We start from the raw sequence: 72,089 nt of genomic DNA, 5'->3' as shown, positions 1-72,089 counted from the left end.
GGTTTTGTTAGGGTGTTGTTTTTTTTTAAGCCTATCCCAAACCTTAACTCTTAACGTAACCATTCGGAGTTAATGCCAAACCTTAAGAATTCAGAGTTAATGCCTAAACTTAACCTTAAACACTTCAACATTTTAGGTTTGAGAAACATGGATGAACTGCTAATTCTCACATGAGACTGTGAGAGATTGTAGGTACAATGAACATGGTGTGTAGTGTGTGTGTGTGTGTGTGTGTGTGTGTGTGTGTGTGTGTGTGTGTGTGTGTGTGTGTGTGTGTGTGTGTGTGTGTGTGTGTGTGGATGTGTTTAACTATTTTTGTGGGGACCAGAAATCCCCACAAGAATAGTAAACAAACTAAAATCTGTACAAGACTGTGTGTGTGTGTGTGTGTGTGTGTGTGTGCCTAGATAAAATACTAGTTTGGGTGTGAACTGTTTATTATTTTGCAATGGAACACATTTTGCTGTTGCTTGGGTCTTGTGTTCATGTTTCCACTAATTCATTTGTCTGAAGACGATTTTATGTGTTGCCATAACTTTACAACAACTCAATACATCTTAGGTCATCTCTCAGTGCTGTATCAACATTCAGGTCTAAAAGCTGAATTGCTGGTGAAAGCAGGATATGAACTGAGCCTAAGCTCTGGATTTAGTCAACCAGACCTGGGTTCAAATACTATTTGAAATCTTTTAAATACTTGTAGTGTTTGCTTTAGGTTGCCTGGAGTGCTAGGTGGGTGGGGTTTGCACTTTTGGGACTTTTCTATTGGTTCCATTGCAACAGACAAGCTCAATCAAACACAACAAAAGTTTTAAATGATTTCAAGTAGTATTTGAACCCATGTCTGATTGGAAAATCAACAGTCTCCTCACCTGGTCTATGTAGTACAGGAGTTACGCAAGTATTATGTGGTATTATGCAACACTCCATAGGAGTCTTGGTATAGCGTTTGTAATCTCCATGTCTCTAACCCTAAAATAATGTCTCCTTTGTGGCTCATATCATTGCATGGTCTGAATCTAATAGTTAATGGTCATAGTGCTGTATCTCATGTGTCCCTATGCGTGTGTGTCTGTGCTCTGGGTCCTAGTATTCAGAGTGTAAAGAGATGTTACCACTGACCTTCAAGAGGTCAACTGTCACACAGAAGTTAAAGGTTAGGAGTGAAGGTCCTAAGTTATGGTCGTTGAGGGACCGATCTTTTTAGTCCTACCCTGCAGGGACAAGCAAAACCTGACAGTGACTATCTTTATGAGTGATCAGTACATACAAATCAGTTGTGGTCTGGTGTGTGTATGTGTGTGTGTGTGTGTGTGTGTGTGTGTGTGTGTGTGTGTGTGTGTGTGTGTGTGTGTGTGTGTGTGTGTGTGTGTGTGTGTGTCTGGGGTCATCAGTGTACTCATACTGATGGTGTCATGGCTGTTGGTGTCTGTTATTACAGGGGTTGACAGCACTGTAACTAACTCATATTAATCATCCTAGTTGTCTCTTATGCAAAGGTTCATTACCATGCATTCACACCTCTGAAACAGGGTTGGGCTCAATTCAGAATTTTGGAATTTACTCCCATTCAACTCATGAGTTGAAATTCAAATTGGAATTGGAATTTGATTTTGAGTGACAGGAGGTAGAATTTCATTCAGCTCAATTCAAAGAAATTCCACTCAGTCATACAACATGAGAATTTCACTGAATCTGACAGGTCACACTTTCAGATACCAAATAATATATCACTTTCCTCTGGAAATTATGTTCATATACTTTTTTTAATGTAGTGCTTAGAATAGTTCAATATATTTTCACCAACCATTTACTTTGTTTGGCTTGTTTTTGAAGGCCTCAGGGTCAACTTGAGGGTTAAACAAAGCAGGATACCATTTCCTGTCATTAATCTTGTTCTGGAGGCAGCTCTGCAGAGTGGTTATTAGCTGGCACAGCCACAAAGCCATACAATCTGATAAAAACCTAACCCTAACCTTAACCCTAACCTTAACCACACTGCTAACCCTAATACCTAACCCTAGCCTTGAATTAAAAACGAAAAGTACATTTTCGTTTTCATAAATATTTACAATACAGCCACTTTTGACTTTGTAGCTGGCCTATCTAAAGTTCTAAAGTTCTTCCTCCAGGACAAGACTCATGACAATAAAAGTTAATACACTAATGCATTTCCCCATACTGAACAAACGTTAAGTGAATAATTAAATATAATAACTTAGATTATTCGCATACAGGTTTTGTTTTCCTTTATCATTCATTTTAAGAGTATGTCCTGAAAATCTATTGCTTCAACAATATTTGATAAGCATGTACAGTACCAGTCAAAGGTTTGGACACACCTACTCATTCAAAGGTTTCTCACAAATGGAAAGATGTAGTAACCAAAAAAGGGTTAAACAAAAAACAATATATATATATATATATATATTTGGGATTCTTCAAATAGCAACCCTTTGCCTTGATGACAGCTTTGCAAACTCTTGGCATTCTCTCAACCAACTTCATGAGGTTGTCACCTGGAATCCATTTCAATTAACAGGCGTGCCTTCTTAAAAGTTAATTTGTGGAATTTCTTTCCTTCTTAATGTGTTTGAGCCAATCAGTTGTGTTGTGACAAGGTAGGGGGGTATGCAGAAGAAAGCACTATTTGGTAAAAGACCAAGTCCATACTATGGCAAGAACAGCTCAAATAAGCAAAGAGAAACGACAGTCCATCATTACTTTAAGACATCAAGGTCAGTCAATACGGAACATTTCAAGAACTTTGAAAGTTTCTTCAAGTACAGTCGCAAAAACCGTCAAGCGCTATGATGAAACTGGCTCTCATGAGGACCACCACAGGAATAGAAGACCCAGAGTTACCTCTGCTGCAGAGGATAAGTTCATTAGAGTTACCAGCCTCAGAAATTGCAGGCCAAATAAATGCTTCACAGATTTCAAGTAACAGACACATCTCAACATCAACTGTTCAGAGGGGACTGTGTAAATCAGGCCATCATGGTCGAATTGCTGTACAGAAACAACTACTAAAGGACACCAATAAGAAAAAGAGACCTGCTTGGGCCAAGAAACACGAGCAATGGACATTAGACGGTGGAAATGTGTCCTTTGGTCTGGAGTCCAAATTTGAGATTTTTGGTTCCAACCGCTGTGTCTTTGTGAGACGCGGTGTGGGTGAACGGATGATCTCAGCATGTGTGTTTCCCACCGTAAAGCATGGAGGAGGAGGTGTTATGTTGTGGGGGTGTTTTGCTGGTGACACTGTCTGTGATTTATTTAGAATTCAAGGCACACGTAACCAGCATGTGTGTGTGCAGCATTCTGCAGTGATACACCATCCCATCTGGTTTGGGCTTAGTGGGACTATCTTTTGTTTTTCAACAGGACAATGACCCAACACACCTCTAGGCTGTGTAAGGGCTATTTTACCAAGAAGGAGAGTGATGGAGTGCTACATCAGATGACCTGGCCTCCACAATCCCGACCTCAACCCAATTGAGATGGTTTGGGATGAGTTGGACTCCTTCAAGACTGTTGGAAAAGCATTCCAGGTGAAGCTGGTGGAGAGAATGCCAAGAGTGTGCAAAGCTGTCATCAAGGCAAAGGGTGGCTATTTTTCACCAGCCTTGGCATTTTTCCTATTTTGTTGCCTTACAACCTGGAATTAAAATATATTTTTTGGGGGGTTTGTATCATTTCATTTACACAACATGCCTCCCACTTTGAAGATGCAAAATATTTTTTTGGGTGAAACAAACAAGAAATAAGACAAAAAAACTGAAAACATGAGTGTGCATAACTATTCACCCCCACAAAGTCAATACTTTGTAGAGCCACCTTTGGCAGCAATTACAGCTGCAAGTCTCTTGGGGTATGTCTCTATAAGCTTGGCACATATAGCCACTGGGATTGTTGCACATTCTTCAAGGCAAAACTGCTCCAGCTCCTTCAAGTTGGATTGATTCCGCTGGTGTACAGCAATCTTTAAGTCATACCACAGATTCTCAATTGGATTGAGGTCTGGGCTTTGACTAGGCCATTCCAAGACATTTTAATGTTTCCCCTTAAACCACTCAAGTGTTGGTTTAGCATTATGCTTAGGGTCATTGTCCTGCTGGAAGGTGAAGCTCCGTCCCAGTCTCAAATCTCTGGAAGACTGAAACAGGTTTCCCTCCAGAATTTCCCTGTATTTAGCACCATCCATCATTCCTTCAATTCTGACCAGTTTCCCAGTCCATGCCGATGAAAAACATCCCCACAGCATGATGCTGCCACCACCATGCTTCACTGTGGGGATGGTGTTCTCGGGGTGATGAGAGGTGTTGGGTTTGCGCCAGACACAGCGTTTTCCTTGATGGCCAAAAAGCTCAATTGAAGTCTCATCTGAACAGAGTACCTTCTTCCATATGTTTGGAAAGTCTCCCACATGGCTTTTGGCAAACACCAAACGTGTTTGCTTATGTTTTTCTTTAAGCAATGGCTTTTTTCTGGTTCGCTCTTCCGTAAAGCCCAGCTCTGTGGAGTGTACGGCTTGAAGTGGTTCTATGGACAGATAATCCAATCTCTGCTGTGGAGCTTTACAGCTCCATCAGGGTTTTCTTTGGTTTCTGTGTTGCATCTCTGATTAATGCCCTCCTTGCCTGGTCCGTGAGTTTTGTTGGGCGGCCCTGTCTTGGCAGGTTTGTTGTGGTGCCATATTCTTTCCATTTTTTAATAATGGATGTGGGATGTTCAAAGTTTCTGATATTTTTTTATAACCCAACCCTGATCTGTACTTCTCCACAACTTTGTCCCTGACCTGTTTGGAGACCTAATTGGTCTTCATGGTGCCGCTTGCTTGGTGGTGCCCCTTGCTTAGTGGCGCTGCAGACTCTGGGGCCTTTCAGAACAGGTGTATATATCCTGAGATCATGTGACACTTAGATTGCACACAGATGGACTTTATTTAACTAATTATGTTACTTCTGAAGGTAATTGGTTGCACCAAATCTTATTTAGGGGCTTCATAGCAAAGGGGGTGAATACATATGCATGTACCTCTTTCCCGTTATTTATTTTTTAGAATTTTTTTAAACAAGTTATTTTTTTCATTTCACTTCACCAATTTGGACTATTTTGTGTATGTCCATTACATGAAATCCATTTAAATTACAGGTTGTAATGCAACAAAATAGGAAAAATGCCAAGGGGGATAAATACTTTTGCAAGGCACTGTATGTATATTTGTATAGACTACACCTAATATAGAATAGAATTTGAAATTCATTGAATTTCACTGAATTCAATTATATTTCCTTTAATTGGAATTCATGAGACATTCTCAATTCAATTCTGAATTGAGCCCACCCCTGGTATGAAGGAGTACCTGTGTGTGTGTGTGTGTGTGTGTGTGTGTGTGTGTGTGTGTGTGTGTGTGTGTGTGTGTGTGTGTGTGTGTGTGTGTGTGTGTGTGTGTGTGTGTGTGTGTGTGTGTGTATGTGTGTGTGTGTGTGTGTGTGTGTGTGTGTGTGTGTGTGAGGGAGAGAGAGAGAGAGAGAGGGAAGGAAGGAAGGACTGAGAGAGGGAGAGACAGCTAGACAGAGAGAGAGAGAAATAAAGTGTTTAAAAGAGAGAGAGATTTGAGACAATGGCCTACATTGTGCCATTCCCCTATAATTGAAGCAGACACCGAACTTCGCCTAAAGAGAGACACAGCTGCTGCTGCAACTGGCCTTTATAGTCCCACTCCCTGGGATTGGGACATGGCTGGAGTTGGAGCTGTATGGGGACTGAGGCTGCAGTGTAGCTGGGTGTACGTGGTGATCCATGGTGGAATAAGCTTTCAGCCACATCACAGCTATGCAGTAAAACCTCTGCCTTTCACATTAATGACTTCTCAACACCATCTCAACATTTATAAGCATAATTCAGTCCATTGTTATCAGTTACTACACCTGCTTCACATTACATTTACATTTACATTTTAGTCATTTAGCAGACGCTCTTATCCAGAGCGACTTACAGGAGCAATTAGGGTTAAGTGCCTTGCTCAAGGGCACATTTACGTCATTTAGCAGACGCTCTTATCCAGAGCGACTACAAATTGGTGCATTCACCCTATAGCCAGTGGGATAACCACTTTACAATAATTATTATTATTTTTTATTTTATTTTATTTTATTTTATTTTTTTTATTTTTTTTTTTTTTTTATTTTATTTTTTTGGGGGGTAGAAGGATTACTTTATCCTATCCCAGGTGTTCCTTAAAGAGGTGGGGTTTCAAATGTCTCCGGAAGGTGGTGAGTGACTCCGCTGTCCTGGCGTCGTGAGGGAGCTTGTTCCACCATTGGGGTGCCAGAGCAGCGAACAGTTTTGACTGGGCTGAGCGGGAACTATGCTTCCGCAGAGGAAGGGGAGCCAGCAGGCCAGAGGTGGATGAACGCAATGCCCTCGTTTGGGTGTAGGGACTGATCAGAGCCTGAAGGTACGGAGGTGCCTGAAGGTACGGAGGTGCCTTCACATCAAGTGAAACAGGTTGTTACATTACAGCCTTATTCTAAAATGGATTCAATGTTTTTCCTTATCAATCTACACACAATACCCCATAATGACAAAGCGAAAACAGGCTTTTATCAATTTTAGCAAATGTATTAAAAATAAAAAACAGAAATACCTCATTTACATAAGTATTCAGACCCTTTGCTATGAGACTCGCAATTGAGCTCAGGTGCATCCTGTTTCTATTGATCACGCCTACTCCCGCTCCCCCTCTCCAGCGCTCGACATTGCCGGTCTACTAACCACCGGTCCTGGCAACCATCATTACGCACACCTGGACTTCATCATCACCTTGATAACCTTCCCTTTATTTAGCCCTCAGTAGCCTCAGTCATCAGGAAGTATTGGTTTGTTTTCACGTTCAGTACGCTATTCCTGTTTTGTTCATCTGCCTTGTCTAATTATTAAACTCTATTTCTGCACCTGCTTCCTGACTCACTGAGTATATGTCACACTTGAGATGTTTCTACAACTTGATTGGAGTCTACCTGTGGTAAATTCAATTGATTGGACATGATTTGGATAGGCACACACCTGTCTATATAAGGTCCCACAGTTTACAATGCATGTCAGAGCAAAATACAAGCCATGAGGTCAAAGGAGTTGTACGTAGAGCTCCGAAACAGGATTGTGTCGAGGCACAGATCTGGGGAAGGGTATCAAAAAATGTCTGCAGCATTGAAGGTCCCCAAGAACACAGTGGCCTCCATCATTCTTAAATGGAAGAAGTTTGGAACTACCAACACTCTTCCTAGAGCTGGCCGCCTGGCCAAACTGAGCAATCAGAAGAAAAGGGCTTTGGTCAGGGAGGTGACCAAGATCCCGATGGTCACTCTGATAGAGCTCCAGAGTTCCTCTGTGGAGATGGGAGAACCTTCCAGAAGGACAACCATCTCTGCAGCACTCCACCAATCAGGCGTTTTTGATAAACTGGCCAGACGGAAGCCACTCCTCAGTAAAAGACACATGACAGCCCGCTTGGAGTTTGCCAAAAGGCATCTAAAGGACTCAGACCATGAGAAACAAGATTCTCTGGTCTGATGAATCCAAGATTGAACTCTTTGGCCTGAATGCCAAGTGTCATGTCTGGAGGAAACCTGGCATCATCTTTACAGTGAAGCATGGTAGTGTCAGCATCATGCATCATGCTGTGGGGATGTTTTTCAGCGGCAGGGACTGGGAGACTAGTCAGGATCGAGGGAAAGATGAGCGGAGCAAAGTACAGAGAGATCCTTGATGAAAACCTTCTCCAGAGCACTCAGGTAAATGTTCACCTTCCAGCAGGTCAACGACCCTAAGCACACAGCCAAGACAATGCAAGAGTGGCTTCGGGACAAGTCTATGAATGTCCTTGAGTGGCCCAGCCAGAGCCCAGACTTGAACCTGATCGAACATCTCTGGATAGACCTGAAAATAGCTGTGCAGCGGCGCTCCCCATTCAACCTGACAGAACTTGAGAGGATCTGCAGAGAAAAATGGGAGAAACTCCCCAAATACAGGTGTGCCAAGCTTGTAGTGTCATACCCAAGAAGACTCGAGGCTGTAATCGCTGCCAAGGGTGCTTCAACAAAGTACTGAGTATATATATATTTTATGCATTTGCAAATATTTATAGAAACCTGTTTTTGCTTTGTCATTATTGGGTATTGTGTGTAGATTGATGAGGGAAAAAGCTATTGAATCCATTTTAGAATAAGGCTGTAACGTAACAAAATGTGAAAAAAGTCAAGGGGTCTGAATACTTTCCGAATGCACTGTAATTCTGGCTGTCCCCTCAGACAGAGTCTCAGAACAGTCTGGAGCTCAACAATGGAAAAACCCAGGCAAGGAAGGAGTGTTTGCAACTACCAGAGTTTTAGAAGCTTACAGCTACCTCCAAGAGGCTATTGGGTTAGGCGCAGTGACACAGCAGCCATGTTTATAATAAAATCCTCTTTAATCAGTCAGCTGGGAGGTCTGTTGTGTTTTGGAAAAGATAGAGACCCGCACACTGTCTGGTGCATCGTCATCAGCAGCACGTACAAATAAAAGCCGCCAGCTGTGTGTGTGTTTGTGTGTGTGTGTGTGTGTGTTTGTGTGTGCGCGCGTGCGTGCGTGCGTGCGTGCGTGTGTGTGTGTGTGTGTGAGGAATAGAGATAAAAGCAGCCAGTAGACTAGGGACTATGGGACCCATGGCTGCATGGTGACTCAGTGTTTCCACACAGCATATAGACCTGGACCAAGACCTGGCACACAACACCTCCAATACATTACACCACGCCCCTCCAGGGGGAGAGAGTTTGTGTGTGTGGGAGTAGGAGGGTGTGTGTGTGTCATTTTATAGCCCTGTTACGGGGCAGTGGTCTATATGTGAGTACTCTCACAGTGAGGCATGTCAGGGCCGTGTTGAATTCTAATATTTGCACCGCAGTTTCTCAAATTGATTTGATTCTGTACGGTGTTTATGTTGGCTGGTACATGCTCTCTGTGGTTGTGGGCTGAGTGGAGGAGAGCCAGGGGAGTGCAGAGTGGGGGTCTGGGCAGGTGTGTGCGTGTGTGCGCGTGTGTCTGGTGTGTGTGTGTCTGAGAGAGGGTGGAGGTAACCAACTAATCAAGATCAAATTGAATCAGGTCTCCAGTATCAGTATCCAACTTTGATTTACCTTCCATGGCAGATGAGAGGAGGAAAGAGGAGCTAGATAGAGGAGGGTAAGAAGAAAGAGGAGAGAGACGGAGAAAAGACGGTCTTGAAATGAACACCTTGGTGAAACCTGCTGCTGTATAACATATCAGAGGTGGGCCTCTCTCTGGAGCTGTGCCAAATCCTCACTACGGTTGCATCCCTTTTGACCAGTGCCCTATAAGAAATAGGGTGCCATTTGGGATGCAGACATCCATTAATAACAGCCAGGTCACTTGAGATCCAAGACGATATTCGACCTCCGTCCAGGTCCCAGGACGTCGGGAGAATACTTCAAAACCGTCCACTAGGGGCAACGGTGAGCGCCATTACCATCAAGTAGCCTCACGTGTTCTATCCCAGGGCTAGGCTATCATTTTTGTTTTGTTGTTGTTTTTTTACCATATCCCAAACCTTAACCCTTACCTTAACCATTCAGAATGAATGCCTAAACTTAACCATCAAGTTATTTATGTTGTAACCCTATCCCAAACCTTCCTTACCTTAACCATTCAGAATTAATGCCTAAAAGTACCCGTCGAAATTAGACGTTTATCGCCCCCTGGACAAATGTTGGATATTGAAGTCAGACCGTGATACCTTGTTGATTAATAAAGGTACAGAATAATACCAGGGGAGGGGTTAGGATGCAGGGGAGGGGGACGATACATTACCTGACAATTACAGAGGGCGGAGATAGGGAGAAGGAGGTGGGGCGGAGAGGTGGGAAATGCGGACCATATGGGAGGCTATGTGAGAGGCCACCTGACCCAAGGGGCCTACAACTCTCACATCAACACTCTGAGGCAGACTCGGCCTGTTTCTAGTCTTACAACACACACACACACACACACACACACACACACACACACACACACACACACGCACACACACTTCTCCAGTAACCCTCTCCCTTTTCTTTCTCCCCTGGCTCTCCTCCACTCAGCCCATAACCACAGAGAGCAGACCCCAGCCAACATAAACACTGTTCAGAATCAAATCAATTTGAGAAGTTGCGGTGCAAATATTAGAATTCAACAATGCCCTGACAGGTCTCTAGAGACAGCTCACTGTGAGGGTGGAGAGAGAACGCATAAACACACACACACACTACGACCCCCACCAGCTCATCTCTGTCTCACTCTTCCAACCTCGTCACCCTGTCTCTTCTCTTCATAACAGTGTCTACGAGGGCCCCGATCCCGACTTAGGAATTTATGCTTTTCCTACGCACGCTTTTCCGCACTTCTCAGTATTTGGTATTCAGACTTAAACTTTTTCTGTCGCGTGAAGTGCTCTGCAGGTGTGGCTACCTTGCGCGTTCTGAATAAATGTCATTCAACCGCTGAAAACCTTCCCACTTGCTGGCCAACAGATTTTCATTCAATTGGGGTTTAATTCAATTGGGTTTTCAGTACATTTATCTTAAGCCATCCCTTTAAATACCGTGCACCTTTCAGTTAGAATTTTGTCGACAGACTAGAATATATCGAGAAAAAAGGTTCAGAATATGAGGGATCAATGAAAGAAAGCCTTCTAAATATATGCATATTTGTCTCCGTTTCAGCACCAATTGGTAGATTTGAAAATACTCTGATCTTGTAGATTATTTCGGTTTTGGAAAGTATTTATGAATAATAAAAAACAGGTTTGGAGAGCCTTTACGCACAAAAGACAGAAAACAGTGGTTTGATTAATTCAGAAATTTGCACATTCAGTTCTTCCACCCATAGTAATGTTGGAAGATTAGTGTACATATAATTAGAATAGGGAGAATAGTGTACAATAGTAGGCTATACCCTCGTCTATTGCCTGCACTAACCATGGAACTGTGTGATGACGCCGCCAAGTAATGCGTTGGGTTCAAACTGTTTACGGCTTGGTCTGCGCTCTGCTCATAACGATTAAATTAGCCTACATGTCTTTTTTTATATTATCAACTGTTACTAATTATCCTTGGCAACAACCAAACGGCTGTGGCGGGGTTTACAGAGGAAGCAAATGAAGGTAAACGAAACAATGTAAATAAATGGAACAACAGAAGGGAACTAACAGTAAATTGACAATTGAATATGTGTGGTTATTAGGCCTACTGACGGTCGATACTGATATTTAACATTGTATAAATAGAAAGTCGGGGGAGCCTATAAAGAAGACATTCGAGAGTGCCCATCCCTGCAATATTAAAGGCCATACAATTTAAATTGAGCATAATGGCACGGCATTTCATAAACTTTACTGTGGGAAAGTTGATATGTTGACATGCTTCAGGTTGCTGCCATGACTGGTTTCACATTTGTCTCCATATTTACAATCAATCCCCTTATCCAAACAGATTACTCATTTACCTAGATCTTATCAATAGATCTTAACAAGTTGTTAATTACAGTGCATGGAGAATGGTGTAAAGTAGATGCTTTTCCCACTTGGAACCGGTAGGCATGCTAGACCTTAATCATGGTTTCCTCATGTGTAAAACTGGCGGAATTATGAGGGAATTACAGTGGGGGAAAAAAGTATTTAGTCAGCCACCAATTGTGCAAGTTCTCCCACTTAAAAAGATGAGAGAGGCCTGTCATTTTCATCATAGGTACACGTCAACTATGACAGACAAATTGAGGAAAAAAATTCCAGAAAATCACATTGTAGGATTTTTTATGAATTTATTTGCAAGTTATGGTGGAAAATAAGTATTTGGTCACCTACAAACAAGCAAGATTTCTGGCTCTCACAGACCTGTAGCTTCTTCTTTAAGAGGATCCCCTGTCCTCCACTCGTTACCTGTATGAATGGCACCTGTTTGAACTTGTTATCAGTATAAAAGACACCTGTCCACAACCTCAAACAGTCACACTCCAAACTCCACTATGGCCAAGACCAAAGAGCTGTCAAAGGACACCAGAAACAAAATTGTAGACCTGCACCAGGCTGGGAAGACTGAATCTGCAATAGGTAAGCAGCTTGGTTTGAATAAATCAACTGTGGGAGCAATTATTAGGAAATGGAAGACATACAAGACCACTGATAATCTCCCTCGATCTGGGGCTCCATGCAAGATCTCACCCCGTGGGGTCAAAATGATCACAAGAACGGTGAGCAAAAATCCCAGAACCACACGGGGGGACCTAGTGAATGACCTGTAGAGAGCTGGGACCAAAGTAACAAAGCCTACCATCAGTAACACACTACGCCGCCAGGGACTCAAATCATGCAGTGCCAGATGTGTCCCCCTGCTTAAGCCAGTACATGTCCAGGCCCGTCTGAAGTTTGCTAGAGTGCATTTGGATGGTCCAGAAGAGGATTGGGAGAATGTCATATGGTCCGATGACTTTTTGGTAAAAACTCAACTCGTCGTGTTTAGAGGACAAAGAATGCTGAGTTGCATCCAAAGAACACCATACCTACTGTGAAGCATGGGGGTGGAAACATGCTTTGGGGCTGTTTTTCTGCAAAGGGACCAGGACGACTGATCCGTGTAAAGGAAAGAATGAATGGGGCCATGTATCGTGAGATTTTGAGTGAAAACCTCCTTCCATCAGCAAGGGCATTGAAGATGAAACGTGGCAGGGTCTTTCAGCATGACAATGATCCCTAACACACCGCCCGGGCAACGAAGGAGTGGCTTCGTAAGAAGCATTTCAAGGTCCTGGAGTGGCCTAGCCAGTCTCCAGATCTCAACCCCATAGAAAATCTTTGGAGGGAGTTGAAAGTCCGTGTTGCCCAGCGACAGCCCCAAAACATCACTGCTCTAGAGGAGATCTGCATGGAGGAATGGGCCAAAAATACCAGCAACAGTGAGTGAAAACTTTGTGAAGACTTACAGAAAACGTTTGACCTGTGTCATTGCCAACAAAGGGTATATAACAAAGTATTGAGAAACTTTTGTTATTGACCAAATACTTATTTTCCACCATAATTTGCAAATAAATTCATAAAAAATCCTACAATGTGATTTTCTGGATTTTTTTTTCTCATTTTGTCTGTCATAGTTGACGTGTACCTATAATGAAAATTACAGGCCTCTCTCATCTTTTTAAGTGGGAGAACTTGCACAATTGGTGCCTGACTAAATACTTTTTTTCCCCACTGTAAGTCAAGGTCCGAATACTGCGTATCTGTAGACACACCTCTGCCACACCTTCATTTATTCGAGCTCCACCTCAAACGAATAGTGGGTGAATAGCATGCTATTCTCATGCTTAAGTTCAAGGTCAGAATACACATACAGAGAAAAGCGCATTAAGAAGGAATTATGTTCCATTTACACACGCTTAACTCGGGTCGGAATTCCCCCTAACTGAATAACCATACAGTATGTACTGGTCTGGACATATGTTTATGATCAAGCTGTTCTCAGATCACATCACAAACTGTTTATATATCGAATAATGTTCAAAACCAGATGCTTCCCGAAACTTACACCACATTTAGCCATTGCGTCTTCATGCACCCTGTGGGTTACAGTATATTAGCAGCAGTGTGCTGTTAACAGCTACAGAACATTACACTAAGAGGTCAAACTACAACAACAACTTGCTTCAGTCCCATAGTAACACATAAACATGAACTGCTTATGAATGTGTTATGAAATCCTTGTAGGTAACCTTTAAATGAAGTGCTACAAACGACAACAACAGGCTTCAGTCCCTTCTAAACCCAGTAGGGATGACATGAGGTGGAGATGGCTGCAAAGGTCATAGCCTTGTTGTGGTGGTTGAAATGCCAAGACCTCTCACTGAGAGAGAGCATGGCCTAATACTGGACTCTACTATAACTCAGACAAGACCGACCATAGCAACATCAACCTTATCCTGGGCACAGTGGGTAAACCGTTCTGTTCTCCTCCTCTCTGTCTGTCTATCTCCCCTCCCTCCTTTCAGAAATAGAGGTGGGGTAGAGGGAGAGATGACAGGGAAGGAGAGAGAGAGAAAAATAAGAAAAGAGAGAGCCTTATTAATAAAAGCCATTAACATCCATCCCCCCAAGCCCTAGCCCAGTCCCAACTCCACCCTCCCCAGTCCCAGCACCACACCCCCAAACCCTACTGTTCCCATAGGGTGTGTAAAGCAGGCCACTAAGTATTTTACCATGTGGGCCCCTGTGAGGCTGAGATTGGGCTAGGCTGGGCTGACTAGACACTGTCTGTGTGTGTGTGTGTGTGTGTGTGTGTGTGTGTGTGTGTGTGTGTGTGTGTGTGTGTGTGTGTGTGTGTGTGTGTGTGTGTGTGTGTGTGTGTGTGGGCTGCTCCAGGCAGGGGAATGGGCAGGAAGTGGAGCGGGCCAGGAGAGAAGAAGCTTTCTGAGAGCCTGTCCAACTAAACGACCCACTACACACACGCGCGCACACAAACACACACCTATGCTGCGTGATCCCACAGTCTTGCCTCGGGCAACACTAGAGAAGGAGGTGTGAGTGTGTGGTTCGCTATAGCTCTTCATAACGCTTTATTACCACTAATGCTATGATGGATTATGGAAGATGTTTTAACATACTGGGCCTGTGAAGTAAGACGTGGAAATTAGCTTGTTGTGCATTAAGAGAGAGCGAGAGGGATAGAGAACTAGAGTGTGTGTGTGTGTGTGTGTCCCAGCCGGGTTGTGTCAGAGTGTCTCCTGGTATACCAAGTGTTTCTGGGAAGCTAGCGGAGGAACAGACACAGGTGGGGAATCAGTTAGCCTCTATAGTCTGATTTATAGACACCTCCTATTCTGCCTCCCATTGTGTTGCCTTCCTCTGGGATCTCCTCTCTCTCTCTTTCTCACGCACGCACGCACACACGCACGCACGTACACACACACACACACACACACACACACACACACACACACACACACACACACACACACACACACACCACTGACTGGATAATTCTCAGTCTGCATGCTGCCGGATAACAATGATGCCTGATTTCTTATTGACTTGAAACCCAGATGTGTTGTCAGCTCTCCCTCCTCCTCACCCTCTACCTATGCAAATGAATCAACAAAACTCTCTGAGTCTCCTTAATGTATATATTTGCATGAATTTGACTTGTCATTTCAACTTGAATGTGTTGTTGTGTATTGTAACATCCATGTCTTTCGGTGTCTTTGACTGCCATGCGGATAGCAGTAAAAACCTGAAAACTTCAACTTACAGAAAGCCATTATTTCTAGTGTTGATCTACAGCTACTGGAAAGGTTTGTGGTTGTGCTGCCTCATTGCTTTGAAATACAGCATACTGTAGAGTGTGGGAATATAAACTCACACAGACAACACATGGAAGTGCCACTCAGTCCAACCTGAGGTGCTTTGGAAAATAGTTGACAGTTCAATTTACGTATCATTGCCTTCAGGGCCATAGCAGAGATCACAAGAGTTCAAAATCTCACCACAGTAAAAAAACACAACTGAGATTGCATGTAAATGTGTGCTCAGGTTTCTCACGGCTGTCTTCCATCTAGATAAAGGCCTTACCTGGAACCTGTCTGTCAAGACTGTTTCTGTCCTACTTCTACACTAACCCTCATGGTTAACCTGCTAACCTGCTGAGACATGTACACGCGCACACACACACACCACATGTGCGTGGGTGTGAGATCTGTATTTTCTCAGGCTCAGTCCTTATCTCTCCTCTCAGGGTCTGAGTCCCAACAGAGATCATTGTGAAACTCAGACAGAACACTCTTTAGCTGTTCCTCTATCCCCCAGGCCATATCTGTCTGTTTCCAACTCAAACCCCCCAATGATACAGTTTTGTTTATACTTGATAGAGAGAGAGACAGAGAGACAGAGAGCGAGAGAGAGACAGATAGACAGACAGAAAGAGACACAGAGAGACAGAGAGACAGAGAGACAGAGAGAGAGAGAGAGAGAGAGAGAGAGAGAGAGCGAGAGAGTGAGAGAGAGAGAGACAGAGAGACAGAGAGAGAGAGACAGAGACAGAGACAGAGAGAAAGAAAGTGTGTGTATGTTTGTGTGTGTGTGTGTGTGTGCGTGTGTGTATGTGTGTGTGTGTGTGTGTGTGTGTGTGTGTGTGTGTGTGTGTGTGTGTGTGTGTGTGTGTGTGTGTTGGTTAGTGTATAAAGTTAATAGATAAGAAACCAATCATCAATTAACACTCAAATAACATGTAAGTATCCCTTGAATGTGTTGTTTCACTGCTTTCATTCATTCTTATCTTTTTCGATCTTTTATCATGTCTTTATCGTTAACCTTTTGAACTGCTAAATGACTAAAATGTAAATGTAATGTAAATGCTTATGTTTCTATGACAACTGGCATCTACAACCATGAGAATTAATGTCATTATCTCCTTATGTCCCAATCTGGAAACAGTCATCTGTTTGTCATCTATAAATATAGACATGATCTGTAGGCTACTTATCAGAGGTTCTGCTTCAGTAGTAAGTTTGTAAGACAGAGCCTGTGTCCCAAATGACACCCCATTCCCTATATAGTGGACTACTTTTGACCAGAGCCATATGGACCCTGGTCAAAAGTAGTGCACTATATAGGGAATAGGGTGCCATTTGCAACTCAGACACATCTCTGGGCTTCCTCTTTAAAGTTTGACCTTTATCTGTGACGTCATCTTCTACAGTATTGGTTGTTTATATCGTTTTTTACTACTTTACTCAGGTCCTGTGTGTGTTTGTGTGTGTGCGTGCCTGGGTGTGACGCGTTCATGTGTGTGAATGTGGGTACATAAAGAATTACCCTATTACACGGTCCCCTCTACATGTTGTCTCTCTGCACCGATGCCTTCAGGAAAAAGATGCAACCAAACACAACTGAGAAATCTCAGAAAGGACTCAGTGATGCAATGAAACCAATCTAATTTGCTTTTACTTCATATCTGCTATTTGATTGGCTACCTCATCTTATTCCTCATCTTTCCTATCCATTGACCCAGGCTTAGCGTGTTGTGACAGAATCATCACCCAACCATTAGGGAAGAACTCAACCCTAGAGCTCAATGAAAGGCAAGTGTTGTGTGTTTGTTTTGTGTCACTAGGGAGAGTGGCTGGGTCTGTTTCCACCAGAGGAGGCTGGTGGGAGGAGCTATACGAGGAAGGACTCATTGTAATGGCTGGGATGGAATAAATGGAACCGAGTAGAACATGTGGTTTCCATATGTTTGATGTGTTTGAAACCGTTCCATTTATTCATTTCCAGCCATTACAATGAGCCCATCCTCCTATAGCTCCTCCCACCAGCCTCCTCTGGTTTCCACAACCTGTCAGATAGACATCAATCTCTTACTCAGGGCACATGGAAGCCTCCCCAACTCTGCCTCGCCCTTCCAGACCTGGGTTTAATAACAATTTGAAATCATTTCAAATACTTTAGCCGTGCTTGATTGAGCTTGCCTGTTGCAATGGAACCAATAGATAAGCCCCAATAGTGCAAACTCTACCTGCCTGACACTCCAGGCAGGCTAAAGCAAATGCTCAAAAGTATCTGCAAGAGTTCAAATAGTATTTGAACCCAGGTCTGCTCTCCTACCCAACATGTTTTTTCTCTCTCTCCTTTTTAGGTCAAGGGTAGACACTTGAAAAAACATGTGACACTGGATACTGTCAGCTAAAGTGCATGACTAAGGTCAGCAATGTGTCATAGTCATAGGCCTGCTGCTACATAATAGGTGTGTTGGTGTGTGTGTGAGTGTGTGTGACTGTGTGTGTGGGTGTATGCTCTGCTCGAGCAGAGGAGTGACTAGGTTACGTAAACAGGATCAATCAGTTGTCTTATTGACCTGCTATCAGGCTAACTCTGACACGGACCACCACAGAGCTATGGAGGTTAGGAGATAAAGAACCTGGCCATGTCTGTAAATCTATGCACTCACTAACTGTAAGTCGCTCTGGAGAAGAGCGTCTGCTAAATGACTAAAATGTTAATGTAATGTCTCTGGTTCTCATGGTCCTATTCCCTGGCAGAGCAATGTAGCCTAGGTCTAGCTTGACTATAATCAAACATTTTATTTTATTTTATTTTATTTGTGTAGCTCTAGTTTGAGTAACATTGTATCCTCCAGAGGCATGCTAGGCAGCAGTGAGAACGCTAAGAGTTAAACGGTTTGTTTGTCTACTCTCTACACTCTGGACTCCAATTGTTTCTGATTGTGTCCTTGACGTTTTACCCAGTTCTAAAAAACGGATGAAATACCCACAGGGCTCTGGCTCTGGCACTGTCCTCTGGACAGCCCCTAACCTTACCCTTCATTCATTCTTCATCTGACCCTCCTTATGTGAGTACACACACTTACATACATGCATGCGACACGTACACACACACACACACACACACCAGTGGAGGCTGCTGAGGGGAGGACGAATCATAGTAATGCCTGCAATGGAGTCAATGGAATGGTATCAACCATATGAGAACCACTTTTGATAACATTCCATTGACTCCATTCCAGCCATTATTATGAGCCATCCTCCCCTCAGCAGCCTCCACTGATGCACGCATGCACACTCCAGTTACCCTTATACTCTCGCTCAGCTGTGACCAGAGATAAGGATAAATAGTGTTAGCACATTCAGCTCTCTTTCTGTTTGCTCCCTCTCCTTTCTCAAACATAGAGGGAGAACCAACCACTGATAGGACTCTTTTTTTTGTCTTTTGTTGTATATATTTCCCCTATCACACTTTTCATCCTTCTACTAAATATACTTTCCTGCAACCCGCCTCACTCAATGTGGAACGGATTATATTATTTACTTACCTTTTATCTATAATCTCCAGTTGAAACTAGCTAGCCAGCTAACTAGCTACTTGCTATTAGCCACCGTTAGCGGTTTTCACCCAGAACATCTGATTTTCTGCCGGAATAACTGATTCACTGGACCTTAACACCGGATCGCAACCAGCTAGCTGCAACCGAATGGATGTTGCTGTTGGCTAATCACCAATGCCCCGAAGCAAGCACCAGTTAGCCTTGAGCTAGCCTCGAGCCAGGCCCATATCCCGGCTATCTACCTCTCTGTCTAACGGACGGGAGTAGCCAGCTAACTAGCTACTTGCTATTAGCCACCGTTAGCGGGGGGTTTTTCACCATTGTCCGTGGCCTGCACTACCTACCAGCCAGCTCTAGCCTGGACTATTATCAGCCAGTCTGCACAGCGCGTTATCGACCCAGAACATATCGTATTTTCTGCCGGAATCACTGAATCACTGGACCTTTAACACCGGATCATCGCAACTAGCTAGCTGCAACCGAATGGATGTTGGGGTTGGCTAATCAGCCTTGAGCTAGCCTCGAGTCAGGCCCATCTCCCGGCTGTCTACCTCTCTGTCAACCGGACGGGACCTCCTAGTGTTGACACGGAGCCCCGCCAATCCATCACGACTGGTCTGCCGACGTAGTCGTCTGTGGTTTCAACAGGCTTCCCGTTGCGACGACCACAAAGATCCATCTGCTAGCCCCAGCCCGCTAGCACACGCAGTTCAACAGCTGTGCTTCCTGATCGCCTGTGCTGTTGCACCAATTCGAGCTGCTCTAGGACTCACGTTGCTGTTCACTGGACCTTATGATCACTCAGCTGCACAGCTGATGCCTGCTGGACTGTTCCTTTACACGGTACCCTGTCCTGTTTTATCTGTTTAGCCTCAGCCCAAACTTTCATCGCCATTACCAGTTGTTGTCTTAGCTCTCTCGAATAACAACTGTGATTGCTTTATGCCTCTCTTCCATGTCAATATGCCTTGCCTATTGTTGTTCCAGTTAGTTCTTATTATACAATTTCACTGTAGAGCCCCAAGTCCCTCTCAAACTGCCTCAAATAGCTCCTTTGTTCCACCCCCCATACACGTGGAGACCGGCTCAATCTGTGCCTCCAGTGATGCTATCTCTTTCATTGTTACCCAACGCTTAGGTTTACCTCCACTGTACTCATATCCTTCCATATCCTTGTCTGTACATAATGCCCTGAATCTATTCTACAACGCCCGGAAATCTGCACCTTTTATTCTCTGTACCCAACGCACTAGAAGACCAGTTCTTAAAGCCTTTAGCCATATCCTTATTCTAGTCCTCCTCTGTTCCTCTGGTGATGTAGAGGTTAACCCAGGCCCTGCAGCCCCCAGTATCACTCCTACTCCCCAGGCGCTATCATTTGTTGACTTCTGTAACCGTAAAAGCCTTGGCTTTTTGCATGTTAACATCAGAAGCCTCCTTCCTAAGTTTGAGTTATTCACTGCGTTAGCACACTCCGCCAACCCTGATGTTCTAGCTGTGTCTGAATCCTGGCTTAGGAAGGCCACCAAAAATTCAGAATTTTCCATCCCTAACTACAACATTTTCCATCTAGATAAAACTGCCAAAGGGGGTGGAGTTGCAATCTACTGTAGAGAGCTCTATCATACTATCCAGGTATGTGCCCAAACAGTTTGAGCTCCTACTTCTAAAAATCCACCTTTCCAGAAATAAGTCTCTCACTGTTGCCGCTTGCTACAGACCCCCCTCAGCCCCCAGCTGTGCCCTGGACACCATATGTGAATTGATTGCCCCCCATCTATCCTCAGAGTTCGTATTGCTTGGTGACCTAAACTGGGATATGCTTAACACCCCGGCCATCCTACAATCCAAACTAGATGCCCTCAATCTCACACAAATTATCAAGGAACCTACCAGGTACACCCTAAATCCGTAAACATGGGCACCCTCATAGATATCATCCTGACTAACTTGCCCTCTAAATACACCTCCGCTGTCTTCAACCAGGATCTCAGCGATCACTGCCTTATTGCCTGCGTCCGTAACGGGTCCACGGTCAAACGACCACCCCACATCACTGTCAAGCGCTCCCTAAAACACTTTAGCGAGCAGGCCTTCCTAATTGACCTGGCCCAGGTATCCTGGATGGATATCGATCTCATTCCATCAGTAGAGGATGCCTGGTTGTTCTTTAAAAGTGCTTTCCTCTCAATCTTAAATAAGCATGCCCCATTCAAATAATTCAGAGCTAAGAACAGATATAGCCCCTGGTTCTCCTCAGACTTGACTGCCCTTGACCAGCACAAAAACATCCTGTGGCGTACTGCATTAGCATCGAATAGTCCCCGCGATATGCAACTTTTCAACCAATATACACAAGCAGTTAGGAAAGCAAAGGCTAGCTTTTTCAAACAGAAATTTGCATCCTGTAGCACTAACTCCAAAAAGTTTTGGGACACTGTAAAGTCCATGGAGAATAAGAGCACCTTCTCCCAGCTGCCCACTGCACTGAGGCGAGGAAACACTATCACCACCGATAAATCTACAATAATCGAGAATTTCAACAAGCATTTTGCTTCGGCTGGCCATGCTTCCCACCTGGCTACCACTACCCCGGACACCAGCTCTGCACCCTCCACTGCAACTTGCCCATGCTTCTCCTTCACACAAATTCAGACAGCTGATGTTCTGAAAGAGCTGCTAAATCTGGACCCCTACAAATCATCTGGGCTAGACAATCTGGACCCTTTCTTTCTAAAATTAGCAGCCGAAATTGTCGCAACCCCTATTACTAGCCTGTTCAACCTCACTTTCGTAACGTCTGAGATCCCCAGAGATTGGAAAGCTGCCGTGGTCATCCCCCTCTTCAAAGGGGTTGACACTCTAGATCCAAACTGTTATAGACCTATATCCATCCTGCCCTGCCCTTCGAAAGTTTTTGAAAGCCAAGTTAACAAACAGATCACCGACCATTTCGAATCCCACCGTACCTTCTCCGCTATGCAATCCGGTTTCCGAGCTGGTCATGGGTACACCTCAGCCATGCTCAAGGTCCTAAACGATATTATAACCGCAATCGATAATAGACAATACTGTGCAGCCGTCTTCATCGACCTGGCCAAGGCTTTCGACTCTGTCAACCACCGCATTCTTATTGGCAGACTAAATAGCCTTGGTTTCTCAACTGACTGCCTCGCCTGGTTTACCAACTACTTCTCAGATAGAGTTCAATGTGTCAAATTAGAGGGCCTGTTGTCTGGACCTCTGGCAGTCTCTATGGGGGTGCCACAGGGTTCAATTCTCGGGCCGACTCGTTTCTCTGTGTATATCAATGATGTCGCTCTTGCTGCTGGTGACTATCAATCAATCAATCAATTTTATTTTATATAGCCCTTCGTACATCAGCTAATATCTCGAAGTGCTGTACAGAAACCCAGCCTAAAACCCCAAACAGCTAGTAATGCAGGTGTAGAAGCACGGTGGCTAGGAAAAACTCCCTAGAAAGGCCAAAACCTAGGAAGAAACCTAGAGAGGAACCAGGCTATGAGGGGTGGCCAGTCCTCTTCTGGCTGTGCCGGGTGGAGATTATAACAGAACCATGCCAAGATGTTCAAAAATGTTCATAAGTGACAAGCATGGTCAAATAATAATCAGGAATAAATCTCAGTTGGCTTTTCATAGCCGATCATTAAGAGTTGAAAACAGCAGGTCTGGGACAGGTAGGGGTTCCATAACCGCAGGCAGAACAGTTGAAACTGGAATAGCAGCAAGGCCAGGCGGACTGGGGACAGCAAGGAGTCACCACGGCCGGTAGTCCCGACGTATGGTCCTAGGGCTCAGGTCTCTCAGTTGGCTTTTCATAGCCGATCATTAAGAGTTGAAAACAGCAGGTCTGGGACAGGTAGGGGTTTCGTAACCGCAGGCAGAACAGTTGAAACTGGAATAGCAGCAAGGCCAGGCGGACTGGGGACAGCAAGGTGTCAGCATGCCCGGTAGTCCTGACGTATGGTCCTAGGGCTCAGGTTCTCAGAGAGAAAGAGAGAACGAGAGAATTAGAGAGAGAGCATACTTAAATTCACACAGGACACTGGATAAGACAGGAGAAGTACTCCAGGTATAACCAACTAACCCCAGCCCCCGACACATAAACTACTGCAGCATAAATACTGGAGGCTGAGACAGGAGCGGTCCGGAGACACTGTGGCCCCATCCGAAGAAACCCCGGAAAGGGCCAAACAGGAAGGATATAACCCCACCCACTCTGCCAAAGCACAGCCCCCGCACCACTAGAGGGATATCCTCAACCACCAACTTACAATCCTGAGACAAGGCCGAGTATAGCCCACAGAGGTCTCCACCACAGCACAAACCAAGGGGGGCGCCAACCCAGACAGGAAGATCACGTCAGTAACTCAACCCACTCAAGTGACGCACCCCTCCTAGGGACGGCATGAAAGAGCACCAGCAAGCCAGTGACTCAGCCCCTGTAACAGGGTTAGAGGCAGAGAACCCCAGTGGAGAGAGGGGAACCGGCCTGGCAGAGACAGCAAGGGCTGTTCGTTGCTCCAGAGCCTTTCCGTTCACCTTCACACTCCTGGGCCAGACTACACTCAATCATATGACCTACTGAAGAGATAAGTCTTCAGTAAAGACTTAAAGGTTGAGACCGAGTCTGCGTCTCTCACATGGGTAGGCAGACTGTTCCATAAAAATGGAGATCTATCAGATCCACCTCTACGCAGACAACACCATTTTGTATACATCTGGCCCTTCATTGGACACTGTGTTAACAAATCTCCAAACGAACTTCAATGCCATACAATACTCCTTCCGTAGCCTCCAACTGCTCTTAAACACAAGTAAAACTAAATGCATGCTCTTCAATCGAACGCTACTGGCACCCGCCCATCCGACTAGAATCACTACTCTTGGCAGGTCTGACCTAGAGTATGTGGACAACTACAAATACCTAGGTGTCTGGTTAGACTATAAACTATCCTTCCAGACTCACATTAAGCATCTCCAATCAAAAGTTAGATCTAGAATCAGCTTCCTATTTCGCAAAAAAGCCTCCTTCACTCATGCTGCCAAACATGCCCTCGTAAAAATGACTATCCTACCGATCCTTGACTTCGGCGATGTCATTTACAAAATAGCCTCCAAGCAAATTGGATGTAGTCTATCACAGTGCCATCCGTTTTGTCACCAAAGCCCCATATACTACCCACCACTGTGACCTGTACGCTCTTGTTGGCTGGTCCTCACTACATATTCGTCGCCAAACCCACTGGCTCCGGGTCATCTATAAATCACTGCTAAGCAAATCCCCGCCTTATCTTAGCTCATTGATCACCATAGCAACACCCACCCGTAGTATGCGCTCCAGCAAGTATATCTCACTGGTCATCCCCAAAGCCAACACCTCCTTTGGCCGCATTCCTTCCAGATAAGACGGGGATTTGCTTAGCAGTGATTTTGGCCCTGTCCGGGGGTTTCTTCGGATGGGGCCACAGTGTCTCCGGACCGCTCCTGTCTCAGCCTCCAGTATTTATGCTGCAGTAGTTTATGTGTCGGGGGGCTGGGGTTAGTTGGTTATACCTGGAGTACTTCTCCTGTCTTATCCAGTGTCCTGTGTGAATTTAAGTATGCTCTCTCTAATTCTCTCGTTCTCTCTTTCTCTCTGAGAACCTGAGCCCTAGGACCATACGTCAGGACTACCGGGCATGCTGACACCTTGCTGTCCCCAGTCCGCCTGGCCTTGCTGCTATTCCAGTTTCAACTGTTCTGCCTGCGGTTACGAAACCCCTACCTGTCCCAGACCTGCTGTTTTCAACTCTTAATGATCGGCTATGAAAAGCCAACTGAGAGACCTGAGCCCTAGGACCATACGTCGGGACTACCGGCCGTGGTGACTCCTTGCTGTCCCCAGTCCGCCTGGCCTTGCTGCTATTCCAGTTTCAACTGTTCTGCCTGCGGTTATGGAACCCCTACCTGTCCCAGACCTGCTGTTTTCAACTCTTAATGATCGGCTATGAAAAGCCAACTGAGATTTATTCCTGATTATTATTTGACCATGCTTGTCACTTATGAACATTTTTGAACATCTTGGCATGGTTCTGTTATAATCTCCACCCGGCACAGCCAGAAGAGGACTGGCCACCCCTCATAGCCTGGTTCCTCTCTAGGTTTCTTCCTAGGTTTTGGCCTTTCTAGGGAGTTTTTCCTAGCCACCGTGCTTCTACACCTGCATTACTAGCTGTTTGGGGTTTTAGGCTGGGTTTCTGTACAGCACTTCGAGATATTAGCTGATGTACGAAGGGCTATATAAAATAAAATGGATTGATTGAGTTCTCTGCTGCCAATGACTGGAACGAACTGCAAAAATCTCTGAAGCTGGAGACTCTTATCTCCCTCACTAACTTCAAGCATCAGTTGTCAGAGCACCTTACCGATCACTGCACCTGTACACAGCCCATCTGAAATTAGCCCACCCAACTACCTCATCCCCATATTGTTATTTATTTTGCTCATTTGCACCCCAGTATCTCTATTTGCACATCATCTCTTGCACATCTATCATTCCAGTGTTAATACTAAATTGTAATTATTTTGCACTATGGCCTATTTATTGCCTTACCTCCAAACAGACTCCATGAGGGTGGTATGAGGGCCCGACGTCCATAGGTGGGGGTTGTGCTTACAGCCCAACACCGTGCAGGACGTTTGGCATTTGCCAGAGAACACCAAGATTGGCAAATTCGCCACTGGCGCCCTGTGCTCTTCACAGATGAAAGCAGGTTTACACTGAGCACATGTGACAGACGTAACAGAGTCTGGAGACGCCGTGGAGAACGTTCTGCTGCCTGCAACATCCTCCAGCATGACCGGTTTGGCGGTGGGTCAGTCATGGTGTGGGGTGGCATTTCTTTGGGGGGCCGCACAGCCCTCCATGTGCTCGCCAGAGGTAGCCTGACTGCCATTAGGTACCGAGATGAGATCCTCAGACCCCTTGTGAGACCATATGCTGGTGCGGTTGGCCCTGGGTTCCTCCTAATGCAAGACAATGCTAGATATCATGTGGCTGGAGTGTGTCAGCAGTTCCTGCAAGAGGAAGGCATTGATGCTATGGACTGGCCCGCCCGTTCCCCAGACCTGAATCCAATTGAGCACATCTGGGACATCATGTCTCGCTCCATCCACCAACGCCACGTTGCACCACAGACTGTCCAGGAGTTGGCGGATGCTTTAGTCCAGGTCTGGGAGGAGATCCCTCAGGAGACCATCCGCCACATCATCAGGAGCATGCCCAGGCGTTGTAGAGAGGTCATACAGGCACGTGGAGACCACACACACTACTGAGCCTCATTTTGACTTGTTTTAAGGACATTACATCAAAGTTGGATCAGCCTGTAGTGTGGTTTTCCATTTTAATTTTGAGTGTGACTCCAAATCCAGACCTCCATGGGTTGATAAATTTGATTTCCATTGATAATTTTTGTGTGATTTTGTTGTCAGCACATTCAACTATGTAAAGAAAAAAGTATTTAATAAGATTATTTCATTCATTCAGATCTAGGATGTGTTATTTTAGTGTTCCCTTAATTTTTTTGAGCAGTGTATATATTTTCTGTTGTATTTTTGACTCTTTGTTTTGTTTTACCCCATATGTAACTCTGTGTTGTTGTTTTTATCGCACTGCTTTGCTTTATCTTGGCCAGGTCGCAGTTGTAAATGAGAACTTGTTCTCAACTGGTTTACCTGGTTAAATAAAGGGGAAATAAAATAAATAAAAAAGGCATACCTGTAGCAGGGCTGGCTGTTGCACAACTTAAGCCTGGTATCAGCCTAGCAATTTTTACGCTTTTAGGTTAGGCTACTGCAGTCCTTCTCAAATAGGGGGGCTCGTGTGAGCGAGCGATGCCAGGGGGGCGCGTGTGACCCCGGGGAACATGCTTTTTTTTGTCGCAGGGAGTAGGGTTTTTTTGCACCGAACAAGAGCACACAGCACAGAGCAGGAGATATGAAGTGCAGATAACAAACCCTTAAGAGACACCATGGAAAAATATTTAACAGGGATGAAAAGAAAGGCGGAGAGAGACGGAGATAATGAGACAAACGTAAGTCTCCCGAAAGCTAAGACGAGGAAATATGACGAAGCGTATGTAGCGCTTGGCTTCACTGTGACTACGGTGGGAGACGAGGAAAGACCGGTATGTTTACTGTGTCTAAAAATGTTGGCAGCGGACAGCATGAAGCCAAATAAATTAAGGCGTCACTTAAAGACATTACACCCCAATCACGCTGATAAGCCGCTTGAGTTTTTTCAGCGAAAACTGCCGAATTTTGCCAACAATCGTCCCGCTTTGTGAATGCTACTTCAGTAAACCAGCGAGCACTGTTAGCATCATATAAGGTGGCGTACCAAATTGCTCAGTGTAAAAAAAACACTCCATAGCAGAGGAGCTGATACTGCCTGCAGCATTAGACATGGTCTCTGTCATGCTGGATGACGCAAGTGCTGCAAAAATAAAAACTATCCCTCTGTCCAATGACACTGTCGCCAGACGTATAAATGACATTGCTAACGATCTTAAAGAACAGCTGGTAGATAAACTCAAAGACAAACGTTTTGCCTTACAGTTCGATGAAGCAACTGACAGCAACAAAGACTGTTTTTTTATCGCTTATGTATGTTTTGACATGACAAACTCCCTGTGTGAGGATCTACTTGGTGTTTGCAGTGATGGTGCACAGACCATGGCAGGGATGAGAAAAGTTCTTCGGGCACTCATCAAGAAGGCCTCACCTAATGCTGAGTGGACACACTGTGTTATACACAGAGAAGCACTGGCATCAAGACACCTTTCCTCTGAATTAAGTGAGGTTATGACTGACATTGTAGGTGTAGTCAATTTTATAAAGACCAGACCACTCAAAACAAGAGTCTTCTCTGCTATCTGTGAGGAGATGGGAGCTGAACATCAAGCTGTGCTGTTTCACAGTGAAGTAAGGTGGCTGTCACGAGGAAAAGTCTTGTCCCGAGTATTTGAGCTCAGAGAGTAGATAAGAATGTTTTCGGAGCAGGAGCACAAGTATGACCTCGCAGAAAAATGTAGTGATGAGAACTTCCTGGCAAATCAGGCCTACCTGAGTGACATATTTGGAAAGCTAAATGAACTAAATCTACAGCTTCAAGGGAAAGATAAACACCTCCCTCAGGTCACAGACAAGATCAGCTCTTTCACTCGAAAGCTTGTGTAGTGTCGAGTCAATGTTGCTAATTATTGCTGTTAAACAAAGGAGTCCGCTTATACTGAACTTTGATCATAAGTTTTATTCATGTCACAAGATTTCAGCATAAGTTTACAGATGTCATGATCACCCGGAGAGCAGTGTTTTCCAAATTACAATGTCCGCTCCGCTCTTCTTTGTTTAAACCCAGTACTTATAATATTCCCAAAATATGGGTGGCTCCCTCTACTGTCCAATCCCCTGTCTTCTATGGGGCGTCACCCTAAAACAATTCCCTCTGACACTAAATAAACATCCTCTCAGGTTCCACTTGAAAACATTAGCAAAGTCATAATTCTTCATATACTACATTCCCCCCTTCGAGACTAACTAAAAGTCTCGAAAACAAACAGAATAGGATTATGACAAGTAACAATTTATCTTATTGAGTATCTTTAACAATAAACCAAAAACATTTTTCTCTGGAGTGTAAATACCTTTCTATGAAATATGAACAAATCTTTATGGAGTGTGAGAGCGAAAAACCTGTCTGGCAGCCTTCTTTCCAAATATCCATCCATCAATCAAGACAGTAAAATTCTCTCACGGCCCCTCTGCCCCAGGCAACCACCTAAGTACTCCAGATCAATTCATAAATCTTTATCAATGCGTTTGAAACTATGATGCAATTAAATACACATGAAAGCCCCAGCAAACAAAATACTATCCAAAATGTCCACTCTCAGGCTGGTCGACCCATCGGACCCTACGGTGGATTATCTCTATCCCTGCCTAGACTTCATGTCCCTAAGCATTCACGAAATAAACAAAAACATCTAAGATCCCCACATGTATCCAATAACATCAAATATCATTCTACAAAAATTAATACAGAAAGAATATGACACAAATTATGTATTACACATGCAAATATGTCTATATTTCATTGCAGACACTGGAATATAGTCCACTACACTTCATCTCCTCAGCAGTGTCGACTTCCAATGCATCGTTGATGATGGAATCGGAACATTTCCACACCTTCCTTGTTCCATCTCCTCCTTTCCCTTCATATTCTCCTTTCATATTGTCCTTGTTTGAGTATTTCAATCTCTACATATTCCCTCATATGCTTCTGGAAGAAAAGAAAAGACCAAACAGTATCATTTGCAAAACAACACTTTCAAATTAAAACATCAATATCAACTAAGAATATAAAAATGATATATAAATGATATATGAATCACATTATTCTATTTCCCCCCTTTGATTCATAACAAAATACTAAAATCACACTAATATTGAAAAACATTTGAAAAATAATCAAATAATCAAAAAGGATATTTATCCATCAATACTCCATCCAGTCCCACTTGTCCATCTTCATCCAGATCAGGAACAGTCAACAACGGCATCTGAGTGTTGTCTCCAGGCATCACTACTCCAACCCATCTCAATATCATAGCTTTCGCAAAGGTCAGTAACAAATTACAAAAGAAAAACATCACACACAGTGCTATCAAAGCTGCTACTAAAATCTGAACCATCACTGCTCCCACTGGGCTGATCTTGCAACCAAGACTTCGCTGACCATCCAGCTCCTTCAGATCTACCAAATGCATCCCTTATATTCTTCAATGCATCTATAACACTAGTGATATTATCTGAACTATCTGGAATCAAAGTATAACAATCATCCCCCGTCAAAGTCATAGCCAAACATAAGCCACCTTGTTTTGCTAGAATATAGTCAAGAGCCATATCATGTTTTAACAGCATCAGTCTGTGACTTCTTTGAGTATTCGACAGAAGGTTAAACCCTCTTATCGTTTCATTTGCAAAACCCTGCAAAGTATAGGTAATATTATCTATGTTATCTTCCCAAATTTTACACCATACCCTGGAAAAATCCCCACTTCTCTCTTAGACTTATCCTCCAATGGTAGGCTTCCCAGACTATGAAATTCCTCTAAAATTGGTGCTGGAGCTATTGGCTCCCTTGTAATCAAATGCGATATATTGATGGCTTCAATAACTATCAATGTTGAAAGAGTTGAATTGCTTCTCACTGTTGTTTTAATATGCTGAAGTGTTAATGTCCTTGTTGTTACTTCATCCATTCTCCCTAAAGCTTTGAACTCTTTACTTGTATTTCCATCTATCACCACTAGTTCTCTCTCTCTTACTACTAACTAACATTGAAACTTAGCTTACTGTCCTAGAGTTCCTTCAACCCTAGTTTTCCTAACTTTTTTAATCTAACTTTTCTCCTAACTTTTAAAAACCCATTCCACTGATTTATTCACAAAATCCCTTTACCACCAATTTTTAGAATATGTGATTGGGTAATCCCCACCTGCTTCTGACTTCTTTACACACAGACTTGGCAAACGATTGAACATCTTTTAGCCTAGTTTGAAATCTCTTGGTGTAGGAATGTAACCAAGAATAACAGTCACCCCTTTTAACTTTATTTTTCAGACAGATTGTCTAATAGGCAGTCTAATAGATTGTCATAGGAAGGAGGACATTATCTTTTCAAGCAAATATGATTCCCAAAAACCCTACTCTTTTAAAATCTTCTACCAGACAGCCGTCTAGTGTACATCTTATTGTACAGTTCAATTTACACAATGCATCTCTTCCCAACAATGCAATAGGTATATGTTCTGATACCAGTATGGGCATTTTAATTTCTCTTTGATTTTTATAGCCGAGCTCAATTGGTTCCTTAAGAGTAATCAACTGTTTTACTCCCTCAAATCCCTATCCTAATTAGTTAATTTTACATAGTGAGATGTGTAACCCCTTTAGGCTCAACACAGATAAAAGCTTTTCCACTATCACTTCTCCTAGTCCTTTTTATTTTCACTTCAATTGTTGGATATTTTTTCTTCTCCCTAATCGGTGCTATCAGCTGACACCCCCCTTCGGATCTTCTAGGCACTCTAGAATCCTTGCTCCTTTAAGGTTTCACCTGTCCTCCAGATGATCTTCACTTGCTCCTTTATCTTCCTCTGAAATTCCCTCTTTCCAGAAACTATCTATGGATATTGAACAACTTATACCACTTGTTGTGGCTGGTACAATTGCATTTGACCTTGTTCAGTTGAAGCTGTAGCAGTGATTGTTGATTTGATTCACTCTGATTCTTCATAACCAAAGCTTCTCTTCTCCTTCTTCTTCTCCCCCAGCTGTATTTGATTGAGTTTTCTGAGAGTTTCTTGGTCCTGCTCTTTCTTGTTGTTGACATATCAGTATTCTTCAAAAGGTTATATTCTAAGTTCTGTTCTCGAAATATAATCTTCCATCATCTTCTTACTTTTCTCTCTTTCCTTGGCCTCAATGTATTCTTCTCCTCCAATTCTTGGGATCCTTTTCTCAGCAGTTTCTTCTTCTGTATCTTCAGCTTCTTGAGTTGTTCCTCCAGTTGTGTTACTTCTTCTAAACTATTCGCTTTATCCAGGCATGATACGCATCGGTCTATATCTCTTTCTATTTCTTCTTTGCTAATAATTGTTGGATAAAATCCTCTTGAATATGAAGCACCTTTAATCTCCAAGTCTTCATCTTTGTCTTCATCTTTCCGAACCTCATTCTTCTCTTAGTTTCCAGACATCTCGGTTTTTTCTTACTTCTGGAGTTTTGGATTCATTTTTATGGTCGTTTCTGCTTGTCCTCTCTCTATTATTCGTTCCTCTTCATCTCTGATGCAATAATCACCCTCCTGAATGATCACCGGAAGCTGAGGATAGACGTCCTTAAGCTCTACTTCTTTCTCATAATGTGGGGGTATTTTTGCTGAATCCGTATGTGAGAAAGGTGTACTGACTTCTGCCAGTAGTTTTTCTCTGGCATCTTTTATCAGTTTTTGTCCTTCATTCTCAAACAGCTTAAGAACACCCAGCTCTCTTTGTCTCTTTTCTTTACGTTGTTCCCTTTTTTTCCCTTTCTTTTGATCTGCTTTATGAATTGACAGAAGCACTTTCATTATGTTGATTACATCAGGGTTAAGAGTCCCTTCCACTGGCCATGGTTGTTCAATGTCAGGCCAACGTTTGTTCCATTTGCCGGATAACTTTGCAATACCATTAACTAGAGGATTACTATTTTGTACTATATCAACAGGTGTAATTACCTTCATAGTCCTTATGTCCTTTTTCCCCATTGTAACAACTCTTTTATATTCCTTTATTGTGAATTATTTTATTATTTTAGAATATATAGCTTATAGTGTCCTCCCTTTAATTTTTAATATAAACTAAAAAAATGTTTTTTCTAAATAATAAAAATTAATCAATAAAAATATGAATATTCAAAAAATTAATTAATATTTTTTCACCCCCAATTAAACAATTAATCAATAAATTTATGAATAATCAAAAATATTTTTTTATTTCTATTTCCTATTTTACTAATTTAGCAATTAGTGGCTATCTTACCACCTTCAATCAGGAAAAGTACAGGAAAGTAGACAACTTCAGAGCAATCCAAAAAGAAAACACCTATAATCCAGCAACACTACAGTACTCATAAACCAATTATTTAATAAGCACCCAATTATATTAATTTTACAGAATAATGTCAGTACTCGATTTCCAACAGAACTCTAATCAACCCAACTCATGCACAAAAACTCCCATATGCAATTACATCAATTGATCAGTCTGTTGCCAAGTCCCTGCCAAATTGTCATAACATGAAATATGCAAGGCACACAAAATATTCTGTATGGGAAGGTAAGGTTTGTAAACAAAACAGTACTGGCCTGATTTTTGACTCGATCCTCTGTCGCGTCACACCCTGTCACATGATGTACACGTCAGCCCTTCCTGTCTCTCTCTCTCCTCCTTCTCGTCTCTCATATGACAGAAGAACAAAGGACAGACAAGCATTTAATAGTTTATGCAGTCACTGAGTTACTTCCACCATTCAATATTCCTCCAGTCACATTTGCGTTAAGAATTAACTCAGGAATCGCATAAATAGCTCACTAACATTTTTATTTTATTTATTTATTTAATTATTTTTATTTTTAATCCGTCAACATATCTCTCTCATTTATCAATTCAATATGTCTCAAGAAAACAGTTTCATCGTCAAACAGCCGATGTAACAACCAGAATACACCATTAGACTCTAAATCTCTGTCTTTTGTCTGCGTCTGTGTCTCCCCCTTGCACAGTGTATAGCAGAGGCATATTCTCCCTACGTAACTCTAAAGTCATAAAATCACACGCATGCGCAGTTCATTCACCAATACGATTTCAGCGTGGACGGAGCCCTCAAGCAGCTCTCTCTCCAAGCCAAACAGAAAGTTAACAGTCCCGCTGTAACTCCGTTTTCTCCTCATAGCCAAACAACATTTAACAGAGCTCACAAAGCATAGAACTTAAATTCTACACACACAAACATAATTTAAGAGGCTTTATTCCATCTCAATGGCCCTCCAAGGTCACATGTTAGCATGTAGCATGTAGCATGTAGCATGTAGCATGTAGCATGTAACCTACATTGCGCCGTAAAATTCATTTTCCTTTGTCCCTAACTTTATGCTGCCGCGAGTTCTATGGATATTCAATGAGCGGTCACATCAAACAAATGCTTCGTCAAACACCAGCTGAGCGGTAACTTGCAATAGAATGTATATACCACAGCCTCCAGTCCCCAGGACTCACCCATTCCATCTAACATGTTACAGGATTTTCGGCCCATCCTAAAGATCGCCTTGTTTAGAGGTCTTTCCAGATTCGCAATGTCCTAATTTGTATACATATACCTTGGCCTTATTCCCTTCAATCGATTGTTCTTGAATTCCTATTCAAGCAAAATATCTCTATAGACACTCCCCCCTATTTGCGCTGTTTATCAGTGCAAACAAATTTAGAATAGTTATGACAGACCCCTAGTCCACAGCAATAACAGCCACACCAGCACACACAAGTACTTTACACGGTACATCTCCCCAGCGCACACTCAAATAGCCTTCGAACTAACAAATGCCCAAAGTGGTGAGGAAACTCACCCTTATCTGGCCATGACTTTGGAACGAGAGTCAGCTCGGCGCCCATGAATGGAACAAAGGAGAGACGCAGACCGATCCTGTTCGTGACGCCATTTTGTAGTGTCGAGTCAATGTTGCTAATTATTGCTGTTAAACAAAGGAGTCCGCTTATACTGAACTTTGATCATAAGTTTTATTCATGTCACAAGATTTCAGCATAAGTTTACAGATGTCATGATCACCCGGAGAGCAGTGTTTTCCAAATTACAATGTCCGCTCCGCTCTTCTTTGTTTAAACCCAGTACTTATAATATTCCCAAAATATGGGTGGCTCCCTCTACTGTCCAATCCCCTGTCTTTTATGGGGCGTCACCCTAAAACAATTCCCTCTGACACTAAATAAACATCCTCTCAGGTTCCACTTGAAAACATTAGCAAAGTCATAATTCTTCATATACTACATTTGCAATGTGGGGCAGGCGACTTGATGAAGGAAATACTGATTCATTCGAGAACCTGCATGAATTTGTTGACACTACTGACTATGATGCAACCTCAGTGATTCCATATATTAAGGAGCATATTTCATCACTGATGGGATTCTTTAAAAAGTACTTCCCTGAAAACAGTTCCCAATATGACTGGGTGAGAGATCCTTTCAATGAACCAGCTCCAACTGGTTTCAGCTCTGCAGAGGAGGACCAGTTCATTGATATGACATCTGACTCCACATTGAGACTGAGGTTCACATCACAGACACTGAGTGAATTCTGGCTGAGTGTAGAGAGGCAGTATCCACTCTTAGGGCAGAGGGCCATGGGCATTCTTCTTCCTTTTGCAACATCTTATCTTTGTGAGACTGGCTTCTCTGCTGTTGCTGCACTGAAGACCAAGTACAGGTCCCAGCTAAACATTGAGCAGGAGCTGAGAGTTGCAGTATCATGCTTCAAACCCCGCTTCGAAAAGCTGTGCACTGCAAAACGTGCTCATTGTAGCCATTAATCCTGACTTCCTCATTTTGATAAAAAAAAATCAGCACAAATTGTTTTATTCATTTCTGTTTTATAGGTCAAAGTGTTTCATATATTGTGCTCCTGAGTTAATGTTGCTGATCAATTTGAATTTATTATTATTTATTTATTATATTTTATTTTATTTTTCTGTTACAGACTAAAAAACAATGTTAATAAAGTTATTATTTGTTGTAAGTTTATCTATATTTATTTCTTTTTTATTTTTCTTTAATGTTAATAGGGATACAATGTTATGCAGAGGTGTACTTATAACAATTTTATAGACAAATGATCCTATTTACAGTTGGGGGGCGCGAAATGTTTACTTCTTCCTAGGGGGGGCGTAACAGAAAATAATTGAGAAGCACTGGGCTACTGTAAACTCGTCCAAACATCTGGAAGACTCGCAAGCTTAGGTTCCGGTGCGTAAGATGCAGAAACGTAAGGGTTGGTTTTCCAGACACAGATTCTGCTGTAACATAAATACTTTTCTACACTACATATTAATTTCCATCATGTCAGTATAATGGAAAGTGATGTGCAGAGGTGTTGCCATTATGGAAGGCGTCTTTCTGTCACCATGTTTCAAAGGGTCTTGCACCACTGAGCTAAGCGCCCCCTCAACTTCATCCTTTGAGGTTTTGTCCGCGTGTGCATGCGTGCGTATGAACAACCACTTCCTGATGTGCGCGAATGTGCACAAGCTGTTCTCACTTGGGTCGGCTTGAATAGAGGGAGATGGAGAGAGAGAAAGAGTTTTCGGTCACAAAAGCCTGCAGGTATAATGCATTATGATGCAGTTAGAATGTATTGTAAGTACAGGCGGCTGGTGGGACTTTAATTGGGGAGGACGAGCTCATAGTAATGGCTGGAAAGGAATGAATGTAATGGTGTCAAACACATCAAACACATGGTTTCCATGGTTTTGATACCATTCCAGTCACCCCATTCCAGCCATTATTATGAGCCGTCCACACCAGCCTCCTGTGATTGTAAGACATGTCATGAGCATGTATAATCCCAGAGTTTTCTACTACTTTGTTCTTTGGAGAAGTTAAGAGCGTTCATTTTATTTCTCAAACTGCTGTTCTGTTCTTGAGGATTCTTATGGTTAACTGCCAAAATAAAGTAAATACTTGAGTAAATGAGGTATACAAAGTACTGTATATTGAAAGCAGGTGCTTCCACACAGGTGTGGTTCCTGAGTGAATTAAGCAATTAAAACATCCCATCATGTTTATAAAAATGCTCCGTTGCCTATTATTTTGGCTGCTATGGCTTGAAGAAGAAATTTCAGTGACTTTGAAAGAGGGGTCTCAAAGGAGCATAGAGTGTGTGTGTGTGTGTCTAAATCACAAGATCTCAATCCAATTGAACACTTATGGGAGATTTTGGAGTGGCGCACGAGACAGCGTTTTCCACCACAATCAACAAAACACCAGATGATGGAATTTATCATGGAAGAATGGTGTCGCATCCCTCCAATGGAGTTAGACACTTGTTGAATCTATGCCAAGGTGCATTGAAGCTGTTCTGGCGGCTCGTGGTGGCCCAACGCCCTATTAAGACACTTTATTTGGGTGTTTCCTTTATTTGAGCAGTTACCTGTACATTTCCTTGGGGCTAAGCTCTTTACACAGCCTGGTCTCATAGACTAGACCTAACATAGTAAATGTAAATCCGGGACACTCAAATTAGTATGATATGTTACATTTGGTATAACACGAATGTCTAACAACCCAAAGGTTGCGTGTTCAAATCTCATCATGGAAAACTATAGCATTTGAGCTAATTAGCAATTTGCAACGGCATACTACTTTTTAGCTACTTTGCAACTATTTAGCATGTTAGCTAACCCTTCCCCTAACCCTTTAACCTAACTCCTAACCTTAACCCTAACCCCTAGTCTAGCTAATGTTAGCCACCTAGCTAACGTTAGCTACAACAAATTGGAATTCTTAATACAACATATGTTTTGCAAATTCATAACATATTGTACGTTTTGCAAATGTGTAATATCATATGCATTGTAATCCGCAACATATCATACGAAATGGATGATGGACATCCACAAATTAATACATACCTTATGAAACATAACATATCATACTAAATAAATGGAGTGTCTCGGATTAACACACAGAATAATATGAAATGCTCTGAGGCCAGGTTGCTTTACAACACTGAGGTAAAGGCTACAGTCTCATCTGTCTACCTGTCATGGTTTGGAGGAGGGAGAGGTAGGCCGGGTAGAGGCCTGGGCCTAAAGTGTACCAGGCCCACAACAGGAGTTCCCTTTCCCCTGGCCTCCCTTGGCCTGTTCAGGGCAACAAACAGGAACAAGATAATCCATCAGAAGCAACAATCTGAACTGAGGAAACATGAAGTGGCGTATGGCCCAACTGACTGGGGGCAGCACTCGGCATGGTAAGTTAGTTCCAGATTTTCTCTGGACTTCTGTCATCCGATACAAAACTGAGGGCAGAGGTAAATGTCTGCCTGGTGTATATCAGATCAAATAAAGTAGTCCAGTAGTGATGAAACAGGAGAAAATGTTTTTACGCGGGATGAATCAAGCAGGTAGATAGGCCAACTATCTGTAGTCCAATAAGAACTGCTCATTTTCATTTTGGATTTCATAACATTTTTGTGCCCTACTGAACATGACCCTAACCATAGTCACTACACCCATCTCTGACTATGTTTCTTCTCACAGACTGACTGGCCCTCCATATCAGCCTCTCATAACCTTATTGACCTGGTCAACATTTGCAGGTAAACAGAGCATGGTATCAGTCTGTGTAATCAAACCAGCTCATTCAGAGTTTGATCACCCTGGGTCATCCCCTAACAGGTCTGTCTAGTCCACCAATCATCAGGCTGCTCCCCTCACCTGTCCACCAATCTGCTCTCTCTCCTGTCCACCAATCATCAGCTGGCTTATTGAAACTCCCTCCACCCCACATAGGGTACCCATGGATCTCTTCCTATGCCATGTAATGTTTAATTAATTTAATCAATAAACGATACCGTTTTCACCCATTTATTGGTATTCAGCATGTATTAAAATGTCAAATGTGCTTGGTAAGGTTGAGTTAAATCAGTGTCCACATCTGTCACCAAAAGATAAGCTGTCTGTGTGACATTTTGTTATGGGACGTGCTGCAACAGGAATCTCTTTCATAAGTTGTAGTTTTCCCTTCAACAACAAAGTTTGACATTGCATCGAAGTCTATTGGTGCAGCAAGGTAAACATTGTGTAAGAGCTCTGTTAAATGTCATGCTTGACTAAGCCTGACAGAGAAGACAATCACACCTCAAGAAATCTTCTAGCCAGTTCACTAATGGGTGGATGAATGAATACATGACAATTGTTTCAAAAATACAGGGTTTATTGGTTTTAACTGCAATCAATAGTTACAAAAAGATAAATCAGCTTTTAATATAAACTCAGAAATGACTGTAGTGAAAACCCATGGCTGGAAAAATACATTCAACAGTTTTACTTTGTGTCAATAATCCTGTTTAACCTTGCTCAAAACTTTAAGGAAACATGGCACAAGGAATTCAAACATAATTTCACCATCTTCCATCATTTAATATAAAAGTCCTTAGTTAGCTAACTGGAATGGATTCAAAAGTAGGCACTTTATAACAGTTGGGGACCATGCAAGTGAATCAAACATCCAATCAAAAACACAGATGTCTCCTCAACCCATTTGGTCACCGCTATTGCTTGTAATATAAACAGTATTTTTCCTCTAAATCCTTGGTTGACTGTATTACATAACATTCAGACATAACCTTCCTTTAAACCCAACACTTCCTACACTTAATCAGGATGTGAGAGTGAACATGGTGATCCTCATCATGTGTTGCACCTCTTGGTTTTAGATACAAGATAATTATGAAAGAGAATCCTGTTTGGTCTCCATATGGAACCAAGCAGATCAAAAGGAATACAACAGCTGAATTGAGTGAACAAGGTACTAACAGTAAAGTACTGTTACTGTCAGAGAAAACATTCTAAAGAGTGAAGGAGGATAGGACAGTTCTGGGATGATAATACAACAGTTATTATTTTGCTAGAATTGCAGTCCAATAATGGGGAGAACAGATTTTTAAAAAGTCTACAAATAAATAATCAAAACGCTAAACTTTTGTCCTGTATTTTGTTTTGCTTTAAATTAAGTTTTATTTTGACAAAGTGTAGTTGCAAATATTGTTGCAGTCATTGTAGTACAATATATTAAACTGTGAAAAAAAGGAAATTCACAAAACGTCTTCACAATCTTTAGATTAATACCGAAGATCATAATTTAACATAAAAAGAAAATATATTCTATTGTTCATTATCCAGATAAATACAAAATTAACAAAAAAACTAAAAATGCATATGATCACCAATAAATATGTTTCGATAAGTTAAATAAGCAGTGACAAGCACCAATGCTTGGAAAGTTTTAAAACAAACAATAACTATAATAACAATAAAAAATGATAAATCAAAAACAATAGAAAGAAGCAGGGAGATGTCATAACAGCTGCTCCTCAGAGCCAGATTCTATAGGGGAAGAGGAAAAATACTATAGCTTAGAGATCCCATCTCAAGTTGCAGGAAGTAGAAGAACTGCACCATGGGAATGCTGGAATTCCCCGCTGCCTGCAGAACAGCATGGAGGGAGGCGGACTAGAGAGGAGGGACAGAAACCAAATAGTCTTCAAGGTTTAATAACCAGTTAGACATTAAAGACAAACCTCGTCCTTCCTTCCCAGAAACACAACTGCCAGTGACCAGCAACAGGAGAAAACAAAAGAAAACTAGCTTCCTGTGTCTGTCAAAGTCACTTCCTGCATGCAGACCCTGTCCTGCTCCGCTATTACATAAAATGAGAGTCAACAAAGAATGCTTGAGAAGAACTATGATGTGACAACGTTGAAAGAATCAAAAACACTCAGACAGTAGGCCATCCATCCAATCAACTCTCACACATGCTATGCACAAACCAACTGCCCCAGGCACTTTGTTTTAAAACTTAAACTATTCATATCATTTCAGTTTATGTATTTTTTTTGCTCAAAGTCTACAGTAAAAACAGCTGTGGTTGATCTGAGGACAGGGTGTGTTCAGGAGCACCCTCCAGCTAGCTCAGCGTAGACCGGGGAAGTGCACTTGAGAAGTGGTAACGTCAGAGGATGGTGGTGGAAGAGTGGGGTGTGTGGTGCGATGATACACTCCCTGTGCCAAAGGCCCACTAGCACTGCTAAGTGTTCAAGAACAGAAAGACAGGTGACACCTGGCAAAACAACACCTTCTCGCACCATCATTCTCATTGTTCATTCATTTCCTCTCCTGTTTTGGCACTATGACAGAAGACAGGGTAGATTCTATGAGGGAAGGGGAGTAAACAACAGCAGGGAAGAGATTTCTGGGGTGATTTGAAAACAAGTTCCCTTAATAAGTCACTGTATTCATATATATAATTCAAATTAGGAACTATATTGATATTGTTTTGTGGAGGAAAGGGGGCAGGGGAACGTGGTAGAAGGGAGTGCCATTTTCCATTCATTTTCTCTTTCTGGGAGGCGTCGGATAACATACATTAAATAGGTGCAGTCTAGTCGTCAGAGACAGAGAGGCGGCTGAAGATGGGGAGGCGTCTGTTGGCGTCCAGGCTGGGGGACTCTGACCCGCTGAGACTGCCCCCTGAGCTGCTCTGATACCCCTCCTGGTCTGACAGAGAGTCCTGCGGAGGGCTGGACGGAGACTCAAACATTTGAGTGGGGGAATCTGACATGGGCCGGAAGAAGTAGGGGGTGTTGGTCGGAGACAGAGGTGCAGGGGTGTTGGGTTCGGTCCCCGTGGGGCCGCTGGATCCCAGGCTGGGGCCGAACAGGTCGGCCAGCTCCTGGCTGGAGTATGTGAAGGGGTTGCAGCTTGACCACTCAGGCATCTCGTCTGGGGAGAACATGGGTGTAGGGGTGACAGAGGTGGGGCTGTCCTCTCCTCTCAGACCCCCGGAGCTGGGGAACCCTGCGAAGCTGTAACTGTGCTGCAGACGGGGACGCTCCAGCTTATTGGAGGAGGAGAGCAGGGAGAAGGAGGAGGGGGAGGAGGATCCGGGAGGGGGTCCACGGCGCTCCTCTGCATTGTGGATGAAGTGACAGCGGGGACCATAGGGGCAGAATCCGATGGTGTGGAAGGTGCGACACAGCTCGGTTTTGTATTTAGGGTGGCGGCTGAGAGAACGCAGCTCATGGATGCCATGGGCGAACTGACACTTGTCGCCGTACTTGCAGGCTCCGTTCTCCTCGAACGGACGGCACAGCTCCGTCTTGTAGCGGCTGGAGTTGACCTGGCTCTGCTGCTGGCTCTGGCATCCCAGGCTGGTAGGACTAGCTGGCCCCAGGCACTTCTGTAGGAGCCTCTCGCCCGTCTCAGAGAAGGAGCGGTCTCTCATGCGGTTCTCCTTGTTGCTGCCACTGATTAACCCTGAGGTGATGGAGCAGGAGGAGGGGTCTGATATCTTCAGGCTGTTGAGGAATTGGTTCTGGTGGAACTTGGAGCTGGGAAGGGTGACGGAGTGGTACACCGACACCCCTCTGCCCAGCGAGGGGGTCCCCACAGCCTTCCTGTCCAGCAGGGCTCCGGTGGACATGGACATGTTGGTGGACATCGCATGATGGGGGGAGCTCAGTATGTTGTTGTTGTAGTTCAGCATCTTGTTGTTCTGGAAAGAGACAAAATATGAAATATTAGATCTAAAGTCAATACAAAACCAACTATTTATTTACAAAAAAATCATGGAAAGATCACAAGAAAGAGTGCTGCTATTGTCAAAGGCTTTACATTTCATAAAGGGAGGGAAAACATCTATAAAGAAATCCCTGAATGACCATTGATGTTCGTTTCGCATTAAATCCTCAGGCTGATGCAGACCTATAGAACAGAACAACAGCTGGTTTGGCAAGTTGCCCTACTGAGGAATGTGTGCCTGCAAAGTAAATGGCGCAAAAGAAGGAGCGCGTGAGAGCGATCTGGTCCTGGTTGCAAAGGAGCTGCTGCATCTTTTTTAATTTGAAACGAATAAGTGAAATAAAAACGTAGTGTGAAGACACTCAAAAGGGAAGGCATACTAGGCTAGTAAGGAAGTTATCTTCAAAGAACACTTTCACATCAGGCCTAGATATTCACGGCTAGGTGATTGATGGAAGAAGAAGGCATGTTTTGCCTCACACAAGGTTCATATATAGCTAACTTTACGTGGACCCTTTTATGTACAATAACCAATAATATCAATTTAACTTTAAAACAGAAAGTTCAGAAGTTAAAAATAAATACAGTACAACAATCAATGCATTTCATACAGGATATATACATACTGCAAGGTAAAAAATAATAATCCTATATTCGACGTGCCACCAGTAGTCTACACGTTTCAATCAAATCACTGCTCATCTGAAGTCAATCAGAATCATTAGGCTATACGTTTCAAAATGTTGTTTCAGGCACGAGCCTTATTGAAACTTGATTGAATGAATGCAACATCATGGCAAATATAAATCTGATTCATGTAAATTACGCTCCAATTCTAGCATCTTACTTGGATGTGAATTAAGTGTTGGTCAGCGAAAAGATCTAATTGATCCAACTGCACATTATAAAATAAGTTTCGATCGTTAGGTCAACTGTTGCCATTGAATTTACTAGAGCAAAAGTAGCAGACCAGCAAGTTTCCCATTATATCAGTCCATTTAATCCTGTCTGACTCACTCTTTTATGACGGGATATTATCAATCAAACAAGGAAACGAACGACAGTCAACAAAGTAAAAATCACAACAACACGAGACATCATACATCAGAGGCTACCACTGCGCTGGGCCCGAACGCACATCATGGAACTCACTCTCCGGTAAAGTTAGTTTGCAAGCTAAATTAGCAAACTAGTTACAGTTTCTCGTTATAGCGATCTTATCTAAATGTTACTGGATCCCTTTTATAAATATGCATCAGAACAATAGCGTAAACATTTCAAATTAAACACAAAACTAGCCTACTGAAATTTCGAATTCCAGCACTGACGTGCCTCCATACGTTGGCTAGGCTAGAAAAAGGCGAGTAGAGAACTTTTTGTAGCTAAAGTTACCTTGTTCATTACTTCGCTGAAGTCGAATGGCGAAACCACTGCCGTGGTCATCTTGGCTGCGTAGAAAATAAAATCCAAAAGTAGTAAAAATGTATGTTTTTAAATTTAAGTTACACAGGATGGTGAGTTCTGTTTTGTCAACTTTTTTTGCCCTATCTAATAGAACACCAGCTCCGTGCATTTGCTTTATAATCGTGTGCAGGAGGAGCTTGTAGTGACGGGGCGTTTCTTAGAGCCAACCTTTTGGGGGGGGGGCGGACACACTTGCACCAGTTGCAAGCATCCTCTCAGCGCACATTAACATGTTGCATTGACTTTGAAACACAAAGAATACTTTTCTCCAAGTTTTCAAAACAAACTGTAATGCTTTATGCTTTCCCCTCTCATCTTGTTCAAATAAAATAAATGTGTCACATGCGCCGAATACAACAGGTGTAGACCTTACAGTTAAATGTTTACTTACAAGCCCTTAACCAACAATGCAGTTTTAAGAAAAATAAGTGTTAAGTCAAAAATAGATAGGTAAAAATAAAATAAAAGAAGAAAAATGGAAAAATAACAAATAATTGAAGAGCAGCAGTAAAATAACAGTAGCGAGGCTATATTCAGGGGGTACCGGTACAGAGTCAATGTGTGGGGGCACAGGTTAGTCGAAGTAATTGAGATAATATGTACATTTGGGTAGAGGTAAAGTGACTATGCATAGATAATAAACAGAGAGTATTATCTATGACTAGAGTGGCTGGAGTCTTTGGCAATTTTTAGGGCCTTCCTCTGACACTGCCTGGTTCAGTCTCCTGAGGGGGAATAGGCTTTGTTGTGCCCTCTTCACGACTGTCTTGGTGTGTTTGGACCATGATAGTTTGTTGGTAATGTGGACACCAAGGAACTTGAAGCTCTCAACCTGCTCCACTACAGCCCTGTCGATGAGAATGGGGGCGTGCTTGGTCCTCCTTTTCCTGTAGTCCACAATCATCTCCTTTGTCTTGATCACGTTGAGGGAGAGGTTGTTATCCACATGGCCAGGTCTCTGACCTCCTCCCTATAGGTTGTCTCATCATTGTCGGTGATCAGGCCTACCACTGTTGTGTCGTCTGCAAACTTAATGATGGTGTTAGAGTCATGCTTGGCCATGCAGTCATGGGTGAGCAGGGAGTACAGGAGGGGACTGAGCATGCACCCCTGAGGGGCCCCTATGTTGAGGATCAGCAGATGTGTTGTTACCTACCCAGTCAGCAGTATGAAGATACAGCACAATGTTACATTGAAGATATTGGAATCATCCAGGTAAGAAAAATGCTAATTAAACTATTTCCTATTCCAACATGCAGATTTGCACTTCCAGAAACACTTGTGAATACATTTTCCAATGTAAGTGTTATGAGTCATGAGCCTAAACCCTTCAATCCATCAAGTAGCTTAGGCTTGTCAATGGTCGGCACGGCCTATTGGCTTTTGTTTGTTAAAAGTTGAAGGTTTTCTGCATGTCAAGTTTTTGTTCAAGCAAGTTTTGTAGCCTAGGAGACATAGTGCAGCCTACTATCCCATCCCATGTTACTGTATTATAATAAACCACGTACTGTACATTGTATTACTTTCCTAGGCCTACTTTATTTCAAGTTGGGTTGTCTAGTTTGCAGGTGTCCTAAACTTTTTGGTAGGCTGTCATTGTAAATAAGAATTTGTTCTTAACTGACTTGCCTAGTTAAATAAAGGTTAAATAAATAAAATAAAATAAACTTCCTCAACCACACTTTCCTCAAGCTCTTCTAGGCAGATAGTCTAAACTTGTTTACTTTGTGATGCTCTCTCTCCCCCCTCTTCCCCCCTCCTCTCTCCCTGTCCCTCTCTCTCTCTCTCTCTCTCTCTCTCTCTCTCTCTCTCTCTCTCTCTCTCTCTCTCTCTCTCTCTCTCTCTCTCTCTCTCTCTCTCTCTCTCTCTCAATTCAATTCAAAGGGCTTTTTTGGCATGGGAAACATATGTTTACATTGCCAAAGCAAGTGAAATAAACAAAAGGGAAATAAACAATACAAAATGAACAGTAAACATTATACTCCCAACATCTTTAAAAGAATATAGACATTTTAAGTGTTATATTATTGGCAATGTTTTAACAATGTGCAAATAGTTGAAGTATCTCTCCCTACATAGTATCCTCAGGCTCCCTTCTGCTATCATCCTATCTCACACACACACACACACACACACACACACACACACACACACACACACACACACACACACACACACACACACACACACAGTGTCATTAATTTACCCTTAATTGTCGGCCTGTTGAACAATGGACTTTCCTGTGGATTCTGTTAAGGCAGCCAGGATTAGTTTAACCCTTACCTACCTCGCTCAACCACAGCCAGACACACACACACACAGCACAGTCACATGTAATGCAGCCTACAGCCTTGGCTCAGTTTACAATGAAAACCTGGTCTGTTATTTGAAATTCACTGACTGCTCCCTGATGATTGAACAGGAAGTCTCATTGGAAGTTATAGCATGAGAAAAGGCATACACTGTTCTACCGTCTATTCAGTGCAGTTGTAGTGTTTAAAATCTTTATTTGCATCATAGATTTAGGCTACATACTGTATATATTGTAGGGCTCCATCAGTGGGGGTAGGCTATAATATTGTAGCCTGGGCATACAGTGACCATAGGAGTTGGCAAGACAGCACAAACATATCTGGGAATAGGCTAATAATATTTCGATATTTTGTAATCTTCTCTCTTCATTCCATTAGGTTATTTACAGATAGGTAGGCTATAGGCCTATAACCTAATACCATAGTGATCTCACCATGGTCAGACACATCACAGGCAGCCACAATGAAGCTGTGTATGTAAAAACAACTAGGCAGTGTGTAACCCTATATGCAAATCTATTGTGGTCTGCTCTGCCTTGACTAACCTACACACGCAGGCACGCACACACGCATGCACACACGCAGGCACGCGCACACACACACACACACACACCTCCTATAATCCATGATAGAGCAAGAAAGAAAGAAAGAAAGAAAGAAAGAAAGAAAGAAAGAAAGAAAGAAAGAAAGAAAGAAAGAAAGAAAGAAAGAAAGAAAGAAAGAAAGAAAGAAAGAAAGCTGAGGGTGAAGGAGGGAGGAGAGGAGAAGATTGGAGGAGGGAATGGGGGGAGGAGAGGAGGGTAAGGGGATGTTGTGAGGGAGGGGTAGATTTATAGAGGACATTTATAACTACACACTGCCCTGGGGGGAGAGGGGGAGGAAAGGATAGGGCCAAAACATTCATCCCCCCATTCCTTTCCTGCTTTCCCTTTTCTTCCTTTCTCTTCCCTTTACCCAGCAGCCATGCAACACAGAGGGGCCCTAGGGACTCAGCTATGTTGACGTTTGTTTTCAATTGAATTATTCTATTTGAGTTGAGAGATCAGGAGACAAAACAGAAACAGTCTTGGAGCTCACACAGGGACTGGGAGGGGAGGCTCAGGCTTGGAGTCTAGGCTGAGGAATGACTCCAGTTATTTTGGAGACAGTGAAGAAGAGGAGTGTGTGTTTGTGTTTTACGAGGAATCAGAGCTGTATGGAGTTATCTCATCTCATCACCCCTTGGAGTGGTTTTAGCCTACGGACAGACCAGATGGAATGACAGACACAGCTGAGGGAAAACATGTCTGTCTGCAGTTGAAAGACCCTCCCTGTCAATGTTCCTGATTAATAAGGTGGATCTGATCCATTGTCTCCTGAGGAAGAAGCCTGTGTGTGTTTCTGTGTGTGTGAAGAGTGGCTTCACTGTATGATGTTTACTGTATGTGGCTTTCTTCCTGGACTTTGGATAAGGCACCTGTTTCCTCCCACCACCACAAAGGAGCAGGCTGCTCAGTCAGAGGATATCAGATATGCCCCTTACAGTTCCAATCCTTACAGCCAGCCAGTCAGCACTGGTTTGAATTGCTCACAACCAACTCACAGGCAAAATAAATCAGAGACTCTCTCTCAGTCACTGTCCTACATTACAACCAGCTAGAGCTGCTATTTTCCTATATTTGTTGATGTCATGTTTACATATACATTTGAGTCATTTAGCGGACACTCTTATCCAGAGCGACATACAGTTAGTGCATTCATCTTAAGATAGCTAGGTGAGACAACCACATATCACAGTCGTATTAAGTACATCTTTCCTCAATACAGAAGTTATCAGCAAAGTTAGTGCTAGTATGAAAAGACAAGTGCAATTTTTTTTCAATGGTCCGGAGGGGAGCTAGGTCATGTTTCAAACACCTGAAACAGCAATCTAGAGCCATAATCATTATGCTTAATTCTATGTAAAGAAATATGTATATTTTCTGCATATCTAAGCATACCTCTTGAGCTGTCTGTATCCTTCTGACTAATAGTTCTTTTTTTAAAGATTGAAAGGAATGTGAGTCTTATTCAGTATAGTTATTGCTTGCTTTTCTAAAGTCTACCAACCTTGCCAGCAGGCATGCCAGCTAAGATAGTTAGACAAGCTACTCTAACTTGATTGATAGCCTGAAATGGCTTCCTGGTAGCTAGTTATGAGGTTGAGAGATTGGGAACCTATCTGGGCTAGCTAAAGCCAACTTCATAAAATTGCTAGGTGGCTGGTAGTATTACAGAGAAACAACAACCCCAAAACATTTTTTTATTTTAGTTTTTTTAACAGGACAAATCTGAGGGGGCACTTGCCCCTGTGACCCCAATGGGCATGAAGCCGCTGTTTGAAGAGGTAGTGTTTCAGACGTTTTCAAAAGATGGGAAGGGACTGTACTGTTCTAGCATCAGCTGGTTCCACCATTGGGGTGCCAGGACAGAGAAGAGCTTTGACTGGGCTGAGCGGGAGCTGACCTCCCGTAGGGGTGGGACGGCCAACAGACCAGAGGTGGCAGAATGGAGTGCTCGGGTTGGGATATAGGGCTTGAGCATAGCTTGAAGGTAGGGAGGGGCAGTTCTCCTTGCTACTCTGTAGGCAAGTACCATGGTCTTGAAGTGGATGCGAGCTTCGTCATGTGGCGGCAGGTTTCTCTTTGCAGTGTCATTCTGACTTCATCCTCCTTGATCTCACCACCCCCCTCCATCCTCCCTTTCCTCAGTAAGGTCAAGGTTGTCTTCCTTTGCTGCAGGCTGTAGGGCTTTAAATCTGTCCTATTAGAGAAGACGAGGGAGCTGAATTCACCAGCCTTTCCAGCACTTATCTGACTGTTTGGATATGTTGTGATATCATCCTCCTGTTTGAATCATCCGGTCGTTGGGGAGGATAGGGAGGGTTGAGACCTGAAGTCACTGATCATGTTTAGATGGTATGAAGGGGAAATAATAATGTGTATTGAGATGAAAGGAGACGTATGAAAATATAAAACATCCAAACTAGGTGTTATCAGAAGAGACCGTGCATGTGGATGGCACAGGAGGTTGGTGGCACCTTAATTGGGGAGGAAGGGTTCGTGGTAATGGTTGGAGCGGAATTTGTGGAATGGTATCAAATACATTAAACATTTGGTTCCAGATGTTTGATGCCATTCCATTTGCTCCGCTCCGGACTTTATTATGAGCCGTCCTCCCCTCAGCAGCCTCCTGTGGTGGATGGATTAATACCCTGACTCGCTGAGAAGCATGTCAACAGTTGATTGCAGTTCCCTGTTGCATCCTGTAGAAGGTGTGCTTCTCCCTTTTCCACATTCCCTCACTTTCCTTAAGTCTCTCTCTCTCTCGTTCTCTCTCTCTCTCTCTCTCTCTCTCTCTCTCTCGTTCTCGCTCTCGCTCTATCGCTCTCTCTCTCTCTCTCTCTCTCTCTCTCTCTCTCTCTCTCTCTCTCTCTCTCTCTCTCTCTTTTTGTGAGTCTCTGTATTCCCATGTGTTTTTACCACATCGTCTCCTCCTACGCACCTCTCCCTCCTTCCTCCCTGGGTTCTGTTCTTCAGTTATTTCCCCTGCAGGGAATGAGAGAGAATCCCCGATGATTGTCTCCTTTCATGTTTAATGTGATGTTTACTAAGTCTCCATCCCAAATGGCACCCTATTCTCTAAATAGTGCATTATTCTTCACCAAAAACCCTATTGACCCTGGTCCAAAGTAGTGCACTATAAAGGGAATAGGATGACATTTTGGTAAGAGTTGGTTCGTCAGGATGACTGTGGTCCTCTTACTCTGTGTTTCGTGTTGTTGGGGGAGATAGAGGAAAGAGAGAGGAAAATAAAAAAGAGAAGAAGAAATGAATTGTCAATAAAAGAGTACCACAACATTGTTAGTGGTATACCACCAGCTGCTATTACTGATGCTGTTCCCATGAAACACCCCCTCCTAAATGACCATCTACTACCACCCCTTACACACACACACACACACACACACACACACACACACACACACACACACACACACACACACACACACACACACACACACACACACACACACACACACACACACACACACACACACACACACACACACACGCATACCTTTCATGTGTTCCAATGGCAGAGGAGGTAGGGTGGAGCATTGTGTCATTCTATGATCATCCTGACAACCCTAACACAGCACAGCTCATCCATGACCTCTGGGAAACACACATTATGAACATGATTCTCTTGGACCCTCTCACTGTCTATTCAAAGCAACGTTATAGCAATGACAGGATTGTGAAATCGCAAAGACAGAAAAAATGTAAAATCACGCCACGCACAAGTTCCCTCACAGGAAAATAAAGTTATTGGAATTGAATTGAATTTGAATTGAATTCAGTTAAGTTTAATTGAATGTTCACCCACTATTGATAAGCAGATGCTGTTTAAAATGATGAGCATATCACTTATCCTGACAGTTTTCTGTTTGGAAACGTTTTGCTTGTGAGAGTTTGTAAACTGGCACTTGATAGCGTGCAAATTTGTACAAATCTGTATTTGATTAGAAGATGTGCTGTCTTGGTGAGCGTGCATTTGATTGCTTGTTCTTCTTCAGGGAAGAAAGGAGAGGAGAGGAGATTAGAGGAGGAAGGGAGGAAGTATTTTTGAGCTGTCCTGAATTGACCCAAAACATGGAGTTGTAAGACAGATCACATCATCTTTTGGTGCCTGACAACTTTTTTGGTTTTGTTGGTTCAACCTTTGATGTCTCCCTGTGCTGTATCTCTCACTGCTCTCCCTCTAGGTGCCCGTCCGTCTGTATTCCTAAAACTATCACTCTTGTCCTGTAATTACAGTCATCCTCAATCTGTCCAAGTAGAGCTCAGCTCCTCAGCCTGTAACTAATGTTCCACAGTTGTATGTTTGTCTCACGTTGTGTTTTATGGAGAGACTGAATGTCTGTAGGTTAGCCTGTAATACCCTGTAAGTGAAGACTGCATTGGCCCTAAATCTCTTTAGGCCAGGTTAGATTTAGGCACATTAGTGACTGGTTAGGGTAAGTGGTAGGGTAAGATTACGTCTTGGCATTCTAGTAGGCTATGTCTGTAGGTATGCATGTGCCTATGGCTGTATGTGAAGACTGCATTGGACCAGAGTCTCTTTAACACCTGATAATACAGGATTGTGGTCATCTGTTGTGACTGAACCCAGTGGTCTGTGAAAGTCTGTGTAAAGATAAAGGTGTCTCTAGCCTGGTCTCAGAGATCTGTTTGTGCTGTATAGCCAACTCCTATGGTTGTTGTCCGAACAGATCTGGGACCAGGCTAAGGTCATTGGTCAGACAGCGTCTTTGAGAATCCTCACCAGTGGTGAAAAGTCTTTGTCTTGTTTTTCTAACTGTCTCATCATCTCAGTGAACTGTTGAGCCTCCCCAGGAGTCGTTTTGTTCTTGTGAAACATATTGACTCCAGTGTGTCCCATATTGCACCCTATTCCCTATATAGTGCACAACTTTTGACCAGAGACCTGGTCAAATGTAGTGCGCTATATAGCGAATAGGGTGCGAATTGGAATGGAACCTCTGTTTAATAGAGAGATGATGAGCAGGAAACGACCCAGATGAGCAACACCAGAGGAATGTGGAGAAAGATCAGGGGGCTGCGATGCCAGAAATCACTCCTCTTTCTCCTTTTTCCACTTTTTCTAAAAGGTTTTTCTCTCTCTCTCTCTCTCTCTCTCTCTCTCTCTCTCTCTCTCTCTCTCTCTCTCTCTCTCTTCATCCCTTAGTGAAATGAGAGATGAGGAACTCAGAACAGCTTTTTATATTCACAAAGGAGCCAGAAAAGATCAATCCTTTTACCTCTTTCGATTATTATTCTACAAATGTGTTTTCAGTCATCTCTTTGAGAGAGTTTTTAAGACCCAATGAGAACATATGATTGGCTACAGCCGGTGCATGGATGGAGAAACCCAGTAGCTATTTGACATGGGTTTTGATAAAAGTGTACTATGTCCAGTCCAAGAGCAGTTTGAGCACTATTCTTTTTAAGGAACAAATCCAAACCCTCTTAACTGCCATCTCTGAGTCTTTGACAATGGTCCAGTCCCACCTCTGCCCCTAAACTGTTCTCCCTCTCCGCCTTGTTTTACTCCAATGTTTGAAACAAAGTAAATGTAAACAACCACTGTATAGCCTAAAAACCTGATTAAAACTATAATTTCATATCATGGATGGTCAGTCCTTGCGTCCATTGCGGAGTAAATGGATTTGAGAGTGGTTGCATTTCTCCAGCCCCATCCCTCAGCTTTTTACTGTGGTGGGGAAAACACTTTGTTAATGTTTCAAATAAGGATTTCTGTTTTAAACACCTTTAATAGAGCAATAGTGGTATTATATGGAGCAATCCTCTAGTGAGTGAGTTACTTTTGTGCCATTAATATCAAGCAACACTTCTGAAGTCGAGAACAAAATTCATAGTATTACAAACAAAAAGAATGAAAGCAAAACATAAACCCAAAAGTATTGATAGCAAAAAACGTGAGATCAAATGAACTGTAAATGGATGCTAAAACATTGTTTTCAGTGAAAAATGTTATATGATGACGCAATTAAATTAAACACTTCCCTCTTTCCTGCAATTTTCCCTATTTTTGGTTACGTTACCCCTGCTTTCGCTGCCTTTTTTTCCAGTAGCAAGTTTTGCACATTAATTCCAGCAACATAGCATACTGCATCCCACTGCTGGTTTGCCTCTGAAGCTAAGTAGGGACGGTCCCTGGATGGGAGACCAGATGTAGCTAGAAGTGGTGAAAAATTAACATGAAACTTCACACGTGTCCAAAAACCACGTGTCTGACTCACATGAAAAAATAAAACAATATATATTTTTTCTTCACGTGACATTTTAAACGTGTCCGAAAACCAGTGGTTGGAACAGAAATTATTTTCCAATAATTTGGTTCTGAAAAGAACCACTATTTGTTTTGTTTTGTTCCACTGTTCCGACCAGCAAAATAAAGTTCTGAACCAGTTCGAATAAAAAAAAAGTAACCGTTTTTATTTAGTTCCTTTCTGTTCCTTTTTTAACCTGTGAAATCAACCTTATTTTTTACATTTAGCTTATTAAATGACTTCACCAATCAGTGCGGATAGAGCAGGCAAGCTAGTTGTTTACATGCATGATGGACAGACATTTTGCGGGTGGGGAGAGAGCGAGTGAGGGTTGAGGAGGAGGCTTGAAGTGCTGGGCATCTTGTTATGACATGCATTATCTGAATTAGGTCCACAGAATTGTACCTAAGAGGAGCGGCTTCTATGTAGGAACTTTGAATGTCCTTTGAACTAGCTAACTAACAAGCTTGCGCTAGCTAGCTAACAAGCTTGTGTGTGCAGAGCAGCAATTAAAAACACATCTTACCTTTTTGTAGTTAATAAATCCAACATGAAACGTGATAACTAGGCCTATAGTATCCTTAATTAGCATTGAAAAAGTTAATCCATTAATCTCTAGCTAATTAAAAAACAATTTTCCTATCTTCTGAATCACGATTGTAACGTTAGAACAGTAGCCTATGCTTCGTAGGGGGGAGGGGCAGGTAGCCTAAACAGGTACACACACTGGTAAAGATTTTCAGCTTGCAGGTAGACACTGGAATACGTTTCCGAGTGACAGTGAGAGCTTTCAATATGCGCTTTGTTGGGTTTTATGTGGGACTAGAAAAAATCCCTAGAACGTAAAATAACGTTATTAACCGGTTCCCATGCTTTTAAAATAACAGTTCTGTTCCGGAACAGTATGGATCACTTTAGTTCCCGGTTCCTTTTCTGTTCCTTGAACAGTTTTGTTATTTTCCAGTTGTCAGTTCTGTTCCCTGAACCAGTTCCAACCCCTGCCAAAAACCACGTGTTTTTTTCACGTGATTATTTCATGTTTTTTTTGTAAGGGCACACACACACCAGCTCAGTACTCTTCCAGTAAGCCCCATTACCGTCAGATCAGTCCCAAATGGAGGCCCGCATGGCTTTCTCAGCCCATTTGTGTCCTCACATTATGACCATATTGTGTGACAACCCAATATGGAAACACTTTTTGCGCTTGTTAAATAGTTTCTGGTTTGCATTTTATTTTTTGTGTGCCTTGTGTGCTTATATGCTCGGCTAAATCTAGTAAAATATAATTACTTTCCCAGAAATAAGAGTTTAGGAGTTTACGGTCCCCCCCCCCCACCCCACCCCCAGCCCACAACACTCATCAATAAGGAGGACACATTTACCAAATCTCATGCCCCCTATGTTACCCCCCCAACAACACCACACCAAGTAGTCTGCCAATAACACCCAAACAAGCCTTAATTCTCCTCATTGGAACCATCAAACTCTGTGTTATGTGTTTCCACTCCTGAAGCACAGAGGCAGCAAGTAAGTAGCTGAGGGCTTTACCTCCATCTCCTTCATCGTACACCTGGCTGTCAGGCCTGAAGAGAAACACTTTGTATCCAGCTGCTTCTATCTCTCTAGGTATTCTGTCAGACCTGAAGTGAACAAGACTGTATGGAAGCCAGAGACAAGACTGTGTACAGATGCATCTCTCTTGGTTTATTGTTATTAATCAGTATCTCTGATACAGTCAGTCCAACATCAGGTCCATGGCCGTTAACCACCGATTGGGTGCTGTGGTGGTGTGCTGTTTCTCAACCTCAGGTACGCGGGCCAGCACTGGTCCCTGGGAATTGCTGACTGGTCCCTTTGATAGTTATCTGACACTGATTTTGTCAGTTATTAAGTGCTAGTTTTAATGTAAGTGGACCTCAGAGGAGAAAGGACCATAGCTTGGCCGGCCCCCCTAAAGTTTGATAAACATTACTGTAGTGAACTGAGCTCACTCACACTGAGCTCCTATGGCATGTCACTTTGATGACTCTCCCATGCTGTGGAACGCAATTGCGTGTGTTGGAACCGGCGAACGCCGTCCATATCTCTTTCTGACACTCTGGCGTTACCTTTGACTGCCCCCGGACCCTACATGTGGTCCAATAAAATCAAACTGAAAAGGAAAATGAAATGTGTTTCAGATGAACACCATCCCTGCAGGGAGAAAGCTAATATGTTTAATATGGTGACCTCAATAACGCACCTTTTTTAATCAACTCTGTACTGTAGGATCTTGGGCTAGGTTCTTGCACATGCTTGGGTTGCGTCCCAAATGGCACCCTATTCCCTATATAGTGTACCACTTTTGACCAGAGCCCTAGGTCAAAAGTAGTGCACTATGTAGGGAATAGGGTGCCATTTGGGACGTGCAGCCTAGGTTCCTGCCTGCACCATGACTGCCTGCACCATGACTCTTCTTAATGTTTCTCAATCGATAGAGACAAGTCACTGCAGAATATACGACAGCAGCAACGCCTTTCCTGAACCACAAACACTCGCACACTACTCAATATCATACTGGCAATAATTGGTAGCACTTTAATTAAACTGTCAGTCAACTGTAAGTAATATTTGCATAACCAATGTCATAAGGTATGTGTGTGTGCGTGCGTGTGTGTGAAATGAGTTAGTGTGTATAGTCAAAACTGTGGACAGATATAGAGAGGGCTGTGGAAAGCTGATGTTGAAGACAAGGAAAATAGATAGCTTTAGTGTGAGAAACCATGAGTGGTTTGATGTGTAGGTGTGTTATTTTGGAACCGAGAATACTGTATATAACACAGGAGATTCCACTGTGGGCAGAACGTCTATTCTACACATGACTCACCCTACCACATACCACTTAATGATGTCTGTCCTTTGCTTAGTTGTCTTTTTTTATTTGATTTATTTGACAATTCAAACATCAGAAAATGTTACCCCAGGCAACAGATACATATACTGAAATTGTTGAGGATACATAAACAAAAACGTCAAGAGACTTATTTCCATTGTGGTCCTCTGCAACAGTATTCTGCAACACGCTCTGTCATACCCATACCATGTGAAAGACCAATGTTTATGCCATGTGAAATACTCATGTCGTATGGGCCGTGGCAACACATGCTGAGATGGTCAGAGTAAGGGTCAAACAACTTGGCTCTGCAGAAGAGAGAAGAGTCTAGATCTAACAAGAGGCCTTGAGATGGATAAAGAGAGAGAGAGAGAGAGAGAGAGAGAGAGAGAGAGAGAGAGAGAGAGAGAGAGAGAGAGAGAGAGAGAGAGAGAGAGAGAGAGAGGACACAAACATACACTAATGATGGATGAAAATTTTCCGCTTTGTTTATGAAATCTGACACAAGTCATCTGCTGCTAGCAGGAGCAGGAGGGCTGATATGTTATTAGACTGGGCTGTAAATGTTTATTTAGCTATTTGTGTGTGTGTGAGAGAGAGAGAGAGAGAGAGAGAGAGAGAGAGAGAGAGAGAGAGAGAGAGAGAGAGAGCGAGAGAGAGAGAGAGAGAGAGAGAGAGCACAGAAACACGGACACCAATGTTCACTAGCTACTTTATTAGAGAGAGAAAAATAGAGCTGGCAGAGACACAGTAGGACAGACTGACAGCAAGCGTTTTTATTCTAAGTTCTAGTTATCATTCTAGCTAATGAGATAGAGATAGCAAGGTTTTCTTGCGCTCAAGAAATACAGTTGTAAGATGCTGTCAGAACTCAGTAGCGTAAAAACAAATTGAGATGGACGCCATGCTGGCTTGTAGGCACCTTGCCTGTTTTCCAGTGACTCAGACAGTTGAACTAAGGACAGAGTAGAGCTGGAGAGTTTGGTGTGTGTAAAGAGGTTGAGAACAGTCAAACCACTACCACTGCTTTTAAAGACCCGCTCTCCTCAAGACAGCCCACATCTTTGTATGCCATTTATCTAAAGCAACTCACAGGAGGCGTACAGTGAGTGCATACATTTTTAGTATGTGTATGAAATCCCTGTGGGAATGGAACCTTCAACCTTGGCATTGTTAGTAGCGCCATGGTTTTACCCACTGAGCCACATCGAACACTACTGCCACTTCATCCATTTCCTCTCACCACTGGTTCTTTCATGGTGGGACTACAGGGGAAGGAAGACCAACCACCATGTCCCACCCCGGTAAATATCAACAGTTTTCTGTTGAGGGAAATGGGTAGAGTCTTTAGTGGTTTTTCTCTGAGACCAATGTTGAACAAACAAACAAGAACATGAGGACAAAACAGAAACATCTCTATCGAACTCCATTCACCATGTTGGAGTGATTATGGAGTCATGGGTTATGTCCTAAATGGCACCCTATTCTCCATGTAGTGCACTACTTTGGATCAGGACCCATAGGAAATAGGGTGCCATTTGAGATGTAACCATGAAGTTGTGTAATGTGCCGTAAACATCATAGCCGAAGGATTAGTTATGATGGAGATGGAGTGTGTTTGCTCGTGTGTGGGCTGGGTTGGGTTAGGTTTTGTCTTTGTTTTTCAGTTGTCTTTCATGCATTACGGAGGAAGAGGCATTAAATAGTTTGGAGGCTGAGTGAGTGGGTGCTCCACTGCCTGGACTGTCTGATCTTAGATGCATCATTTGAGAAATGGAACCACTCTATCCTCTCTCCCTCCCTCACATTGAAAGCATTTCTCATTTCCATTTTATTCTATGCAATGTTCATTCTCCTTCTCTCTCTCTCTCTCTCTCTCTCTCTCTCTCTCTCTCTCTCTCTCTCTCTCTCTCTCTCTCTCTCTCTCTCTCTCTCTCTCTCTCTCTCTCTCTCTCTCTCTCTCTCTCTCTCTCTCTCTCTCTCTCTCTCTCTCTCTCTCTCTCTCTCTCTCTCTCTCTCTCTCTCTCTCTCCCTATCCCTCTCTCTGAGCAAGCACATACAAGTAACATCTCGGACCAGTTTGCACAGAAACATTGACTGTATCGCTCACACAACAATCATACGCTCCCATGTACGTATCTTAGTCCTTACCGCACACGATACACACACAGTAACATCTCATCTAGTGAACCACTCTGTCTCTCACACACACACGTTAAGCACTGCACTCCCTAATGCTCCACATATATCTTTAATTCTCCCGTTCACTCTTACACACACAAGATGAGGGGGAAGGGTAGAAAAAGCCTACATAATGTGAAAAAGAAAGAGAGGGAGAGATGGCGAGAGAGACAGAAAATAGAGAGGGAGAGCAAACAGAGAGAGGGGGAGAGAGTCAGAGACAGCGCCAGTAGGGAAAAAGTTGCGGAGTCATGCTGCAGGAATGCTGGAGGGGTGGGGGGGGTTGCTGGCGTGACTGCCCCATTTTTCACAGCCATAATCAGAGCCAGCTGTCAAGATGAGAGCCCAGCGGACGGGGGCGGAACGGGGGAGGGAGGGGGTAGATGGAGGAGGAGGGAGAGGGAGGGGATGGGAGGGTGAGGGAGAAGGGGAGGGAGGGAGACAGAAGGGGAGGAGGAGGGAGAGAGGGAAAAGTTGGGCGGTGTGGGGGAGATGTATTTGGTAGAGGCTGACTTATCATAATTTAAATGGACTTTTCTTATGTATGGTTAATAAAGGAGGATGGAAAGAGGGACGGGTGGACCTTCCTTCCTACCCTCTACTAGTGTGTTGGTCCATACTCAGCATTGTAGAAGGAAAGGGTGAACGGCACTAGAGTGAATGTCAATTCTTTCCTGTGTCTACAGACTGTTCAGTTTCACATGTGGCGATGGTGTTATGTCTCAGCAGGTCACTGACTAAAGGGAGTGAATGATCATTGTTCATAAAAACTCAAAAATAAGGAAGCATTGCCGAAATACCATTCTGGTGGTAAACCGTGATGAGTTACTACACATGATGACGATGACGATGTCCCTTGTAAATACTATATTGTTGAGATGAGAAATACAAAAAAGTAAACAAGCAACGTTGACACAAACAGCTGCGATCCAGTTGTGTGTGTGTGTTGTGAAGTGATTAAGAGAGGTTTTATTGTCCATGTTTACCCTGTCCTAATAGGGCTTCATGGCTATGGAAGAGGGAAGGGTGGATCTTCCTTCTTTACTTCCTTCCTCCTCTGTGCTCCCATTTGTTGGCGAATACTCAGCATTGTAGAATGAAAGGGTGAACTGCGCTAGATTGTTGATTCCTTCCTGTGTCTGGTGTTATGATGTCTCAACATGTTGATGAGTCACACTAAAGGGATGTTAATGTTCTTGATCTTTGGACAAAGTGAAGGTGTCACCCATGGACCCCATTAAAATGTTCACTTTACATAAAGAGGATACTGGCACATAAAGAGGATGCTTTTCCATGTAAATATTATATTGATGGACAGAGTAGAATTGTAAACACTAAAAATGTAAACACTCGAATCAGGTAAAGTTGTCACAAAAAGCTCTGTACCAGTTGTTGTTGTGATGTTGTTGTGATGTAAGAGAGGTTTTATCGTCCATGTTTACCCCGTCCTAATAGAGAGCTTCCTGGCTATGATGGGAGCACTGGTGGTTGCTGGGAATAGAACCTCTCCAGGTTCTGAATGGTTGATTCTAAAGAGTGATAGAGTGATAGAGTATGATAAAGCTGTCAGTCAAACTGAGCTAAAAAAAACAATCAGATTCTATCTCAGATGGAATATTTCAACCGGCTATCAAGATAACAGTTAGAACTTTATACAAAGTTATGAAGACATTTATATCATATCATTCAGATCCAACCCTTTGCCAAATGATAGAGAAACTGCAACATCAAGTGATAAAAGTATGTCCTGGGAGAAACCCAGTTACAGTAGGTAACACAGTATACTGTTTCTGTGTCTCTGTCAATCTATTTTAAGTCTGACAGAACTCCCCTTTCTGCCCACTTCCTCTGTACAGGTCGTTATCTGATGCTGGGATTGCTCTAATGTGTGGTCCCCTAGCTGCTTGTCAAAATAATGTCACTCTGTGTGTGTGTGTGTGTGTGTGTGTGAGAGAGAGCGAGAGAGAGAGAGAGAGAGAGAGAGAGAGAGAGAGAGAGAGAGAGAGAGAGAGAGAGAGAGAGAGAGAGAGAGAGAGAGAGAGAGAGAGAGAGAGCCCATTAGCCCATATCACCCTGTGGGTCACCAGGGTCATCCAGTCCAGACTTTGTTCCTTCACACCATGCTCACTGTGTCCTCATGTGGCCTGGCTGTGCTATCAGGGAGAGGGAGCACAGTGACCCTCCATGTTGATTTTGGGAGTTCCATCACTGGAACTGGAACTTGGATATTTGTTTTTAACAGACTATTATGGCTTGTCTCTCTCTCTCTCTCTCTCTCTCTGTCTCTCTTCCGGACCTGCCGTCTCGACCTCGAACTATTGCACCCTCTATAACCACTGTGATTATTAATTGACCCTGCTCGTCATCTATGAACGTTTGAACGTCTCGAAGAACGATCTGGCCTTAATGGCCATGTACTCTTAGAATCTCCACCCGGCACAGCTAGAAGAGGACTGGCCACCCGTCAGAGCCTGGTTCCTCTCTAGGTTTCTTCCTAGGTTCCTGCCTTTCTAGGGAGTTTTTCATAGCCACTGTGCTTCTGCCTCTGCATTGCTTGCTCTTTGGGGTTTTAGGCTGGGTATCTGTAAATCACTTTGTGACAAGTTATGATGTAAAAAGGGCTTCATAACATACATTTGATTGATTTATTGTTACTTGTTAGGTTACTTTATTGTTAAGTGTGTGTGTGTGTGTGTGTGTGTGTGCGTGCGTGTCGCCTTAATGACTGACAACTGTGACTGACTCATCCAGTCTGTGACCCTAGATGACACTCATCTCAGTCTTCTGGAGTTTCTGGGTTCAGTGTAAACACACACCGTTTCACAACACGTCCCCTCTATCCCTATTGGCTCTCTGCCTTTCTGTCCTGTGGTCCCACAGTACTCCCTACTCAGAAACACTCTCTAGCCAGCCGGTGCTTGTGTGATCGCCGGTGAGAACCGAGTCAATGATGACGATGGTGGTATCTAGCCTCAGTAGCCAGTAGCCTGGTAGGTTCACGACTACTTACGTTCCTTGTCCTCTCATTGTGTGACTCCAGGTCAGGCTATTACAGTGCATCTTATCTATATGGAGCTGTCTATGACAAACCGTCTGTATGACTGAGATGATCTATGAATGCTGTATTTTATAGCCTGGCCTTGTATTCCCATGCTGGGGTTTATAAATGACAGAGAGAGGATGTATAAAGCCTAGTCTGGTCCCAGATCTGACTGTGTTGTCTTGCCAACTCCTGTGGTAATTGTTATGAGTGGGCAAAAAGTTATAATAAAGTTGTTCTATTCAATACTTATTCTAAGTACTGAAGGAGCGTCAGGAAGCATCAGACATTGATAAATGATTGACACAATGATGCCTGTAAATGTAATAATCATAGATCATTTACCTAACTGACCTAACTAATTCACAACAACGATGTCTTGTTGCTCTGGTCTGGTGACTTGCTTGGTGAACGCAGCTGTAAAATGTAATGTTGCTTATTTTTATATCTCATGTGTTTTTGTTCTACCTCGTTATTTTTAGTATTACATTATTATATAATAATATTTTGACCAATCCCTTAGCTTTTCGAAGTTAAGACATGTACCATGGGCCTACATTCCACATTTGGTGTTATGAGAATAAGTATTTTTGAAGAATTCTTAGCATATTCTATCTACAGGCATAGTGTGGCCATCTTTGAATGCATCAACATTATTTTCTCAAACTCCTTAGGGAATATTGTGATGAGTCCCAAGACCAAATCTGGAGTGAAATCTGACTTTTAGTCCATGAGAAGATTTTTTATAGTCAAAAAGTGAATTGTTAATGGTTTCCTTATATTTTTGAAGATATAAATGTCAAACTTAACATGGTTCTTTGATGACCCTAAAAAGTTTCAAGTTGATAGGCCATTGGGGAGTGGATTTACAAAGGATTTAAATGAACACGTAATTTCCTGATTTACCAATAACTCAGCAATCTCTTAACCAATCCCTTAGCTTTTCTCAATCTAAGTTAAGAGATGTACCATGGGCCTACATACAGAAAGGTGTTATTTGGACTTATAGTTCATGAGAGTACGTTTTTTTCCAAATTTCCAAGACTGAGGAAAATCGATCCTGACAGACCTTATGGGTCCTTGAAGCAAATTTGTTCAGCATGAGGAATGACACCTACACACAAGGTTTCAAGTCTCTAGGTCAAACAGGGGGTGGATATGAGGGTTTAAGTGAGACTGCTTATAACAACGCCACCTATAGGTGCCATTCTTTTTGACCAAGTTACTCATGGCCTCTAGTTTCTGTGTGCCAAATTAGAAAAAAGTTACCAATCGATGCTTGAGTTATTTGACCATATCAAGGGGAAAAAAGAATCTAAAAATAGCAATATGTTTGCTGTGAACCCCTAACAAGGCTCACTCTCAGTTTCCTGTGGTTGCCTTGAGGCATGTCACAGGAAGTGATGTCACTTCCTGCTCCATCACATCAGTGTGGAAAATAGAAGCCCCCCAAATGTCCTCAGACCCTAACAAGACTCACTCTCAGTTTCCTGTGGTTGCCTCGAGGCAAATAACTCAAGCAAATAACAGGAAGTAATGTCACTTCCTGCTCCATCACATCAGTGTGGAAAGTAAAAGCACCCAAATGTCCTTGGTCCCACTTCTGATATATACTGAACAAAAACATAAACGCAACATGCAACAATTTCAACAATTTTACTGAGTTACAGTTTCTATAAGGAAATCAGTCAATTAAAATAAATAAATAATGCCCTAATCTCCCACTGGGGAGCCAGGCCCAGCCAAACAGAATGAGATTTTTATTACAGCCAGAAATACTCCTCAATTTCATCAGCTGTCCGGGTGGCTGGTCTCAGACGATCCCGCAGCTGAAGAGGCCGGATGTGGAGGTCCTGGTCTGGCGTGGTTATGGTTGTGAAGCCGTTTGGACGTACTGCCAAATTCTCGAAAACGACATTGGAGGCAGTTTATGGTAGAGAAATGAACATTCTTTGGCAGCAGTTCTGGTGGACATTCCTGCAGTCAGCATGCCAATTACACGCTCCCTCAAAACTTGAGACATCTGTGGCATTGTGTTGTGTGACAAAACTGCACATTTTAGAGTGGCCTTTTATTGTCCCCAGCACAAGGTTCACCTGTGTAATGAGAATGCTGTTTAATCAGCTTCTTGATATGCCACACCTGTCAGGTGAATGGATTACCTTGGCAAAGGAGAAAAGCTCACTAACAGGGATGTAAACAAACTTGTGCACAACATTTGAGAGAAATATGTTTTTTGTGCAAATGGAATATTTCTGGTATCTTTTATTTTAGCTCATGAAACACTTTACATGTTGCATTTATATTTCTGTTCAGTATATTACATATAGAACCAAGCTTTAATTAGGTATGGCAGGTTTCCGAGGTGACGTAAAAAAAAAACAGCTAAATATTCCACCCAGAAACCACTGTAGCTAAACATACAGTACTGTCCCACAACATGATACATAGGAGAACCACAAGCTTTATTAGGTAAGGTGAAGTACGATAACCTAAATGTTTCAGTACCCCAACCACTGTAGCTAATCATATCACAGTTTCCCCACTGCCGCTGCAGTCTTCAACTAGATTGTTGGTTATGTGTAGGATGTTGTGTCCTCTGCAGCAGACATTTTACTGTCTCACCCACCAGACTTCCGGTGTCTTAACCAAGACTGCAGATTGCTGCTGCTGTATGTGGAACAAGCAGGGGAGGTGAGATGTTCTCCATTCTTTGATGTCTCTTTATACGTAGCCTACGTACATAATGTACATATGCAGGCACAGCTCAGAGCAAAACAGACGTTTCATTTAACCCATGCATGCCCACACAGGAATTAGTCAGCTGCATACACAAAAGGGCAGCAAAACATCTTCTGTGAGTGTTTCACTTGGTTTATTTACTGTAACAAGGTCCTTTTTTCCTGCAGACTCCACAGAACATACATCTCCATAATAAGCCCAGTGGTGGAAAAAGTACCCAATTGTGAGTAAAAGTATAGATACTGTACCTTAATAGAAAATGACTCAAGTAAAAGTTAAAGTCACCCAGCAAAATAGTACTTGAGTAAAAGTAGTATACTTTCACCCATTTTGAATGTTATATTGTTTTTGTGCATCTCTGAGTGATGTTCTATCGATTCCCTGAGTCATTTCATGCTTTCATGTGTATCTGAGTTATTGACATTCAAGCAGGCAGAAATCCGACCGGTATGACGTAGAACCGTGATAAAGTTGCTCTCACTACACTGGAAGTTAATAGGAATACAAATTTTAGATCACGAAAACGTCTATCATACATGTCAGATTTTAATACTGGCCGATGTCATGACTCGGGAGGATGTCTTCTCTCGAATGAGCCATTGATCATATTTTTGCGATATTCCTACCTCGAGACATTTGTAATTTAATGGAGGGTCTAGCATATTTTTCCTATTTCTCTGCCTCTTTAGTCCAGGGTGCATTGCATGGTGCCTTACCAGAGATATTATAGAAAGGAGATAGGAATCCAATGAATGAGACTGTCGACCAATCGCGTTCACGTTGTCATGCTGCATCACACGGTTGCAAAGTTAGTGTATATGTCGAGAAACGTGCCTATTTTCCTCGAAAGTATGTAATGTTACGATTCCAAAGCTAAACGATACTAAAGATAGCAAGTTAATTATCTCACATCTTAGAAAGGATTTGTAATGTTGTACTTCTTGTTGACAAAATTTGTGCTAATGTTGGGTTTTTGAGATAACGCCCAATAGACTCCCATTCACTCCTTGAAGGAGAGTACTCCTTGTCCCAGCATCGCCCAGAATGCACCGCACGGCTCATTGATGTAGCATGGACAATGTTTCCCATCTCCTCAAAAGTAGATCTACCGTTGAGAATCTTAGACTCCACTATGTGAGGCACATCGATCCACAGGTTGAACATGGTGAGATTGTAGACTCCTAAATTGATAGTGCAGTTTGTTTAGCCGATTTTACATTTACACTTTAGTCATTTAGCAGATGCTCTTATCCAGAGCGACTTATAGTTAGTGAGTGCATACATTTTTCATACTGGCCCCCCGTGGGAAATGAACCCACAACCCTGGCGTTGCAAGCGCCATGCTCTACCAACTGAGCTACAGGAGGCCTTTTACAGCTAACTAGCTACGTTACATGCTGATATTGTCTTTGGTATTATTGTGTGTAGCTACGTTTGCTAGCTAGCTAGCTAGCCAGCCAGACCATAAAGAGAGCATTGCATTGTGGATTTTGTAGTCGACTTGAGCTGCAACAAAGTTCCACAACGATTTTGTTGCTACCAACCTTATTATAACACCAAAATGAAACATTTGTTCACAAAAATATTGTTCTCACATATTAGTGTTATTTAACACTGTAAATTAAAGGAATTAGTAGTTTTGGGTGGATTGTTCCTTTAAATATCAAAAGTAAATGTAATTGCTCAAATATACTTAACCCTCCCGTTGTCCTAGGGTCAAAATGACCCGCCACTGTGTTGAACCAACTTTATTTAATTTTTATATATTTTGGATCATTTGTGAGAAGGAGGCAGTGATACTTTCTTTAAAGTCTCACTGCCTCCTTCTCACAAATGATCCCCAAAATATAAAAATTAAATAAAGTTGGGTCAACACAGTGGCGGGTCATTTTGACCCTAGGACAACGGGAGGGTTAAGTATCAAAAGTTAAAGATAAAGTATGAATCAGTTCACATTCTTTATATTAAGCAAACCAGACGGCAAGATTTTATTGTTTTGTTATTTTTTTACGAATAACCAGGGGCACACTCCAACACTCAGACATCATTTACAAATGAAGCATTTGTGTTAGTGAGTCCACCAGATCAGAGGATGACCAGGGATGTTCTCTTGATAAGTGAGTGAATTGGACCATTCCTGTCCTGCTAAGCATTCAAAATGTAACGAGTACTTTTGGGTGTCAGGGAAAATGTATGGAGTAAAAAGTACATTATTTTCTTTAGGAATGTAGTGGAGTAAAAGTAAAAGTTGTCAAAAAAATATAAATAGTAAAGGAAAGTACAGATACACAAAACACTAACATAAGTAGTACTTTAAAGTATTTTTACTTAAGTACTTTACACCACTGAATAAGCCTAAAAACAACCAGCCCGTACAGCCTTCTGACCTCTGTGATGCCATCAGACTTCATATTTTCAGACCCAAGTGAGTCTTATAACTCAGGGTCATCAGACTCAGAGAAGGAATCTGCCGGTCACAAAGTTGTTCTAGAACATGTTTTTATCTACAGCAGCAGCTCTGTGTATTCTATTTCCCTGGACCCTCTCCTGGTGCAACACCAGTCTGGTCCCAGATCTGTTTGTGCTGTCTTGCCAATTATGGTTTGGCTATTTCACATGACAATGACCGCATCAGAGTTGGCAAGAAAGCACAAACAGATCTGGGACCAGGTTGGTGCAAGACAATGGTGCTACCCATACACAACAGGATAAAACAATGTTCTTACCATGTAAACGTGCTAAATCACAATGAGAGTTGAAGATTTGATTACTATGATGCAGGACCAGGAACCAAATTCCACCTGGGACCACTCAAACCCATGCCCAGCACATTACCATCCCTTATAGCATAGGCTGTGGACTAATCCCCTTCTGTTAGTCTGTGGATGTTACATTACATTACATGAAGGGCCAGCCAGGCTAATTGGTAAGTTTAAATAGTTCTCCACTACTTCCTCTGGGAACCTGTTAGTGACAGAAACAGCTCAAAACAAGCTTCTGGAAAACAACAAGCCAGAATGTTTTATGGTTCTTTAAACCCCCAGACAACATGGTGTATTACTGTGACCTTGTTGTGTTGTTACTGTTCTCAGAGGTGGAAGGACAAAAAGGATGTTGATGCTGTTACTCAAAAGGTGACAAAGGTTCAGTATATAACTGACTACTACTTGTTGTATCATTTGTTTCTTGAACGTTGAATGTCACTTGTTACTGAAACACGAGTGTTTGGCAGCAAACCTAGAGGTAAGCCGAAGGGTCCTTGAATCCGGGATCCTTCGGACGTCCCTACGCCATTGAAGTTGACATTTAAAATGGTTATGGTAAGGGTTATGGTTCAGGTTCAGTTTAGGGTAAGGGTAAGGGTAGGGGTTAGGTTTTAGGGTATGGACATCCAAAGGATATCGGATAGCACTATTCCTAGCCGAAGGGGTTCGAGCAGAGGAGGATGTTGAATGGGGCTGGGGCTCACTAAAATGCAAATGTTAAGAAAATAATGTCCCTAATTATACCAACAAGCCTGGATAATTTCCTGTAGTGATGCTTAAACTATGCTATTTCTGCCTGGCTCTATATATTTTCATAGGGGAGGAGGAGGAGAGGAGGGGGAGGCTTTGTGTGGACATTTAATCCTCTCTGGAATTGTATTTATTTATTTATTAATTCCAATACAGAACCTCCCATTCCTGCTCTCCTCTTCCTCCTTACTCCCATCTCCTCCCTGCTCTCCCCTCTTCTCCATTCTCTGCCCTGCTCATTGCCCTGCTTCCAGCCCTCTTCCCTGCTCCTCTCACAGCTTCTTTCCTTGCTCCCCCCATCCTCTCCTCTGTCCTTCCCCACTATTCCCACTCCCCTTGTCCTCCTTCCCCCTCTCCCCTCCTGCGAGCTTACCCGGCCTGCCAGAACTCTGTTGGCTGATGTTTACTGGACTGGATGGGCTATTTCCCATGGTGCACGGTGCCTGCGGTGATATCTTATTTATACAAGGCCCGATATGGTAGAACAGAGGGGTTTATTTTGGTCTGCTCCCCATAGATGGATCTGATTTCTCCCGATTCAAGTCGTTTCCTACATACGTGCTGCTCTTCAGGTTGGAGAGTGTGCCGGACCGGTTGCCTGGCTACGGTCGGACAAAGTTTGTTGTTAATCGACAAAGTTAAAAGGGCTGAGTGAGTGGCCTCAAAATCGGAAGGTCAGAAACTCTGTCATAGCATCATAGAGTTATATTTATGACAATGGAGTGACTTCTGGCACTTCACAGGAAGTTGTCTAATAAACTAAAAAAAACAGGCATTGTTTGTCTTGAGTTATTACATAAAGCTTCTTATCTTGTGGTGGTGTATAGTTATTGGTCAATAAAATCACTTTATTAAAGTTTATCCGAGGACTACAGTCTGAAATGAATAGATTAGATGATATACATGTAACTGCCAAAATAAAGGAAACACCAACGTAAAGTGTCTTAATAGGGCGTTGGGCCACCATGAGCCAGAACAGCTTTAATGCACCTTGGCATAGATTCTACAAGTGTCTGGAACTCTATTGGAGGGATGCAACACAATTCTTCCATTAGAAATTCCATAATTTGGTGTTTTGTTGATGGTGGTGGAAAACACTGTCTCAGGCGTCGCTCCAGATGTGTTCAATTGTGTTGAGATCTGGTTACTGCGATGGCCATGGCATATAGTTTACATTGTTTTCATGCTCATCAACCGATTCAGTGACCACTCGTGCCCTGTGGATGAGGGAATTGTAATCCTATTGGGTATAGCCATGGTAGCCAAAAATAATTGCCAGCCCAGCAATTTTTATACATGACCCTAAGCATGACCCTAAGTTAATTGCTTAATTAACCCAGGAACCACACGTGTGGAAGCACCTGCTTTCAATATACTTTGTATCCATCATTTACTCAAGTGTTTCCATTATTTTTGGCAGTTACCTGTACACAATGAGATTGTTTACAAAATAGATATTGTTGTTATTGACTGGATGATGTACACAGGGTTATTGGGTTGTTTTCTATTCTGAAATATGCAGTAGTTCAAGAGGGTATGAGAAAGATCCCCAATTAAGTTTTGTCTTAAAATGTGTTATAATGAAGACAAGTAATGATAAGTTATGGGTCTTAAAATAAACATTTTCTCCCGCAGCTTGACTCAACATGTGCTCATATTAAATGATGGAGATAATATTTGTAATGCTTGGCTCTGGCTGTGTCTCTGTAAATGCTTTAGCTATGAAGCACAAACAAACAGCAACACACACAAGGCATATTTGAAGCATTAGACTAGCATCTGCCTTTTATAACCTCTCTTGTCATAATGCATCTCAGACCACCAATGACTGACTGGCATAGTGCATGATGATGCCAGTTAGGATGAGGTGTAGGATATATGATTCCAGGTAGGATTGGGTGTAGGCGTACATAGCTGTTTCTGATTGTTCTGTTGAGCTGAGTGAGCTCTCTCTCAAATTTCTCCATTCTCGCTCGTTCCTCTCTCTCTCTCTCTCTCTCTCTCTCTCTCTCTCTCTCTCTCTCTCTCTCTCGCTCTCTCTCTACTTGTCTTTCTCAGGTTGTGGTGTAGTCATACTCCTATGTACTGATTGTTCTGTGCTCTCTGTCCCTCCCCATCTCTCCCTTCCCATCTCTCCTTCCCATATCTCCTTCCCCATCATCTCCTTCCCATATCTCATTCCCCATCTCTCCTCCCCATCTCTCCTTCCCATCTCTTCATCCCCATCTCTCCTTCCCATATCTCCTTCCCCATCTCTCCTTCCCATCTCTCCTTCCCATCTCTCCTTCCCATCTCTTCATCCCCATATGTCCTTCCCCATCTCTCCTTCCCCATCTCTCCTTCCCCATCTCTCCTTCCCATCTCTCCTTCCCATCTCTTCATCCCCATCTCTCCTTCCCATATCTCCTTCCCCATCTCTCCTTCCCCATCTCTCCTTCCCCATCTCTCCTTCCCCATCTCTCCTTCCCCATCTCTCCTTCCCATCTCTCCTTCCCATCTCTCCTTCCCATCTCTCCTTCCCATCTCTCCTTCCCATCTCTTCATCCCCACATCTCCTTCCCATATCTCCTTCCCATATCTCCTTCCCCATCTCTCCTTCCCATATTTTCTTCCCCATCTCTCCTTCCCATCTCTCCTTCCCATCTCTTCATCCCCATCTTTCCTTCCCATATCTCCTTCCCCATCCCTCCTTCCCATCTCTCCTTCCCATCTTTCCTTCTCATATCTCCTTCCCCATCTCTCCATCCCATCTCTCCTTCCCCATCTCTCCTTCCCATCTCTCCTTCCCATCTCTTCATCCCCATCTCTCCTTCCCATATCTCCTTCCCCATCTCTCCTCCCGATCTCTCCTTCCAATCTCTTCATCCCCATCTCTCATTCCCATCACTCCTTCCCCATCTCTCCTTCCCATATCTCCTTCCCATCTCTTCATCCCCATCTCTCCTTCCCATATCTCCTTCTCCATCTCTCCTCCCGATCTCTCCTTCCCATCTCTTCATCCCCATCTCTCCTTCCCATCTCTCCTTCCCCATCTCTCCTTCCCATATCTCCTTCCCCATCACTCCTTCCCATATCTCCTTCCCCATCTTTCCTTCCCATCTCTCCTTCCCCGTCTCTCCTTCCCCATCTCTCCTTCCCATCTCTCCTTCCCCATCTCTCCTTCCCATATCCCCTGCCCCATCTCTCCTTCCCATCTCTTCTTCCCCATCTCTCCTTCCCATCTCTCCTTCCCATATCTCCTTCCCCATCTCTCCTTCCCATCTCTCCTTCCCCATCTCTCCTTCCCATCTCTCCTTCCCATCTTTCCTTCCCATATCTCCTTTCCCATCTCTTCATCCCCATCTCTCCTTCCCATCTGTCCTTCCCCATCTCTCCTTCCCATCTTTCCTTCCCATATCTCCTTTCCCATCTCTCCTTCCCATCTCTCCTTCCCCATCTCTCCTTCCCATCTCTCCTTCCCCATCTTTCCTTCCCATCTCTCCTTCCCATATCTCCTTCCACATCTCTCCTTCCCATCTCTCCTTCCCATCTCTCCTTCCCCATCTCTCCTTCCCATCTCTCCTTCCCATCTCTCCTTCCCATCTCTCCTTCCCATCTTTCCTTCCCATCTCTCCTTCCCCATCTCTCCTTCCCATATCTCCTTCCCCATCTCTCCTCCCCATCTCTCCTTCCCATCTCTCCTTCCCATCTCTTCATCCCCATATCTCATCCCCATCTTTCCTTCCCATCTCTCCTTCCCATATCTCCTTCCCATATCTCCTTCCCCATCCCTCCTTCCCATCTCTCCTTTCCCATCTCTTCATCCCCATCTCTCCTTCCCATATCTCCTTCCCCATCCCTCCTTCCCCATCTCTTCATCCCCATCTCTCCTTCCCCATCTTTCCTTCCCATCTCTCCTTCCCATATCTCCTTCCCATCTCTCCTTCCCCATCTCTCCTTCCCATATCTCCTTTCCCATCTCTCCTTCCATCTCTCCTTCCCCATCTCTCCTTCCCATATCTCCTTTCCCATCCCTCCTTCCCATCTCTCCTTCCCCATCTTTCCTTCCCATCTCTCCTTCCCCATCTTTCCTTCCCATCTCTCCTTCCCCATCTCTCCTTCCCCATCTCTCCTTCCCATCTTTCCTTCCCCATCTTTCCTTCCCCATCTTTCCTTCCCCATCTCTCCTTCCCCATCTCTCCTTCCCATCTCTCCTTCCCATCTCTTCATCCCCATCTCTCCTTCCCCTTATCTCCTTCCCCATCTCTCCTTCCCATATTTCTTTCCCCATCCCTCCTTCCCATCTCTCCTTCCCATCTCTCCTTCCCATCTCTTCATCCCCATATCTCCTTCCCCATCTCTCCTTCCCATCTCTCCTTTCCATCTCTTCATCCCCATCTCTCCTTCCCATCTCTCCTTCCCAGCTCTCCTTCCCCATCTCTCCTTCCCATATCTCCTTCCCCATCTCTCTCTCCCTAGAGCGCGCAAACAGGGTGAGCGGTATTTGCAGGCCACAGAGAGCATTAGCAGTGAGCTAATGATTGAGGACTGAGCTCAGGAGTACAAGAATTGCTGGTGGATGATGGGAAAGCAGAGCAGAGCGGAGTGCAGCACCCCTGACTGTGTCAACACCCTAGCCCAGATGTGCTGCATCACTCCCAGTCATGTAACATTCTCTCTCCCCCTCTCTCTCTCTCTCTCTCTCTCTCTCTCTCTCTCTCTCTCTCTCTCTCTCTCTCTCTCTTTCTCTCTCTCTCTCTCTCTCTCTTTATCTCTGTCTGTCTGTCTGTCTGTCTGAGGTTGTGTGTGTGTCACACTCAGAGAGCTTAGCCCTAGTCAGAAGGCTGCTGCATTGCAAGACTGTGTGTCCATGTATCCTCTACTACCAAGTTAGGAATAGGGTCTAGAAGACCTAGGTGGCACCTCCCCAGCATCAACATCTGGTGCGGAGCGGAGCGAAGCAGGCCGCTCTCCTCTGATCGCTGCTCTCTGATCCAATGATTTACGAGTCCTGGATGGGATAATTACGACCCGACTGGAACACAGCTTTTCCTAAACATATCATCCAGTCCAATTTGTAACACTCCCGTCTCCACAAGCCTTTTAAAAACAAGACGGATCACAGTTCCTCTTAGGGTTCAGAGTGATAGCAGGGTAACTGTGTGATGAGATAAGGGGAGAGCTGTCTGTCTGTCTCTTGGTC

The 72,089-nt window shown here is 43.2% G+C and overlaps 1 protein-coding gene and 1 long non-coding RNA gene across 2 annotated transcripts; one reads left to right on the top strand and one right to left on the bottom strand.

Annotated features, from left to right (window-relative positions):
- Nucleotides 1–38,524: 38,524 nt before the first annotated feature.
- zfp36l1a (zinc finger protein 36, C3H type-like 1a) lies at nt 38,525–43,477 on the bottom strand. Its single transcript, XM_041848155.2, has 2 exons — nt 43,300–43,477; nt 38,525–41,881 (listed from the first exon to the last, which is right to left on the bottom strand). The coding sequence occupies exons 1-2, from the start codon at nt 43,348–43,350 to the stop codon at nt 40,769–40,771; spliced, it is 1,164 nt and encodes a 387-aa protein (XP_041704089.2). The 5' UTR covers nt 43,351–43,477; the 3' UTR covers nt 38,525–40,768.
- A 17,043-nt stretch (nt 43,478–60,520) lies between these two features.
- LOC121538875 lies at nt 60,521–71,608 on the top strand. Its single transcript, XR_005995270.1, has 4 exons — nt 60,521–60,600; nt 63,283–63,344; nt 63,560–63,615; nt 71,311–71,608. It is a non-coding gene; the product is annotated as an uncharacterized LOC121538875 (long non-coding RNA).
- The last annotated feature ends 481 nt before the right edge of the window (nt 71,609–72,089 follow it).

This window comes from Coregonus clupeaformis, chromosome 25, assembly GCF_020615455.1.
Source record: "Coregonus clupeaformis isolate EN_2021a chromosome 25, ASM2061545v1, whole genome shotgun sequence".
In the NCBI taxonomy this organism is placed as follows: Eukaryota; Metazoa; Chordata; class Actinopteri; order Salmoniformes; family Salmonidae; genus Coregonus; species Coregonus clupeaformis.
Note: the sequence above shows the minus strand (reverse complement) of the source record. Positions and strands in the feature narration are given on the sequence as shown.

Bases quoted from the DNA above. Each gene is read 5' to 3' on its own strand.
- zfp36l1a (XM_041848155.2), bottom strand. From the start codon at position 43,350: ATGACCACGGCAGTGGTTTCGCCATTCGACTTCAGCGAAGTAATGAAC. The intron at 41,882-43,299 runs GTAACTTTAGCT...GTCTCTTTCCAG, and splicing joins TCAGCGAAGTAATGAACAAG to AACAACAAGATGCTGAACTA.